Consider the following 60,948-nt stretch of genomic DNA (forward strand, 5'->3'; position numbering starts at 1 on the left):
TTTGAAAAGGAAGAAGAATGTAAATATCAAGTAACTGATGCCGCAGAACCCTTTTGATTCCATATTCTCTCGTGACTCCGGCAATGTGTAAAGCTAACATTTCGGTGGGTCAATTCCAGATGTTGGGCTTGTTGTGAGGTGAAGTCAAGAGTTCACGGTCTGTGGGAGAGGCTGGTGTGTAGAGGTTCCAGCTGATTAGTCATGAGGGAGGAGTGGGGTTGGATGTGCTCCCTGCATGTGATCTGATGGATGGAGAATTTCTGCTGCTGCTCTCACACAAAAGTCAAGAAGAGTTGAAAGTTGAAAAGTGGGAGGGAGAGAGAGAGAGAGAGAGAGAGAGAGAGAGAGAATGGATGTTGCTTATTATGTTCAAGCTACATATTGCAAATTGTCAGCGATATTATTTGCAAATGAGCATTTAGTAACTACTAAAGAGTTCACTTGTGCTCTTTAAAATCCCGCCGCCTCCCAGCTGTTCACCATTTCATAGAGGATGCTCTAGTTTCTAACTGCTGTGGATTAATGGGGGTGAAGCTTTTTGGGGAAAATGAGAACTGCAGGGCAAGGTGTTATACTGGGGATCATTCATACAGCCAATAAAATACTTACATTCCCTCTGCAATTTACACATGAGTCTGTGAAGACAATGTCCTTTATTACCAGAGGGAATCCATGAACTTAAAGGGACAGCTCAGCCCTAAATCAAAAATACATATTTTCCCTCTAACCTGAAGAGCTACTTATCATCCCAGATGGTTTTGGTCTGCGTTGCCTTGGAGCTTGACCGTATATGTCTGCCCTTTTTAAAATATAATGGGACTAAATGGCACTCGGCTTGTGGTGAAAGCGGCCAAAAAATATACATGAGACAATTCCCAACACGGTCTTATCTTCAGTAACTGGCTTCTGGAAAGGGACATTGCTGTTACGTTTTTAAATGTGTTTTTATGGTGATAAATAGCAGGTAAGAGGGAAAATATATTGTTTTATTTTGGGGTGAACTGTCCCTTTAAGGCTTTGTCTTATAAGGAACATCAGGGAGCATAATATTTGACGCAATAGTTTGACATTTTGGGAAATGATTTGCTTACTTAACGAGTTCGATAAGAAGATCCACACAATTGTGTTAGCTTTGGACAGAGCCGGGCTCTTTCCACATTTACCCTCTTTAATTTAAGCTAAGCTAATCAACTGCTGGCTGTAGCTTCATATTACAGATATGAGAGTGTTATTGATGTTCTCATCTTACCTTTAAATTATACAAACTTAAAGAAATGTTTAAAATCTGTTGAACAGAGGGGGGGGGGGGGCATTTCTTCACATCAGCAATTTCTTCACATCAGGAGATTATCAGTGTTGAGAAGCAGAACGTTGGGAGGACAGTGAGAAATGAGAAGCATGGGAGGTGGAAAGAGCTCTGGAGAAGAGACCGTTGTGGGAAAAGAGCAAAATAAGCAAGATAAAAAGACATTCTTTCAAGCACATTAACCCTGTTACGCTACCGTATATCATGCTAAATCCCCCTCAGCTCTCCTGCCTATTAGCCATTAGCACTGAGGCGCATGTGTGTTATCACACTCCAACACACTCTGGCCATGGTTATATCCCTGCGTTTTATGGCAGTGCAATTTCCAGCAATTTAAACACGCAAGATTAAACAGAGTCCACTCTTCACCTTGGAACCATATGACAGTAGTCACAAGGTAACACCCGAAGGTGGTGTGTTTATGAGACAACAGAAATAAAATAAAAACTCTTATCAATTAGCACCTGCTCTGGGGCTGCTGACTCAGCCCGTGTGTGCTTTAGCTCAGATATACAGCACGATCAACTGTTCAGTTTTTCTTTAATCTTAATCTTTGGGTTTAAACTGGAGAAATGTATGTAGGTGCAGTTTTATAATTTACAAACCTTTGAGTATGCAGGATTCTTGAGAATATTAATATATACTTATTAATAGCCAAGAGATAGATGAGTTGATCGATATACTCTCTTGGCTTAACTGTAAATAACGTATGGCCAGCAGCCGGTTAGCTTGGCACAAATTCATGGCAACAGGGAAACAGCTAGTCTGGCTAAAATGGTAAAATCCGCCTGCCATCACCACTGAAATTCACAAATTAACACATTATATTACTTATGTTTCATACATACAAAAGTGTTTAGTGTAAAAGCAACAAGTTGTGGTATTACGGGAGGTTATGTGCCGGACTATTCAATTAATCTGTGTCATTGGCCGTTGGACAGGCCTGTCAAAAGCCTGAGCATCATGCAAAAGATTGATGTATTTCTCTCTCCCTCCCCCTGATATTGTCACCAATGCTTCTCACCTCTCTCTGCTGGCCTTTTTTTTTATAGTCTTATTTTTCTGCTCATGATCTGACCTATTTTCGTCACCGCCTCGGGAATCCACTCAAAGAACATCGCCTGTGACTTTGTCAAAGGGCAAACTCATTTTTGCACCATATTGTCTGTCATTTCATTTTATCTTCAACATTTTGAGATGGAGAAAGAAGAGGAGCCTTCTCAGCATTCCCCCGAAAATAGGCTATTTTCTTGACTTCTATTTCTCTACATTGAGCGGGGAAAGATTTGCAGCCTTATATCGGGCACGCAGAGTCATGGCCACAGAGAGTGGTGCCGTCTGCGTCCCTGCAGCCTCTGCAGCTAAATCCTCCCGCTAATCTCCAATTAAAACGGTGATAATAGGTGTTTGCCCAACTCAGTGCCCACCACTGCACCCCTGCTTCGTCCTTCCTCCCTGCAACCTCCCATCAAATCTTTCACGGGGGGGGGCGGACTCGAACGCACACGCATGCACACACACTCCATCAGACTCTTTTCCAAAGTGCCCGAAGGCTTGACCTAGATTTTGAGCCCACTTCACAAACTAATTTCTGCAAACACAAAGGGGGATTAGCAGAGATTAGGATGACACGGTCTGAGGATTGAGAGGTAGCTGCCATAGGCCAATTATAATTACTGCCCTAATAAAAAAAGTGGACTGTGGCTAAACCTAGAGGCCTTGTGTTTGGATCGGCTCTGCTCCCCAACTGTTATTTAGCTAACACCGTATGGTGCAGTGCTGCGTTTGTTCTACCTTTGCAGATAGGGAATGACGTTGATTCCAAATGGACAGCAAAGGCACACACAGCAGTGATTAAAACCCTGAGCAATTTAAGGATCCTGAATGGACTGAGATTTTTCTTTGGGTTATATTTCCACAGGAAACAGTTAAAGAGCAGCTTTAACTGATGAAGTTGCACATTTGACATTGTTTTCCTTAGTGCGGGTCTGTTTGCTCTCTTCTGGCATTGTTGTGGTAGTCCTTCCAGATGCAGGTTGTTTGCAAAGAGTCGTTTACAGTGCTTAACCCGTCATTTTGTTCCAACATATACCATATGTGGATCACATCTGCTCTACCAGTGTGATCCATTAAAACTACCGGTAATGCACTTTAGGATATTCCCAGCAGTCGTGTTGAAAAGCGAGATTAGGAAATCGAATAAAAATGGAAAATTCAACCCTCTCAGGATCACTCGGATGGTTTAAATTGCTGCAATGTGTCGTGCATCTAAAAGCGACTTGAAAAGACGACTCTTTCATGTAAATCCTTTTTTTCAGAGCGCAGCTATAACCCCCCAGCTCCATCTCCTTTACTCGTCCATAAGAAGCAAAACAAGAAAGAGGAAAACATCTGTAAGGAGAACCCAAGTTTGATGTGGTCACTAAAGCCATCGGCAAATCCGCGTGATAAAGCTCCCTCTGAAATGTCAGCCACTTCCCATCATTTCTGACGCAGAGCTTTGGGTGTTTTTGAAAAGTCTTCGCAGCACATTGAGAACTGGGTGTCTGAGTGACTGCGGCTAACTGACTGTGTCTGTGGGCGTTTTTTTGGAAGTGTGTTCAAGCGCATGTGTGGTTTTTGCTGTGTTTATGTTCGTGTGTGTGCGTGTGGTCCGGGTGCAGAACAAAAGCGGACACTCATCAGCGGAGTCGGCGTGTGCACGACACATTGGGAGCAGGAAGGAGAGGCAGCCTTTCATCTTCGTTCATGCTTTGCTGAGACCCCAATGAGGCCCACATGCCTGAGTCGGGCAAGGAATCCTTTTGTGTGAATAATACTAAAAGTTTAGGGGTCCCCCGCTGTCAGGGCCTGAGATGTGGCTTCAGAGCCCCCACTGGGGGGTCAGTGGAAGCCAATGAAATCTTTGTAAGGCACAGATAGCAACCTGCCACGGGGGAAGGCAGGCAAAGGATAAAACCTTAAACCAGCTGTCAGACGTCCTGCATTATTTTGCTAATTACAAACTCAGTAGGCTTCCTGATCCCCCCCCCCCCTCCACTTACTGCTGTCCCAGCCTCAACTCTGTTACATCTTTAAGCCAGGCGTTTACTTAAGGAGGCTCTCCTAATTGATGAAAGGGAGCGAGAAATGCAACTTCAAACCGCAGTCTGACTACAAGTACTCATAAAAATGCCTGAGAAATTGGAGTTCTGCACACCTCTCGCGCTCATTCATTAGCTGCGGCTATCGGCTACCTCACATCAGCACATGTTGGTTTATCAGCCTCATTGTGAGCACGGGCTTTCCATACCTTCAGCTATGTTTTTTTACGAAATAGTTTTCTCAGTGATGTTTTGGTTTGTAGATTAAGGTCTTAGCCTGGAGTTGTTTGTACAGACATGCCTGTCATAGTGGAAGCAGGGCAGACTTTTATCTGACAGGTAGTTTCAGGGGATGACTCCGATGAGTATGATGGGTAATTAAGAGTTCGGATCGTCTCTCTCTCTCTCTCTCTCTCTCTCTCTCTCCTGAAAGTTTCTCATTATCTGCAGGGTCTCAGAGGAGATTGAAGCATTCCAGTCTTTATGGTCATGAGGTCAGTTTTTAGTGGTGGAACTATATTTGTTTAAGTGCAGTTTTGAGGTACTTGTATGCTACTCTTTTTACTTTCAGTGACAAGTTACTTTTCAGATTCATATTTTACATCAAAAGAACATATTAACCTTGTAAATAAAATATAATGCAACGAATTGTTTCTCAACCTTTTTGGCTTGTGACCTGCAGTGGGGGCCCATGTTTCAGATGACTATGAGTTATTAGCAGTTCCTCCAAACAACTCGCTAAAATGATCCAATATTAATAAAATAAAAACAAAGAATACTGACTGAGGGGGAAAATGAATAGAAATGTATGCAGCAGAGCTTTGTTTGTTTCTTCTTTCTTCCCCCCATTAATCATCTCACGACCGCCCACGTTTGTCCTGTGACCCTTTGGAGGGGCCTGGCCTTTAGGTTGGTAACCACCGATCTAAAGTACCGAACTATATACTAAGTATTTCATTTAAAATTGCCCCACAATACATCAATACATCTTGTAATGTAGTATACAATGACACATCACTCACAGGGAACCTATTCTTTAGTACTTGTTTGACATTATAAACATACTTGCTGGTAATATTGTACTACCTTAGATTGTTGTATTTGTACTGTGCTCTGAACACTTTTTTCCACCACTGTTCACTTTGAAGGATTTCTAAAAGCATAGAAAAGAAAAGGCCATCTGACGAGGAATGGTGGAAGACAGCAATGCACACTTGCGTTCGCCACTTCTCCTCTGACGTCCCTTAGATAATTAGAAGGCTGACGTTAATTGATTGTTTTGGCTTCCCATTCGCGTCAGGAGTGAATAATATTCACTGTGTAACAGACTTTACTCGAGCGATGTTTCTTTAAAGTGAAGTGAGTTCACCCCATCATTCCACTTAAACTGCCGAGCCCTCCCCCACCTCCCCCTTTCCTTACCCAACCTCAAACCACACCCGAGTGAAAATCCATATAACAGCAGAAATTGCAGGGCAAATGCCTTTGAGCCACGCTGATTAAAAGACCCAACAACCTCATTTCAAAGAGAAAGTAAACAATGTTATGAGCACACCGCCTGCAGTGACTCACTCCAAACTGTTATTACATCTACCTCATGAGGCCGCACAGCGTTTCATCTTCCTGCGGTTTTCAGCAATGAGATAAGCCCCGAGATCGCTGAGGTAAGCTAAGTGGCCTTAAAAGCATCCCTAAGCGGTTAATAAGTATGTACTAATGACCCCCAAACACGTCTTATCAACATAAAAGCCTGATAACGCTGCAGGATATCCAAAGGTTGAAGTGGTGTTTTGATTCACAGACTCACAGACAGAAAGAAATGAGAGTAGGTTTCCTGGACGGTTGCAACATGCAGGTATTGAGCCAGCTGTTTAACAAAACACATCAACCTTCTAATCTCTGGAACTTTGTCTCGTGCCAATTAGCTAGCAAATGCTAGCATGCCATGCTGAACTAAATTGGTGAACAATATACTAAGCATTAGCCTGTTAGCATAGCTGAGCACAAAGACTGACAACAAGGGGAAACAGTTAGCCTAGCCTTTTCTGTCCAACAGTCGAAAAAGGCGCCAACCAGCACACATCTAACACGTTTGTAGTACATATTTACCATACAGAGTACAGGAAGTTTATAATGAGTATAAAGCTAAACAAACTACAAACATTTTTTTTAACAGTTTATTATTATTATTTTACAGATCAAAGAAACAAGATATAATTTGTTTTTTAGTGAGCCTTAGAGGAGCTGTAGGCCGATTTTGTTACCTTCGAACAGCTGTTTCCCTCTGTCTCCAGTCTTTATGCTAAGCTAAGCTGTTGTCTGTAGCTTCATAGTGAGAGTGTATGCTGTATATAATGTTGTCATCTAACTCTATGAGCAAGAAAGCCAATAAGCATATTCCCCAAAACATCAAACTATTCCTTTAAATTTAAGTTTGTTGCCTTTGAAAGTCTGTCGAGTTCTTCTCAAAGCAGTCGAGAGGAAAATGGTCAAGGGCGGTCACGTATTGGTTGCTCCCTTGTGTTCAATTAATTACAGCGCTTTTCTAAATGTCCTCATCTGATGGAAGATCACTGCAGGTGATGTTCAAGCAGTAAATTAGCTTGTGGCTGCAAAGCACCCCAAATCAGCAGGGTATCTTTCCTGGCATAGCCTCGAAGTTTAAGGATGGGGTCAGCGGGATCATCCAGGGAGGAGGCTAAAAGTAATGACACAAGTGAGAGACAAAGGCGGGGGTAAAGAATGAAAAGAAAAAGAAGAGAGGAGCCATTGTGCGCTCGAGCAGACCTCCTTAGACTTAATTACCTCTCATCCATTTTCATTCAGCCTTCTCACGATAACGCAGGGGGAAGGGCGCATGCTGTGGAGGCTAAACAGAGGACTAATGAAGTCATGGACAAAAAAAACAACTTTTAAAAACACCAAGCGATACAACAGAATATTGAGCAATACTGGAAACAAACGACAGTAAGAATCCCAGCTTCCAAACCTCAGAAACGTCTCTGCAGCCAGACAGCTCTCTGTATGCAGGTGAGAGGTAGCTCCGATAAAGGAAGGTTTTGAAAATCTGGAGGTATCAGTGCCTCGCGTGGCTCTTTCTTTAGCAGTCCAGCAGATGCTATTTCTTCCTCGGTGTGTTATCTCCTGAGTCCAGATAAGCAGGCTGTAGGGCTTTTGAAAGGACAGCAGACTTTCTTTGAAATAAGGCATTTCAAAGCAGGTAAAACATTCAAATTAACTCTGAGAAGAAATAGAGATAGATTCAAGTGAAATCAAATGTAAAGTTAACTTTGCCATAAGAAGAAGATCTTTGCTTTAAATTCCATTTCAGGACATCTGACAGCGACACACTGGCCCCTGACTCCGTCTCCTCGCCTGAGGCGGATTGGTCCTGAGCTGCCCGCCTGAATGCTGATGTAACTCAGAGGTCAGAGCGATCACGGCCCACTGGACGGCTCTCTCATTTCGAAAACATCCCTGACATGATCACGGAGTCTGTGTGTGTGTGTGTGTACTGTATGTCTGGAACGGTTGAAAACCAGCTCCACCCTGCATGGTATCATTTCTTTGAGCTCAGGAGCTCACCAGGCTTCTTCCGCTTACCTGCACCTCCACCCAGCTGATGAAATCCTCAGGGATATGGTCTCTTCCTCCCGGATCTGTGTAATCGTATTTGTATGCAATCTAATGACAAACTATTTAAAACCTCTGCAATCTTTTTGCTCAACAAAAGTCGTCAAGTGCCAACCTAATAACTTTGATTTATTAAAGAAACAGTCTGAAGATATTCTATATTTTTCTTCAACAAAACCTCGTAAAAGATGAAAACCAAAGATGAACTGATCCTGCTCGTAAGTATCTGTATCGTGCAAGTAAACAGTATTACAGCCACAGGTTTTGAGAATAAAGTCAAATCAAATTTTTATTTAAAAAAGTCTGCATGTTGTTTTTAAAGATGTACATCCTCATAGGAACCAATGAGCTCTGTGCTGCGCGCCGCAGGCAGAGAAAGAATGTCGTTACGTTTTAAAGTGACAGACAGGACACGTTACTGGGTTTGGTATTTTCATGGGACAAAAAACTAAAACATTACACCAGACTTGTTAATTGAATATTATTATTTCTTCTAAATCTAGACATGATAGATAACCATACTCATGCTGACGGTGTAGTGTAAGGACATCTGCAACTAATTTGAAAAGTATCGTCTCTGTATTTGTTCCTGTGTGTGTGTGTGTGTGTGTGTGTGTGTGTGTGTGTGTGTGTGTGTGTGTGTGTGTGTGTGTGTGTGTGTGTGTGTGTGTGTGTGTGTGTGTGTGTGTGTGTGTGTGTGTGTGTGTGTGTGTGCGCGCTCGCATGACTGAGTTGCGGCTAATGCCTGTGTTGCCAGGCGACGGTGTAGGTACATTGTTTTTCATCACACTCAGCCACACATACAGACTGCCCACACACAATACCAGACTTTAGTCTGTTCAGCCAAGCTCTGCATAAGCTAACAGCACCCAAAGGATTCACAGTGTTGAAGGGTTGAGCCATCGGCGTATATTCCGGGGAGGGGGTGGTGGGTGGATAAGACCTACTTCCTGGCGGACAGGAAATTCAACTTCCTGTCTTGATTAATGGGGGGACTGTTGGATCACACAAGGGGCGCCGAGGGGCCTCCCACACACAGAGCCCCCACATTTCACATCGCATGTCAACCCTTTTTTTTTTTCCGCGCTAGTTCTCAGCAGGAGAATGCTTGAGAAAACTCATCTTGTTATCTTGAAATAATGCAGATAAGATCTTTACCAGCTCATAACAACATGTCAGTAAATATTGTGACAGTGAAATGAATTGTTGTTTATTTCTCAAGCTCCCCCCCCCGTTTACGGGTGTATTTTGTTTGTGAATGCACGAGGGTCTGGATCCAGTAAAACTGGTGTTTCTCAACCTCAAGTCGTCTTGTCAGGGCGAAGAATGTAAACACTGAACAGGCTCCTCAGAGTTGGAGGAATGCAGCAAGTGGCCGTGTGCTCTGCAAGTAACTCACTAATGAGATGTGAGACTTGTTACAAACCAGAGAGCGACAAACCAACCACTTTGCAATGCATTTCACTGACGAAAAGTGTGAGAGGAAGTGAGAGGGGAGGCAGGTCAGGGAGGGGGGGGAGGAGAAGAGAGAGGTGCTTTTTAAGATTTCATGTTCTCCTCCAGCCCCCACAGTTTGCAGATAAAGGTTGCCGTTGCCAGGGTGACTTGACAGAGAAAGGGAAAGTATCTGGCTGTGTGTTCGCCTGTTCTTTTGCAGGAAGCTTAGAAGCCAGAGGCACAGATGAGATGATTTCGGTCCCTCCTCCACAGAACAAAAGCTGTACGCATGATATACTGCCTTTAATACCTCAGGACACTTTGGCTGCTGTTTTCGCTCCAAAGCTGCCTAAATATGCGAAATATGCCGCAATGAGAAAGAACCCCTGTGCTGCGCTGAAGCTTGAAGTTATCGCCACACTGAAGACAAAGACGCAAATGCTTTTACAGTCAAGAGGAAAAAACTCTTATGTTTATTAGCCATGAATTTCACATTGTGAAAAAAATCACATGTACAAAATAATGCCATAAAAAATAGAAATTAAACTCTTACATGACAAAAGATAAATGAAACCGATGCACATTGACAGTTTTCTGTCTAACTTACATCATTATACTAGATAAAACAGAGGATGAGCAAAGGTTAAGAGTGGAAGTGGGAAATGCCACTCGGCAATTAGGGGCAAATTGAAGGGGCATTCATAACTCGCTGTTGCCGGGGAAACTTGCTTTCTATGGGAGATAAATGCTCCTATCTGATTGGTGGGGCCAAAGGGTCCGTGTTCAGTGGTTGGAGGAGGTCAACATTATGGAGCCCCGAGGGTCTCCACAGAGGTCCTCAAATTGCCAATAAAAGGATGGACTTTAGGGTGGCTTAAGGAGCTGAGCAGGAATTTATAGAGCTGTTTACGAATGCATCCCAACAGATTGTATTTGTTTTATGAATCCACAAGGAAGGACATTTGAAGAAAAAAAATATATATATACATATTCCACCAAAACATTACCCCTTACATTGAAATCCAATGGTTTCATTCATATTCAATTGTAAACCGTCAATGTTCAGGTCACATAGACAGACATAGAGACACAACACTGATTAGGCTCACCAAATATTTCATATGCAAGTGTTTAAGACAATCTCTCTTTTTGGTCTTGAGGAGCTTGCAATTTTTTTTTGTGCATCATTGACACTATGGTGAAAAGCACTGCGGTGTCTGCCCTTATCAATGCACAGCTTACTGGATTCAACTCTTTCTCAACCAAATGGTGAAGAGGACTCTGGGTTAACACCCTGAAGAGCCACGTTTGCACATGTGAGTCACATTCTTAACCATGTCAGGGTTAGTTACTGGGCCAGCAGCCTTATCTGTTTTATGGTTGATCATCTTCTTGTTTTGTTGGTACATTTAGGGCCCCGACGGGAGGATTCAAGACAGGTTTGGACCCAGGATAGAGATTAAAGAGTATCTTTAAGAAGAAAATATGAAGATTTCTTTCACCCCATTCAGCCTTCTTACTTGAGCAGCGACCCTGTGGCCTATACTGCTTCACGCCGTCAGTAATCCGATTAATTCTCCCTCTCTCATACATACTCAGAGAGAGGTCCGCCTCCGTCTCTTGTGAAAGAAGTTAAAGTTCCTCCTGGGAAAGACTGAACTGTGCAAAATGCAGCCCAACTAAGATCAAATAAAGCACAACACCTGGCCATGCATGACATAACCCAAACATACACTCACATAAGAATGCAGGCAGAGAAGAAATAAATAGGATTAAACATATTAACATAACAGAGTAAGCATTGTCATATAAATTAAGACTACATTGCAGCAAGTTTAAAAAGAAACTGATCTGTTCTCAGTTTAGATTAAGGTGACAAGAGTTCTGTGACTACAGAGAAGAGTTCATGCCGACTGAATGACGATGAGTGGACATGCTCTAGAAAGGGTTCAGCTATGACTCAGCGAGCGAGCAACTGCTTTTATCAGAATAACAGAAGCGCAGCCGGGCTTTCACTGCATTAAGTGTACAGCTGAATGTGACTGTGTTCTGACAGCAAACTGCCAAAGCCTGAGGAACACACTCGTGGGTTTGTTTCTTTGTCAGAGCTGCGAGAAGCACGTCTTGGAAAGAAGAAGAAAATAGTCACAAGGGGTCAAACAGAAAAAAGCTTGTTAGAGAAGAGAAGGTGGAGATTTGCTCCTTCATTGTGTCTTTTATAAATCAGCTACATTCAGTCAAACTGAGTTCTGTTCTTTAGCACACCAATCATTGCATTCTCCCTCCATCAATCTACCGGTAAATAGAACATCCATCATGCTATACATTGCAGCCTTGATGAAAAAGAGTATTTTTTTTCTGCTTTTTTTTTTATCATAGAGAAAAACATCAACACAGATCCTCACAAGCCCGTCGTGACTAATTGGGAAAAATGCAGGATGTGCGATATGTTTGCAGTCCACATATGGCAGCATGAAAGCACGAGCCTAATATGCCAGATGTACACAAGGTTGGAGTTTGTGCCTCTTATAACAAGCAGCGGTTTCTTTGTTTTTGGGTTTTTTTTTGCGGGATCTACTGCGCGGTATATGCCTCTGCTTCCTTCTCAGAAATGAGAGACGACATCATTCCAGTGAAGTGTCCAGCGCTTTTGTGTCCAGTTTCTGCATCTTTGCGACATCAAGATGAATGCGGGTGTCTGTACATCACTGCTCGGTGTCTCTGAGGAGAGGAAGATGACGTGTGCTTCTTCACAGCTGGAGTCCAGTGGATGAAGCAAAAAAAGGGAACTCTGAAGGAGAGGAGAAGAAAGAATAGCTTGTTAAATAAGATGCCAGATAACAGTTTAAAGGTGGAGTTTTAATGATTCAAAGTACAAAGGAAGCCTAAAAACAGAAAATAATACACATCTTGGGGAAACGAGGCTCAGGCATAAAGCTCCTGAATCACCTCACAACCCTTTCGAAAGTTTAGTTCCTGCTTTCTTACGTTACAATGTAAAAGTATTGCTCCATCTCCTGCTAGACTCCTCGATTGACTCTTCTCTGTTTCCTCAGTGCAGCCCTTCGTCATCTTCTTATCTCGCCATCAGCCTACTACATTTTTCACATCTGAGTGTGTTTTTCTCTCAACATTTCACTTTGACCTATCCAATTTTTAAAAGCTTCAACTTGATATGTAGGCCTACTTATCTGTACGGCACAGATGGTTCCAGACTTGGCAGTCCTCTGTGTGTCTGATGGGAATTTAATAACACCAGCTATCTCTGTTTGGACGTGGGTCTTTGCCAGAAGATGTGCATGTGATGAGTGAATATTGAAACCTTGAGGAGCACTAGTAGGAGAGAAATGTCTTGCACTAGTTTGTTTCAAGTTGGCATTTTGCGAAATACATTTATTCATGAATCAAAGTAGTTTTAACACATGTGCTTATTTTCTATCTTGCAAAGAGTTAGATGAGAAGATTAATACCACTATGTCAGTCCACGAAATATGAAGCTACGGAGTGCAGTTGCCTGTAGCGTCATAATTAGCATATAGACAAAAGAGTGTTATCTATCTTCAAAGCAAAAAAACTGAATATGTGTATTTCCCAAAAAGGGAAAATGATTCCCGTAACGCTGTGCACATGCCATACGCGTCTGTCTTTTAACTGGAACCCATTTAAACTGCCATGGGAATTGGAAACCAGATGAAGCTGATCAGGTTACTTTCGACCAAAGTGTGTGTAGGGACTGACTCATCTGTTGTGACGTTACATTAGTTATTTCAGTCATTTATTCTGCAATTTTGTTATTTAACATGAATATATTCTGTTTTCGGTTACTTTCTTGTGTTTAAGTAACTATTAAATATCTAAAATCATCCTGAGATATTGCTACAATATCAGCATAAAGAAAGGCAGTAAAAAATATCTGCGTTATTTGATTTCCTCAGTACCTACTGAACGCTTTCTAGGGGGAAGAAATCTAAATGTTAGACTTTGTATTGCTCCCCTGGGAAAAACTGAGAGAGAACTTCTTCTTTCTCTCACAGCTACAATCTCCTTCTGTGAGGTCTTACATACTTCCTTCCCCTTTCATTCCTAAACAGTCAGTCTTCTTTTCCATTCCTGCACATTTCGTCTTTTCACTGCGTTCAGTGAGTAAACTGTCAGTTGCCATGACAGGCAGGCGCGCTTAAACCAAATTCTGTATCAAATTAGTGGCAGGATTATATCCTTCACTGAACACTGTGTTGCACTGGCTTAGAGATAGTGAAAACCTTCAGTCTAGTCTCCACTTCTCAGAGATGAGTCACCGAAAAGAAAGGGAATAATAAGTCTTAACAAATATTTCATCCCGTGGAGAGGAAGAACATCCTATTGTCGCAGCAGTGAAGCTGCTCTGAGCTGCTTCCTGGCGTTATCGAATGGGAAACTGCTGTCCTGGACAGCTGGGGAGTCACTCTACTTCGCTCCTTGGCTTTCTCAGGAGCTGAGGGCCCCCAGCCCTTTCAATAAATACAGCTAAATGAAAAAGACTGCCTGCATGGGTGTGTGTGGGGGCATCAGTGTCGGGTGAAGCGATTGTATGATGTGATGTGATAGCGGGCTGCAGCACGGAGAGAGTCAGCTAAGCTGACTAGCCTTGCTACACACGCGTCTGGCCTGTTTAACATCAGAGCATGGACAGCAGGGTTAGAATGAGGTAAAGAAGATATAGGTGGAGTCACGAGAAACTGTAGAGTTCAGCAGGACATTTTAAGCGTGAGACCACCACTATCAAGGACGACGTGTGTCTGTCCTACAACGCTCCCTGCTGCCACTTCTCTCAGTCACCTCCACTTGCAGCCCTTAATAAATGGCTTCCGGCGCTGCGTGAGTCGCGGGCTGCCTTCCCTCTCGCCCAGCGTAAAGACCATAACCTCGTGAAAGGAAGGCGACTGAGAGTGGATTAGCCGCGCCAGGGCGTTGTAGCCTGCTGGTGTGTGGCTTGTCTAATTGGCAGACCCCCCTTTTTCCTGTTAGAGGGATTTCCCCCACAGGAGCAATAAAAATATCCTATTCTCTTTCAATTACCCTCTCTGTCCTTCGGCCCATCCCCACAGCTACATAACTCACTTAACTAACGCACACAAGCCCCTATCCATCCCCCCCACCCTGCCTCCTCCAGTGCGCTGTCCTCTACTTATCCTGGCAGTAGTTCAGAACATTTCAAAGCTTGAAAGACGCGACAAATGCAAATGAGAACCTGATCAATACTGGGTATCACAGATTGTCAGAATTGAGCATATATATATTAACAGATTTGCAAATGCAAATTGCAGTACATTTCTGTGTTCCATTTGTGTATATTTTAGACCTATGTATCTCTGCATCTTTGCCAGATTGGAAGCATCACTGACAAAATTATTTTGTTTATGTGAAGTGGGAATGACCAATTTATTGTATATATATACATATATATAGGTTTTTTTCTGACATTGGTTTCTGCCTCATTCATTGGGCTTTGATTCATTTTCAACAAATAAATACATGAATAAATAACTTTAAAATGCAATTAAATATCAATGTTTTACAGATTTTTAAAGGAAAATAAGACAATACAACTTTCAAACTCTACAAAGAGCCAATGATTTAGCATTGCCCTCCCATAACATTGTTGATTCAGCAGACATTTTTCATTCTAATCTCCTTCCTTGCACCTACATTTACCACAATGCAACTCAACCGCCTGATATTTTGATGTGTTGTGCTCGTGGAATGTAATGTAGCCTTGAGTCGCTAGCCTCATGCACAGATTCTGAGCGAGCTACAGAGGTCTGGGATGCTCACTTCTCAAACTTACCTAATGGAAAGAGTGAAGGTAGAGGGTTTGGGGCTCATGCAGGCAGATGTTTCCAGGTGCTGACGAAAGCAGTGGGAATGAGCGAGTACGGCACAGTAGTGATGCTGTTCCAAGCATCCAACACGGGGTCATAGCAGTCCAGAGTTTTACACCGCTGTGTGCCAAAGTACCCGCCCACCACATACAGTTTGTTCCCCGACGCCACAGCCTGGCAGCTCATCCGCTTGGCCGTCACGTCACCCACTTTAGTCCACTGGTAGCTCTCACTGCTGAACTTATAAGCCGAGCATGCTGAGAACTCTGTGTCCCCACCCATGACAAAGATCTGGTTTCCCAGCACGGCAGCGGCTGTGTAGCGCCACGGCTGCGGGCAGGACGCGGGCACAGACCATCGGTTCTCCTGCGGATCGTAGCACTGCACCTTGGGTAGCTTGTCGTGGGTGACGCTGGTTCCTCCAAAGGCAAAGAGCTTGAGCTTGACGCTGACCACTGCTGCATTGCTTACACCCTCTCTCAAAGGAGCCACCATGGTCCACTTGTTTGCCACTGGGTCAAACTGCTCCACCTGTTTGAGTGACACAGACGGAGAAGCTGGGAGGCAGCCAGTTGCTGCCGTGTGACCTCCTACCACGTAGAGGCAGTGTTTGAGCTCTGCAGAGCCATGGCCGAACCTGGCAATGAGCATGGGCGCCGCCTTCGACCATTCCTCTTGGACGGTGTCGTAGACCCACACGTCTTTGGACACACCATTCTCTGAGCCTCTCCCACCAGTGATGTACACCTTACAGCCGATGGCGCAGGCACTGAACTCCTTCCTGGGGCTGGGAATGTCAGCCTTGGGGATGATCTCTTTGGCTTTCTGGTCCACAAGGTACAACTTGTCACACATGAAAGTCTGCCCTCCCAGAAGAAATAGGGCATGGCTGGTCTTTCTTGGTCGGGCACACGGGCTGTTAACGACACCGTCATTCTGCAGGATCTTCATCTTACATCGGATAGCTTCATCCACCAGCTCCTTGCTCTTGGACTGGGAATTGATCAGCTCTTCTGTCGAAACATTCTCCATGAGAAAGATGGCAGGCAACAGGGCCAGACGGACAGTCCTCAGGAGCTCTGGCAGGTGGCAGTGTCTCTTTTCCAGGTCATAGTTGATCCAGTTAAGGGCCGCTTCATAAACCAGTTTCTCATCTTCCGTCTCCAGCTCCTCGTGTGACAAAAGCTGCACCACCATATCTTTGGGCAGTTGGAGGAAGTCTTCTGTCTTGCAAATAGCGGGGAAATTGCTGAGGCACATGCCCCAGGAGAGCTCTGACAGCTTGGTGCACTGGTGGGCATCAGACAGCAAGAGCATGCCAAGGCAATTAGACGGGTGAAGGTTTCTCTCTAGGAATTCGGCACAGGCATCCCGGATGTCCTGAAACTCTAGCATGTCCCCAGCTTCCAATAGGGACTCTGCGTTCTCCTCGTTGATGACCACACGTGACGAATATGCGTAATCAAGCAGGAGCTCCAAAACCTCCGGGTGGATGGAGCCACGGAAGTCGACCTCGCTGGCCTGGCTCTCCCTCAGCCCACCGCTGAACATGGCCTCGAAGTAGCGGCTGCAGGCAGCCAGCACGGCGCGATGGCACGGGAAGGAGCGGCTACCTGCATGAAGCAGGACGTCTGTGAAAAGCCGTTGCTGCCGCAGCGAGTTGAGGTGCATGAGGACACTGTCCGCATAGGAGGACTTGTGGAACAGGTAGATGTTCATAGAGCCAGTGCTGGCTCGGGACTTTCTGTTCTCATGGACACACACGGACATTTTCATTGAATCCTGAAAAAGAAAAGACAAGAAAAATCTCTCTTTAATGCATTTCATATTAAGGATTTAGATTCTTGGTGTATTTCAGTCCGTAAATTCTCAATCATCTTAAAATTGTTTTGCTTGAAGGTTCTATCATAATAATGCTGAGACAGCCGTCGGAAGAGGCACTCTCACTATGACTCAAAGTAAAGACAGTCGAACAAACAGCCTCATCCCCCTTCCTCAACATCATCTGAAGAATTTAAAATATTGTTTTAATTCAATAAAGATGTTACTTTTATGTGCCAAGTAGCAGAACAAAGGAAGAGTCCTTCGATAAAACCACAGACATTTTGAGAGAAGGCCCGAGAGTTTAGCATCATAATAATGTGTGTCTCGTAAAGAGAAGGCGAGCTTTCACTCATTATATGGGAGTCTGTTGCTGTCAATACACAATAAGAGGTAATAAATTAGATTATTTGAGTGTTATATCTATGTATCTACTACTATCATTCAATAAATCTAAATTCGCTGAAGTAGTTTGTAGTTATAATTTTCCTCTTGAAATTGTATTCAGTCTACTTTACAGGCACAGAGTGATATTGACGGTCAAATGTTTCAGCCCTAATATTCATAATAGGATGAATGATGTGCATTTTTGGTGAGTATTGCAAACCTTTCCAAGAGATAGGAAGACAGTTATTACAATCCGCAAAACAGCATACGCCCGGGAGTTCTGAAGGTTAAGTAGATAACAATTGCCTTCTCGCAGAGACCACAAGGATTTTCAGATTTCAAACCCAAGCAGCACGAATCCCCCTATTTTAGAGAGACCATGATTTACAAGTAAGAGTCCCTTTGCAGAACTTTTTTTTTTTTTTTAAAGAGGAAGAAAGGAGACAGCAGAGCTCTTTTTACCCTCTGAGTATAGGCCTAATGCACAGAATTTACTCTCCTCCAGAAAGTCACAGCTCCCATAATCACTGTCCTTGGCCTGTCCTCGCTTAGAGCTCACATTCATTCCACCCAATTTCCAGACATGTCAAGTGCCTCCCGCACACAGTTTCCAGAGTCCCTGTCTGACCTAGTGAATCCACAGCTGTCAGACTTCCAGACATTTCAAGTTCTCTTCTCGGCCTCTCCCAATGATTTAAGGATTGATCATGATTGCTTTATCTTGAGAGTAAACCTCAAGACCAATTATACGCAATTATACTCATTACTATACTCGTTATTACAATTGTTTTATAATTGACAGCAAACAGCTACAGCTGTGATCAGCTTGAACTCAGTTCAATTTGATTCCAGTGATGATGTCTTCAAGACGAAAAAAGTATGAAAACTTCCATGAAACTAAGTTAAAATAACCGACTTCCTGCAGAGCTTCAGAGATTTTAGAAGTGATAAGATGACAGGCTATGAAATCTTGTCACATTTGAAATCCACTGTAAATGTCCAGCTGACCACAGTGGCCATTGTTTCTCTGTCAGCGAGAACGTGTTTTACAAACCTTCATGTGGTGCGTGTTTGATTCTCAAAAGAAAGATTGTTGGTGAACTACCACTTCAAACGTTCAAAAGTTCCCAGGTGTCGTAAACGATTCCTTTGCGACCCGCCGGCGGAGATGAGAGGACAGTTTCCATTCACCTGAAGTTGCATCATGTGCTCCAAAAACCTTAGAAGTCTGTTTCGTGAATAGACGATCAGGTGTGAACCCTGCACGTGTCTGGTGAGCGGTGTCACTGACACCTTTGGCTTCAACAGAACTGTATTGTTCCATGTTATAAATTCCAGGGATATTACTAAATTCCAGTTAAACTAACTCCAAAAACAGCTGCGACCCAGACACGCAGGTTAGTGTTTAGGTGCAGCTGGCAATGGGGTAACACAACCTGTGTTGGCGATAAGGTATTTAAACTACATGCACTGCATTCCAACCGAAGCCTTCAAACCAGGAGCCAAAACTGAAACCAGGCGAGGATGGGAGATAACCTATTAATTCTATGTGAGGTGCATTGATATGAAAATACATACGTGACTGATTCATAAAGGAAACGTGTCCATTTATTTTCAGGTTCTTTGTGCCGATATCACAACACAAGTTTCATGTTTTTAGCCACTTTAACACTTTGGTCCACCAGACTGAAATATCACAACGCGTGTTGCATTGATTATCATGAAATTTGGTGCGGACATTCATGGTGCATAGTGGACGACCCTTCATAATTTTGGTGATCTCCTGACTTTTTTTCCAGCGTCATGACGAGGTTCACATTTGTAGTTTTGATTCAGTGAAGTATAGTATTCAGTGACGTGTCAGAACAACTGTTGGTTCCCCTTGGGATAAATTATAATCGCTTTGGAGGACCTCTGAATCTTCTTCATCGGGTCAGAATTTCAATTTGTTCAATATTTGATGGATATGACCAAATACCACAATTCCTGTCAGCCTCAGTTGTACTTTGGCTTTAGGGCTAATCTTGTGGCCTCTGGCTCAGGTATAATGAGAATATCCTTGCCTATCAGAGCTCCCTCACCTGCACACCTCCTACAAGTACACACACTGCTGATGCCGCAGCTCATGTTTTGTAATTGTAAGTTGTAAGTGGTTTGATTCAAATACTTGTAAATAACCATCAATAGCTGAAAGGCAGAAAAACACTAGGAATAGTGAAAATACAATAATCAAAACGAATTTACAAACAATTCTGCGTCACTAAAGGTGTCGACAAAGTTGTCCTCGGATGAACAAGCTCACTAATATATACAGTTGAGCGCATTAGAGTTGAACAAACGGAAGAAGAGCAGTAAACCACACACTTATACCATTTGCATATTTAAGGATAAAGCCTGGATTACCAACTAAACCTGCAGGTCCTGGAAACCCTGTGTTCATCTATTTGTAATTTAAATGTAAATGTGTCCTTTGTTACGAGTTTAATTGTCCTCAACATCTACCCAGTAAGGACATTTTATTATTGTACGCAAAACCTAAAGAATCTATTAAGAACGCGGAGGGTTTCAGAGTTTAAATAATATCGTCTCACATTCACTTTTTATTTTATTTATTTCGTATTCCAGTTCTCCTTGATCACAAGCATTGATTGAGACTATTTGCTTGTGATGTAAACATGTTTTCTGCAAACTACCACACATCCCTATGGACACTAACCCAACACGTGTAAACACGGCTTATTGGGGAAGCAGATTACTGCAACCCATATAACCTTAATCTGGTTACTCACAGTCAACACTGTTACAGTGTGTGCAAAACGACCATGAGGGTAACAAGTTGCCGTGGAATTCCTGAAGACTGTCGGCCGATATCAATGTCTTGTGTGTAAAAACGTGGTCTATCAGCAACTGTCATAGCTCGATTGTTTTATTGATTGTATTCAGCGTTCACTGATTCCAGCCTTTTTGCTTCTATTGGTCTGTGAATGTAAACTGAATATCTTTGGATTTTGCACTTGTTTGGAAAAAAACAGACCTTGAGCTTGAGGAGATTTACAAGATTTTATAAGAACAGATTAATCCGAAATAAAAATAATTGTAGCCCATATGCTGTTAATTATGTGGAACATATTTGAGGACCATTAAAGAAACTTTTGAAAAGTCATCATAATGTTGGCGACTAGCTGGTTGTCCCTGAGCCCCACGAGAGGTTTGTAATCCTGCCAGAGGAAAAGTATTTCAGCATAAACCAACATTAATCAAGTAGTTGATCGACAGAAAATGAGTCGACAACTTTTTCAGTCATTCAAAAGTACTACACATTCTCTACCTCAGCTTCCCAAATATGAGGATTTGCTGCTTTTCTTTATCGCATATCACAGCAACCTGCCTGCACTGAGGGTTTGGTTCATTAGTTAGACAAAACAAGAGGCTTGAAGACGTCATCGGACCACTGGGCAGTGGTGACTGGGCATTTTTTCACAATGTTTTACCATGACATTTTAGACTAAACAATTAACCGCTTAACAATCAAAAGTAATCTCTACATTAATTGTTAATTAAATTGAGCTGCCCAGAAACCAACATACCATTCATTAACTGTTATCATTATTATCCACAATTAATCCTCACGGTATTGTAACTTGTCTTTGGTCTCACGGGGCTATTTTCTGTCACAGTAACAGAGTCAGTGCATTCAACACCAACAGTGGCCTGAGAGAAAAAGAAATATGGCAGCAGCGTGAGAGTGAGCTGGATGTCTGTGAGAGTTGTCATCCTCATCCCCTCACAGAAAACAGACCCACAGGCACAAAGCAGGAAAGCGCATACATGCCACACTCACAAAGCACACAGTAAAAAGGCATGCACACGCCGCCTCTGGACACCATATCTAAGGCCTGGCTGGCTGCAGTCTGTTTAAAATCATTGCCAGGTGTTCGCAGTCAACCATGGACACGGGAAGAGGGATTGGTGGGAGAGACTTCAAAAGTGAACTCCAGGCTTATATGGGCCAGTTCCTTACATCTGACACTTGGGAGAACGGAAGAGACAAAAATGGAAACAAAATGCAAAACAAGTGGATGCACCAGCAGCTGTTGATTTGCATGTCTGCATCAATCTTCATTTCAAATGTATAGTCTGACCCCAGCCGTCCAAAGGCATGTGAGCGAGGTTAACTGTTTAAAACAAAGCCCTGACACTTATAAACAGTGTTTATCACCAAGACTAGTGTGTCACACCTGATGTCGCCTTTAAAACATCTCGAGGATGCATGAGTATGCAAGGACAAGATGCCGAGAAGAGCACAAAGGACTGGGAGAAGAAGCTCGTGAAAATAAAGAAATAGGCGCGCGCCATCAATGCGCTCGGTAAATTATGGTAATAACATTATATAGACATAATGAGGAGATGTCAACAACAATCTTTTGTCTATCTGCCTGTTTCCCGTTGCGCTTCCTCTGCCACAACACTGGAGTTCTTCATCATCAGGTGACCAGAATGGGATACTGTTACCATATAACGATCTGTTAATAGGCTTTAGTCGATCGTAACAAGGTAAGGAAGTGATTGTATTGTCAAATGTACCTCTTTGGGTGAAAGCAGGAGTTCATTGGTGTCCGCGGTATCCCTCGAACATGCCACTTCTGACAGAGCCACGATGCAAGCCTTGCGCTCGGGGAGCGGAACAACTCTCCTTGGATATTTCCGAATTGCCGGCGGATAGTCGGTGAGGATGAGGCCGTTTGTCTTCACATTAAACAATAAACTCTGTTGTCTGCAAACTGGAAATTGTACACATGTATGTAAAAGTCGCGCACAAAATAAACGGGCTTCGGTAGAAAAGGATGAGACGTTCGGAGGCGTTGCTCACGCGCTTCTGCTCTGCTCCTGTGTGACGGTTCGCCTCTTGCGCTCCCAGTTCACTCAAATGAATGGGTGTGTTTACACTGAGAGGGGGAGGACCGGCACCGCGCGCAGGAAATGAATACACAGAGAGAGGGAGAGAATATGCGAAAAGATGTGGAGGACAGTCTGATTTAGATTCGGAGGTATTTTTGTTTGTATTTCCATTTTAAACTACTGAATACTTCTACTCTACTATATTTCAGAGGGAGATGTGGTCCTTTAAAAGTACCAATAGAACAATGTACAAAATATTACATTGCAATTGAAAGTGCTGCATTAAAATTCCTAGAAGTATTGGCAACATGTAAATGTCAAAGGTAAAAGTACTTGTTCCTCAGAAAAGTGTGAGTGATACATCACGAGACAGATACTGCTGCAACAATGTGAGAAGCGTTCGCTGTGGTGGTTCGGTTTCGGGCAGGGCTCCTCTTCCATTTCGTTCCCTGTAAAGTTTTTTGGGGAGGGGAGAGCTTCTCCCTACGCAAAGCGAGGACTATAGAGGTTAAAGGACAGTGGGTGCCACATGCTACACAGATTGTAAAAGCCCTTAAAATCAGATGAATTGTTAGTTGTACAAAGCTATGTCAAAGCTATATGACACCGATTGGATGTACAGGTATTGGTAACAATCAGCAACAAATAGTGATGAGTAAATGAAAACAGTTTACAGTTCACAATCACATCATGTTTTAAGTTTGGATAACAATAATACCGATACATAGCTACTGGGTATAACAGTTTATTTTTTATTTTTTAGTCAAACTTTAGGTTTAAGCTGCATTTGATACTTTTAATTAAAATATTTTGTAGATTTTAAAGCACATGGGAGGGACTCTTTGCTGCAGGTAAATTACACTGTTACAGTGAAGTAAATTAAATGCATTGTTTGCGTTGTGATTTTTGTTTTTAAAGTACAAGGATACGTTTAAAAAACAACACCACATGGAAAAGACCATAGCGTTTGACTGAGTCACATCAAACTCACCACTGAATGCCATACACACAATATAAATCCTATAGGATTATAAAGACATTGTGGTTTTGGGTTGGGGTAGCTGGGAACAGGAAGTCCAATTATATCCCTGGACATCTTGTGTGACTCACATCTGTGGTCCTTGTTGACTTTTGGCTGTGACGAAACCTTTCAGCAGACCCTTGAGGCTATGATGTTAGTATTTTGTTTGTTTTTATGGGTTTGTGTTGCAGTGATTAGAGCTGTGACACACTCGCATCTGATTTTTTTTCCCCCATAAAATGTTTTTATGAAGACAGAAATTAACTATTACTGTTGCTTCATACTCAGTATATGACAGCACAGTGTTCCTTAGAGAAGTGTTTAGTTGTGGGAAAAAACTAATTATGGCTGCAAATGTTTCATATACCTATATGACAGGAGAGACATCTAGTGGACAAAATGTTCCTGAGACAACTAGTTCCAAAGATTGAAAGCTGGAACTGGGGGAATAATTTAATTATTAACCCTCTGGTGTGGTTGACATTGTCTTTACTTCCTGGTTGTTCTGGCTCTCACAGACCCTCTGCTGTCTGTGTAAAAACAACATCTGCTCAATCAATCTTTGCTTTAATATATATTTGTTCTTTTTTTCTGGCCTTAATAAAATCCTCCCATTGCAACAAACGGGCAACAAGTTGACAAAATACAAATCTAGGCAATGCATGAACAAATATATGTTCATTCTTTTTGCCAAAGGTTCATTCACATTTAATGAAATGTAGGTTATGCAACATAGTGGTTTGACTAATGTTTGGGGTCAATTAGACCTCTGGTCTAAATCCCTGTTGGACAAACGATTAGAATTTTAATAAGATAAATTCAAATCAGACTAATTTGGAATTTGGGATGGGAAATTATTTTTATTTTGCATTTATTTTGCAGACTGTTGATAAATGACTGATATAGTGGTGTGCAGAAAAACATCTTTATGGCAGTAAATGCTCCATAAATATGACACGAGCGACACCCAGTGGACAATAATAGTCCTGGGAGTAAAGTTGATTGTCACAGTGTGAACAGACAGATCCGGAAAGGCATCATCAGAATGTATATTTGTAAGATTTAGAGTACTTTAAAAAAAGAATAAAAAATGTGGCAAACAACACATATTTATTGTATTGAGGTTTGAAGTTAAGTTTGTCTCTGATTGTTGTTTCAGCTTTTATTTATCTCATGTCAACTCAAATAAAATATGAGTCAATAAAGAGTGAGTAAACACACAAGTAAAGGTCAAGGTTTACTAGTTGCACAAAGTAACAACTCTCTCTCTCTCTCTAGTAAAGTTAATTATGACTTACTATCTCATACTAAATAGATACTAAGTCATCATTTTGGGAAAGTTTCTCATTATAATAACTTACAGATCTTTATTTTTTCATCAGTGGCAGAAATGGGCTTCCACACCTGTGTTGCATTTTATGCGTGAATTGTTATTTCCAACATATAACATCGAGATAAACACATTTCTAAATGACAATATGATCAAATAACTACTTTTAAATGCTTTAATAATTATAGATGTATTCTTTGTTGTTGCCTTGCATCTTTTAATAATGAATGAGGAACTATTTAAAGTTTTCAAGGCAGTCGGGGTTGTGTTTCCGCTTTAAATCTTTGCACAACCTGTACTTCCGCATGAGAAGTCCCGCCCAGTTCCTTCCATATACCGCTATCTATGATGTGCTCGTCAGTCTCGTGACTCTGCTGTCTACTGCCAACATGTTCGCTACTCTGAAGCTTACGCTGTTGTTGCTGGCCCTTGGCTTCTCACAGGGGCTGCAGCGCGACTACATTGACGAATTGGACGAAGAGGCCGAGGCTGAGCGCGTTGTTGGGCCGTCAAAGTACGGGTCCCTGTGGCCTCTTCCGCAGAAAGTGAAAATCTCAGATGTTTCATTCAAGTTATCCAGCGCCAGCTTCAGAATATCCGACGCCAAAGAGTCATCCGCCGGGCCGGGCTGCAGCCTCCTGCAGACTGCGTACAGGAGGTAAGAAGCTTACGTCAAGCTCTCTGTTTATTGTGAGTGAGTGTTTCATTCAGGGACCCCAAAAAAAAGCGTCCTCCCCAAACACCGTCTCCCTCAACAGGTATTATGAGTACGTGTTTGGGAGCGCTAAACGGCAGGAGCTGAGCAAAAGCGGGCTGCCGGAGCTGCAGGTGTGGATCACATCACCTGACTCTGAATGTGACGGTTACCCCAGTGTTGCATCGGACGAGTCATGTGAGCCTCTTCTCTTCCTCATTGATATCATATCTAATCGCGGACCAATCTTCTGCATTTACAAGTACTTTCATTTTTGATACTTCACATTTAGCCAATACTGCCTACATACTTTTACTTCCCTGATGTTTTCAGTATTTTTATATTCCAGTATTGCTACTTTTTCTTGAGTATTTGACCTGAATACTTTCTCCACCATTGCTTTTTGCAGCAATGAAAGTGGCATACTGTACTTTTTCCTTTTGATACTTAAAGTCCTTTTTGCTGATGATACTTCTTTATTGAATGCAGACCTTTTACTTGTAACAGAGTATTATTTAAAGTTAAGGATCTGAATACTTTGATAACATCGGCACGTCTCAGATTCTTCGTACTCTATTTTACAACCAGAGACAGGGCGTATACTTAGGACTTACCGGTGGAGTTAGAGATTTCCTGGTCGGCAGGTTAACACGGTCAATCTAGACCAAATGTTTAAAGCCCACCTGAGTATTTAAGACCTTGACGTAAGTATCATAATAACCCCTTCCAAGCTTTGACAGCACAGACCATGCAATACACAACTGTTTGTGTCCACAGATGAGCTGACGGTGGATCAGCCGTATGCTGTCTTGAAAGCGCCGAAGGTCTGGGGAGCCTTGCATGGTAGGATTTCTTTGCCCATTATTGCACCAAACTCTGCATTAGGGCTGCAACCAACAGTTATTTCCTGTATCAATTAATCAGTTTAGCAGAATTTCTAACATTGCAATCCATCAGAGCCCAAGGTGATGTCTTTAAAATGCTTCTCTGGCCCACAACCGATGTATGTATGTATGTTACTGTGGAACTTTGCTCACATATCTAGGGAGTGTTATCAAATGACAGCAACTCCATTTTATGGTATCATAAAAACTGATGATTACGAACAATGTGTTTTATTTTTTTTCAGGTCTGGAAACGTTCAGCCAGTTGGTGTATGAAGATGAATATGGAGCTGTAAGTGAAGGACAATAAGACTGTTCTGCACCTTTTTTATTGTTGTTTTCTATCAAAGGGTCAACTGCATGTGAGCCAGGATTAGACTCTTCAGGCTGAATTCCACTTTGCATCTTTTCAGAAAAGCATCAATTCAACAACAATCAGTGACTTCCCCAGATTTGCACATAGAGGCATCTTACTGGACAGCTCTCGGCATTTCCTGCCCATCAAAGTCCTCTTGGCTAATCTGGTACGTCAATGAGATTGTTTTATTTTGGTTTCTCCTTTTTGAATTTTGTTCACTGCTTAAATACTTTATTTATTTATTTTTCAACTCGTTTTGTTTTTATACAGGAAACGATGGCAATGAACAAATTCAATGTTTTCCACTGGCACATCGTGGACGATCAATCCTTCCCATACCTGAGCCGAACGTTCCCACAGCTGAGCCAGCAGGTCAGAAAGACTGCCCATCGGTGTTCAATCTCAGCAAAGACTAAAGTCCAGTTTTATTTTTTTAATATATTTTTCACAATTCATTAAAAACGTTCACAGGGAGCTTACCACCCGTACACGCATGTGTATACACCCGCTGACGTGAAGCTGGTGATTGAGTTTGGCCGTCTGCGAGGCATTCGTGTTATCCCGGAGTTCGACACTCCAGGACACACACAGTCTTGGGGCAAAGGTGAGTTCTGTTAGTGTCGGTGGGGAGACATTTTCACCACCATTTTATTACGTCTTCTTATCAAGATGTCAGATTCAACTACCTGGATGCATTCAGCAAGGACACCTGTATATCTAAAAGCTTAAAAAAAAAATCAACTCTACCCCCCCCCCCCTTCAGGCCAGAAAGATCTGCTCACACCCTGTTACTCTGGCTCCAAACCCTCTGGCTCCTTCGGACCAGTGAACCCCATCCTGAACACCACGTATGACTTCATGAGCCAGTTCTTCAAGGAGATCAGCACCGTGTTCCCCGACGCCTACATCCACCTGGGAGGGGACGAGGTGGACTTCACATGTTGGTGAGTGAGATTGAGTATTCAACGCCAAAAAAACTTCCCGTCATCATCAAAGACTAGACAACGGTTCATATTTGGCTGCTCTTTTTCTTTTTAATCGTCGTGCAGGATGTCCAACCCGGACATTCAGAAGTTTATGGATCAGCAAGGTTTCGGACACGACTACAGCAAACTGGAATCATTCTACATTCAAAAGTGTGTTGCTCATTTTATACTGAAGTGTAAACTGGTTATCAGAGATTGTTCCATTCCTTATTCAAATGACAAAGAATTCGATTTATTCTTTATTTTGTACTTCTTCCATTTCATAGACTCTTGAATATCGTCGCCACGACCCAGAAGGGCTACATCATCTGGCAGGAGGTGTTTGACAACGGTGTTAAGGTAACTGAAGCCTTATTTACATGTTGGAGGTAATAATGATGGCCGTTCATATACTAACTGGTAGAGATGCACAGACGATCGGCCGGTGACCGATTCCGAAATAGGTTTGTATAAATATCATGTTATCTGGTTCTTAGCTGATATTTATGAACACAGTTGAATTTTCTACAAAGGAAAAAGTACAAAAATGTTTGTGTGCTGTCGACGATAGTTTTTAGAAAGAAAAAAATGGAATTGGCAACTTAAAAAGGAAATCGGTGCATTTCTACAAGCTAGACCAAGATTCTGGTTTCACTGATAAATACTTGATCAACATTTTATAGGTCATTTGTGTTTTTGACATTTTAAGAAATAAGCTTATTTGTTTCTTGCTAAGCTAACTAGCTTCATATTTAGCATACAGACATGAGAGTGGTATCCATCTAATTGTCGAACACTCAGCTGAAAAAGTGAATAAATGCATTTCCCAAAATGTCAAACTATTCCCTTTTTAACCACAACAACCTCGTGTATCATCTACCCTAAACACAGTAGCTTGTAACTGTTTTCAGTTAAAGCCAGGCACGGTAGTGCATGTGTGGATCGGCGGCGGGGCTAATGATGAGATGAGCAAGGTGACGGCAGCAGGCTACACCACCATCCTCGCCGCCCCGTGGTACCTAGATTACATTAGCTACGCACAGGACTGGCAGAAGTACTACAAGGTTGAGCCGCTCAGCTTCAACGGTCAGTTTTTTTTTTTTTTTTCTTTTTTTTTTGCAAAGATGATTTAATTTAGACACTGGTCAATTGAGGCAAAAAAAGAATTGTGGATTTTGTTCAACAGGCTTACGCTTGAAAACGGCACAGTTGTGACAAGGAGAGCGAGTCAGAGGCAGACATGAAGTGAATGACGGGGCAGGGGGCTGATGGTGTCGCATGATGTTCCCTTCATTTGTTGATGTAGTTCACTGCTGTGGAGCAACAATCCTGGTGTATTTGAAACAATGACCCAATCAACTGAGTGAACACTGCAGCATGGTGAGAAGGTCCTGGGTTCAAATCCAACAGACGGGGACCAAGACGAGAGTGGACTGAACCTTCTTTTTTTTTTTTTTCTCCACACACTTAAAGATTATATGATGTCATGTTCTGCAAATAGTCTAAGCAGAAGTAAAATCCCAAAGCACAAAAGTCTAAAATGGACTTGAAATAACACACGGCTCGGACATTGTCGTCTTCGTCCCTCCACTCCGGTTGTCTTCTTCATCTTGCTGGTACTGATACTTTTATGTGTGTGTGTGTGTGTGTGTGTGTGTAGCTGAAACCAGACACACTTATCCACGTTTGGAAAGGAAACAAGGAGCAATACCAGAGTGAGATGGCAAAAGTTACATCGTCAGGGTTCCAGACCCTGCTGTCCACTCCCTGGTACCTGAACCGTATCTCCTACGGCCAGGACTGGCAGGGCCATTACAAGGCCGACCCACAGGATTTCAAGGGTTTGTCTGCATGATTGATTTAATTGGCAAGACTTTTACCCCCCTGCCCGTTATAGCTGGTCATTTTCTGTTCATGCAACAACTTTCCAGTGTTATAATTACGGGTGTTACCTCACTCAAGTAATTGTTCTGTTGTTGGTTGACTCAGAATTTATTGTTATGTATTGTTCGACTCTTGACACATATCTGAAATGTCATGAAGTTGTTTGTCACTCCTGTGCTAATGTGTAAGCCTGTTGAATGAACAGAGGGGAAATATTTCAATATTTTGCTTTCAGAAAATCACTGATAAACGAAATAAAATACTTAATTTAATTACAATTATACTCTCTAGTCCAGTGGTGTTTTAGATTCCCTGGATGTTGCTTGGGCTGCTTGTTCTCATGAAATATTAAATTTCTAAACAGGAACTGAAGAACAAAAGAAGCTTGTGATTGGTGGAGAAGCCTGTTTGTGGGGGGAGTATGTGGACGCCACCAACCTGACACCCAGACTCTGGTATGTTGTTTTAGTAATGAAATATTTCCAGAAAATAAATTCATTGTGATCCATGACACAAACATTTCTTATCTTTTGTCTTCTGTTGTGTCCAGGCCTCGTGCCAGCGCTGTGGCGGAGCGTCTGTGGAGCGCCGTGGATGTGACGGACATCAATGATGCCTTCAACAGACTGTCTGTGCACCGCTGTCGCATGGTGGCGTAAGTATAGTCCGTTTGTGCTCGTCACGTCTACGGCGGTCGCTATGGATTCAGGTGGGTCGCAATATGAATGCAGCACTCTAACTTAACGGCGTCCCGCTGTACGGGGGACAGAAAGATAATTAGCAGGAACGTTAACGATTCAGCAAACGCTACTAACTTCAGATACCGGTAACTGTGATATGACCGGCGTGAACATGGTCTCTGCAAGGTAGACCCATCTGATTCCATAAGTACCCGTCTCTGCCTCATCATCTGACAGACACACTCCTGTTAAATGCTTCTGATTTAATATAAATGTATTGATAATCTGAACCGTCTTTTCCGATCTAAGGCGTGGGATCCCAGCTGAGCCACTGTTTTCCAGCTACTGTCCCCAAGAGTACAAAGGTATCTGAAAAGAACTGACAGGCCGGCCATGGGAACGGGAAGCAAATTCATATACAATCAACCCAATGCTTGTATTTTAAACTGAGAAATCAAATGCCTTTGTGGCAATGTCACTGTACTTCTGCTCTCAGACGTATCATTCTTTACAAATCTGCTCTAATGCCATAAAGCTGTTGAATTTATGAATGTTTGATTATAAATAAAATGTTGATATTTTAGGTGCGTCTCTTGTTGTTACAATTTATTTTGCATCCAGCTTAGAACATTGTACACCACTTGTTTTGTGCTCTTTCCTGCAGTGGGTATTCACACTATAAACAGCATTTTATTGACATTTACTGCAAGTCCTGGAAAACTCTGTGGTACTAGCCATGCCTCTGTCCCAGAAGGCCATTGGTCCCATTACTGAACAGCTTCACATGGATGAGAACCGGGGCTCACAGCAGACCAGCGATTCTTTTAAGGAGGGTGTTCTGGTCCTGCTGGTTCATGGCCTCATAGGTGTCCAGCGCCAGAGAGAAGGTGGCATTGCCAGATGTTATTGTTCGCAGGATGGTGGAATAACCCTGTTGAAAGAACCGCGTATGAATAGTAAACTATTGTCCGGGTGGCCAATTAAACCAAAAACTACAGACAAACTGTTCGAATTGTATGTCCTCTCACCATCATCTCAGCCAGGGGCACAGTTGCCAGCAGCACCTTGTCGTCCTGTCGACTCTGGATGTCTCGGACGGTCCCTCGTCTTTGGGCCAAGTCCCCCAACACAGAGCCAAGGCGTTCCTCCCCGACAGTCACCTCCAGGGACATCACTGGCTCCAGGAGCTGACCGCCTGCCAGCGTCAGGGCCTACGTCCACAGAAACACAACTGCCTCTTATCCATTGATCATCTTGTGCTTTTCAGTTCTGACGCAGGAACCCATGAAGGTTTACCTTCAGCATGCACCGGGACACACAAGCAGACACCATGGCAGGAGACGTTCCTGGTTCCATGGTGACACTTTGGATCAGTGTAGCTACACCCTGTACAGGATATCCTAGCAATGGACCTGAAGGTGGAAGCAAGCATTGAAAATAATTTGCAGTGGGTCCTATTCATTCTTAAATAATACAAAAATGGCACAGTAGTTTGCAAGAGTTCAATGATACCTTGAAGATATGAGCTGTGTACTCCATTCTCCACTGCCTCCTTCATTTGTGGTGATAGCTGCCCCCCTAATTCCTCTGCGAAAGCTAATTCACATGAAGCACCCGTAGCAGAGATGTCCAGCGGTGTGACGGCCAGCTCCGCTGTCACAACATGTCTTCTCTCCCCAACAGTACGGTCCAGCGTATCTACATCATTTTGGTGGGAAAATTCATACAGAAACCAAAATTGGGTGAAGTACAGTATGTCACTGACACAAAATATCGAATGCACCGATGAAGAAATCATTCTTCGTTGTACCTGTAGTAGAGACCTCGTGGAGAATAGACTCCCTGTAAGCCACCTGCAGCGGCCCGAGGTGAGTCTCAACGCCATACTCTCGTCTGATTCGATCGTGGACGATCTCGATGTGCAGCTCTCCCATCCCACACAAAATGGTCTGAGGACGGAGACAATTGGTTGACTTGTGGAAGCTGCTCCTACGAAACTAACTCCTGTTTAATACAATAAGGGCCTTACCTGGCCAGAGTCAGGGTCAACCCTGACTTTAAGACTGGGGTCTTCTCTCTGGAGGCAATTCAGTGCATTCTCAAGATCTTTCAGGGAAAAAAACCACAATGTGTTAGTGACTACAAGCTTGCTGGAGCATGTGAAGCAAAACTATAATCACTGTCACTGACCAGTCTGTTTGGCCATGGTGGGCGGTTCTATGGTGCAGAAGAAGACGGGATCAGGAACCTCCACCCCTGAAAGGACCACGCTGGCATGTTCCCCTTGCCTCTTCCCTGCCCCGCCGTCATTCTGGGCTCGGCGGGCTGCAGCTGCTGCCGAAGCCTTCGATAAGACGATCGTGTCCCCTGTGACTGTCTAATGTGGAAACCATAAATAACCTTTTTGATGGGAAAATCTTCAAAATAGCACATAGAGAATATCATGGCTGTATGATGCTCTACCTGCTTCAGTCCTACAGTCAGAGCGATGTTTCCCGCTGTCATGGAAGGGATTTCTACATGCTGATCAGCAAACGGCACCAGCAGCCTGCTCATCCTCTCACTACACACAACACGATGCAAGAAAAGTTTCGAAATATCATAAAGGTATTGGTCAAAATTGTAATGTTTTGTAATCAAAGCTACGTACATGCTGTTCCTGTTGATGTTGTGGACCGCAGTTTGTGCTTTTAGAGTACCGGAGTAAATCCTGAGGAACACCAGAGGACCTCGCTGCTTGTCATGGAGAACCTTGAAGGCCAGAGCACACAAGTCATCCTTGTACCACCGCCTATAGGATGATGAACAGCGCTTATTGTCTGACAAATATTCATAAAAGCATGGACAATCCATTAAGGGACGATCCCAGCATGATTTTAGTGTTTGCTCAATTGTATCCATCTTCCATCCATTGAACATAAACTGTGACTACTTAGAGAAGATATTTGTAAATCTGTTTTGCACATTTTCAGACCCATACAGTTTCCGTTGTTGCCTGAGCTACTTGCAGCTAGCTGCTGTATTTGGTTGTTTTCTATATTTGTAACACAGTGAGCTCTCAGGGCCACCGTACATAAGCTTTTACAGTCGTCATTTAAATAATGAATGCAAAGGAGATCATCAAGGGTCTTAATCTCCATCCACTGCTTCTTTTGATTCCTGTATTTTACCCTCTAAAATAAAAAATCATATCCTGTAGTTAAGTTCCTCATAGCTGTGGATGTTTCAATATTTAAAAAAAAAAGGAAAATGCATAAAAGCAATCAATAATATGATTAAAAAAAACATTGAAAAACCGTATTGGAATGCAGAACCTGGACATCAATCATGCTGGAATCGTCTGCTATGGTCTGAGTCAGTTATTCACTCACACCAGGTCATGGTGCCGTTCATTGGGGGCGGGCAGGTAGGCGGTGATGGCATCTAGAAGGGGCTGAACACCTTTGTTTCTCAAAGAGCTCCCACAGAGTACTGGGACGCCTTTACGGGCCAGAGTCACCCGGCGCACGGCCTCCTGCAGCTGGGGACACATTAGCACCGTTTACTGCTGAATGCACAAGTAACAGTGTCCCTTCATAGGCTTGTATTGTGGTACAGTGCAACACTTACTTTGACTGAGGAAACAGCATCAAAATTTTCACTAAAATCAGTCAGCAACAGTTCAGCAAATTCATCATCCAGATCAGCAACCTGTGATCAAAAACAGAAATATGAACCGGAGAAAGAAATCGGGAACATTTTAACATTTAGAGCAGTAAACTTTGTTGTAATTACTGAGACATGTACCTGCTCAATTAAAGCTGTCCTGGCCGCGTTCACCTCCTGCAGGAGTTCTGGCTCGTCCGACTGGTCGAGCGGTTTGCTTTCAAACACTCGTCCATCATCTCTCGTAGATCTTAGCTTCCATGTCAGCTTCTGGTTGGTTAACAAGTCGACCACACCTGAGAAGTTTTTGCCACAGCCGACAGGAATCTATGGAACAGAATGGCTCTCCGTGAGACATCTACACATGGTGACATAATCCAAACAGGTTTTTAGGTATTCTGTCTTTGTTTAGCTTGTTTTTTGATTCAATCATTACATATATACAGTAATAAAATATACATTTTGACTTATTTGGCTTTGTGTTAATAAACCTGCTTGTAGCATGTGGTAAACCACTTATCAGTGAACTAACAATGAGAGGTGCAATGTATTTAACTATATTTACTAAAGTACTGTACAGTACTTAAATACAATTTTGATATGCTACTTCTACTCCACTACATTTTGGAGGCAAATATTCTCCTTTTTACACTTCATTTTTGATAACTTTAGTTACTTGTTACTTTGTAGATTTAGAGAGTTAATACAAAATATAAATGAACTAATACATTCTGATATTGTACGCAGCAGTATAACACATAATCAAAGTTAGCTTCACCTTTAACAGCGGGATCAAGTGATGAACCCATTCATGTTCAATAAATATCACCCAATAATATAATGTACATGATTCATAAATGGGACATTCTGCATTATGAATACTTTTACTTTGGGTACTTTCTTATGCTAATACTGTTGTACTTTTACTGAAGAAACATTTTGAATGCATGACTTTTTACACTGTGGTATGAGCACATTTACATAAGTTAAAAGATCTGAGCACTTCTGCCACCACTGCTTATGATCACAGTTTTGCATAATAATCTAATAATTTCATTAAATAATTTACAGTCACTATAAATCACTGTCTTTGATGCCATGTTGCCTACCTGAAGGAGGACTGGGTTGGCTTTTAACTTGTGTCTTATGCTCTCAATGGAAAAACTTAGGCTGAAAGTAGAAAATGAAAGACAGTTTCTAGTTAAATAAAGTAACATTTTGAGAAATAAGAAAAAAGGTTTTGAATGGCCGAACTGTTTGGTCACTCACTTTGCTGCAGGCTTATCCATCTTATTCAGGAAACAAACACAGGGAACATGGTGCTTCTCTGCTTGTCTCCACACAGTCACAGTCTGAGCCTGTTGGCGTTTTTAAAGCAACAGAATCGACTGTGTTCAAAGAGCGCCCAATTACAGGACACGAAAAAAAAAGAAGCAGCTTGAAAGCAGCGAGCTCACCTCAACCCCGGCAGAAGCATCAAACACTGCAACAGCCCCATCGAGAACACGAAGCGCCCGCTCTACCTCCAGAGTGAAGTCAACATGTCCTGTAAACACACACACAGTCACATGAGCGGCTGCTCCTTCTCATTCCCATTAGAATGTGATATTCTCACGAGGATGTTATTTCCTACCTGGGGTGTCTATGAGGTTTATTCTATGAGTTTTCCAATCAAATGTGACCGCTGCCGACTGTATGGTGATGCCACGCTCCCTCTCCTGAGCCATAAAATCTGTGACTGTATCCCCATCGTCCACATCTGAAAGCAACAAAGTAGCAGAAATAAATTAAAGAGACAAAAGGTAATAAATTCCACGGGTAATAACGAATTCACTGTGTCCTCATCATTGTTTTTACCATCCTACTCACCTCCCAGTGCTCTCGTGTAGCCAGAGTAATAAAGCATCCTTTCTGTGGTGGTTGTCTTTCCTGCATCAATGTGGGCCATAATACCAATGTTTCGGATTCTGCAGAAACAGTGCACGGTGCACGAGTTAACACGGAGCCCAGAGCTGAATCTAAACAGCATTTCAAAGAACTGACTGTATACTTCATTTACTTACTTGGATATATCAGGATTGGCCACAGCCTTCAGTGATTTGACATCATCTATGACAGTAAACATGAAGAACAATAACATTGTACATCTATAGCAGTAAACACTTTTACTGATGATATTTACATACTTTTTGAATGCATGCCTTTTACTTGTAGCGGAGTATTATCACAACATGCTATTTGTACTTATGTAAAGGATCTGAATACATTTTCTATTCATGAAAACAACGTACCTGGAAGAAAGCTGTAATGTCTATTTATATGACAGCTCACTCTACATCTGCAGCACTGGAGGCCAGCGGTTAATAAATACCTTCCCTGTGAATGAAAACGACCCTGTTATGAAGTCAACATGATATTAAGATAATAGTTCACGGTCAGCACTTGTCTTGGCAGAGTATATCTTACCCAAACCATCCTGCTTAGTGCCCGACAGGCTCTGACACGCATCGTTAATGACTGCTTATCTTCCAAGCGTATTCTTCGGAATCAGTCTGAGTTTTGGACGAACCATGGTGGAGCAACATTGCGGTCAAAGAGGACAATGTCACACAATAACAATAAAAAAGAGGAAGACGTATGACTATAACCAGTAGATAAATTCAAACTGTATCACAGTAAAGCATTAACGTGACCCACAAAACAACATAATCTATGCTATTAGTTGCTTAAATGTCATGCTTTCATAATGTACGACCCCAAAATACATCCCTAGAAACAAGCGTGTGGCGCTACCATTCCGGAAACGAAAGAAAGTCGGTTCCGTCCACATTAAAAGTTGTAAAAATGTTTAATATACGTATATAATGTCATGCATCAATGATGTATTACATATCTATTTTTAAAAATACCTACTTTGTCTTTAACACGGTTTAGTGTCAGTGTTTGTTAAGCGGATGCCGGTCATATTAAACTAGCGGACAACCCGTTGCTTCAGGATGACGTACTTCCTCTAAATATCGGCTACGGGGATAACAACACCGAAACGACCCAAGCCCTAAGCAAAAACACCAAATACTCTGCGTCTGTACCAACTGTTACCACCTGCGACGCATTCGCTGCGATACGTAACTACTTAAACACAAAATGGTAAGAAGATTTAAGTTTGAATTGCATTATATAACTTAAATCAGGCATTTTAACAGGTTAGCATGTTGTGCTAGCATTAGCTTAGTTCACATGTGGCAGGGTGACGTGCTGCCCTGTGTTTGTGGTGTTTATATTAAAACCTTTTGTCCTTCACTGACAAAAATGCTGTAGAAATAGTAGTTGTATGAGCACGAAAATTTGCCTACTTGTTTACCAACCGTATGGTTAGCTTTATAAATTGTATATGTCTGAACGGAGTTTCTTATAACATCAAAGCCTTGAAGTAACTTTATGTCAACTTTCGTGTGGATGTTCTTTACGTTTTATCCACTGTAGATGTCATTAATGTTGAATGATAGGTCGTAAGATTTGCATTTAATTATGAAATCTAAAGTGATTTGGTTTTGTCTAAAGTGATAATCTAGCTTAATTGTGTTTGTTCACGTTGTTGGCGTGTGTTTCCACACCAATATAGATGAGGAATGGATAGCTTCAGAGCTGCAATCAACAATTATATTCATTATTGATCAATGTGGCAATATATCAAGTCAATATCACAAATGTCATTTGTCTCAAAGACCAAAGTGAAATCAACTTCTTGTGTGTCCAAGCCAAATGTCTTCCATTTACAATATTATAAAATCGTCACACTTCATAAGCTGTAACCAGAAATTGTTTTGGGAATTGAAGCATGCAAGATCAATCTAATAACAGACGTTAAAATTTGCAATTTTGGTTGAGTATCTTTTTACTTAACTAGAGACTGTAGATTTCTGCGCCACCCTTTTCATTTATTACAGTTCATAGGGAAGTTAAATTGACTTGGATGTTTGTTTTTTCCTTTCGTAGCCCCAGAACGAGCACATTGAGTTGCACCGCAAGCGGCATGGCTACCGCCTAGACCACCATGAAAAGAAAAGGAAGAAGGAGAGCCGTGAGGCCCACGCGCGCTCCCACAAAGCCAGGAAGCTGATTGGGTTCAAGGCCAAACTGTACCACAAACAGAGACATTCAGAGAAGATCCAGATGAAGAAGACGTGAGTATATACAGGAAATCTGGACTTGTCTTTACTAACAAACCATTAAAACTACTCCAAATGAACAGCTTAACAATTTTCACTTGTATCTTTGCAGCCTCAAAATGCACGAAGAGAGAAAGACCAAGCAGAAGAACGATGAGAAGACCCCAGAGGGAGCCGTGCCAGCCTACCTGTTAGACAGAGAGGGACAGTCCCGCGCTAAGGTGCTATCCAACATGATCAAACAGAAGAGGAAAGAGAAGGCTGTAAGTACCAGATCAAATATACTCGTCACTTTTACGATGGTTCTATTCTATTGTAACGATATAGATGTGTGGAAATAACATAACTGGTTTCTAATCACAACTTTGTTCTGTTTTCCGAAGGGCAAATGGGAGGTTCCCCTGCCAAAAGTGCGTGCACAGGGAGAGATGGAAGTGCTTAAAGTCATCAAAACTGGAAAGAGACAAAAGAAAGCCTGGAAGAGAATGGTCACCAAAGTTTGCTTTGTCGGCGACGGCTTCACCCGTAAACCTCCCAAATATGAGCGTTTCATCAGACCCATGGTAAGATTGCAGTACAATTAGAATTGAAATGTATTGTTTGTCACGTTAAAACACGCTACCCGACTCAATGCTTCAGGCTTAATGTTGAATTAAGTACCTAACTCCCAAATGACCTCCCTCTCTTTATTCTACTTCAGGGTTTGCGTTTTAAGAAAGCTCACGTCACGCATCCAGAGCTGAAGGCCACGTTCTGCCTTCCCATCCTCGGAGTGAAGAAGAACCCCTCCTCCCCCCTCTACACCGCTCTAGGAGTCATCACAAAGGGAACAGTCGTAGAAGTCAACGTCAGCGAGCTGGGCCTGGTTACACAAGGAGGAAAGGTTATCTGGGGTGAGTGCTCATCTGTGTGAATTCATAAATGCGTTGGTCAGTGGATTTACATGCACTACAGTAATGTGATGGTGTTGTAACTGAAATGTTTCTTTTACTTCCCAGGTAAATACGCCCAGGTGACAAATAACCCAGAGAACGATGGCTGCATTAATGCAGTCCTGCTGGTATAAGACTCTTGACCTTTACGCAGACGGTGCTTGGTTAACTCTGAATTTACACAAATGTTGATTACGACAAGAAATGGGCTTCAAATCACAAGACTGACAGGAAGATTTTTGTAACGCAAGAAGAAAACGGGGTGATTACTGTGTTTTAAATATGATATAAATAAACTTTCATATGACACCAGATCATTTTTGTCCACTTTATTTTCTTGTGATGTACTCCATATTACAAGACAACAGTCAAGCTACGGTAGTTATTTGCTGCTAAAAACCGTCACACAGACCCTCGCTGATTACCTGACGGTTCAGAGATGTGTTTAAAAAAGAAAGGCGGGGCTTATTGTGAAGAGTGTAGGTTCAGCGATCCTCACAAAGTTCAGGTAGCAGTGAATATTTAAAAACAGTGTGGACTGATCTGAAGTAATACCTGGGCAGTTGTAAAATGCATACAATGTGAGCTGTTGGGTAACATCACCAAGACAAAGGACAGCTCTAGTTGAGATGTTGTTGGATTAAGTATTGACTTGATTAAACATTGTTTGCCTCATGCACTTCCTGTTGTATTCCCTCATATTTTCTGTCAATAAAATAACTGTTACTACAAATTTGCTGACATTGGAAAAATGCCCAGCATATGATCGTGTCTGTTTCAAGTCGATGTTTGACAGATTGGAAAGTGGAAACGCTGTATTCTATATACTGTAATAATCTTCCAGAACATTTACTGTCATCTTGTTTTCATAGAAAGTCACAGCTCACAAAGGGAGTAAAAACATCACTTGTCTTTTCTAACAAGCTTCTTCCGCTTCCTTCGCGTGTCAGTGTGTGCACCGCACTGTTATTTGAGGGAGAAATGGGCAGGAAGCCGCTGACAATAAGTTTGTAGCTTCTAACACAGGACGTCTGAAGCAGCAGGATAAATCTCATCGATGGATCAAAACCAAACAGACTAAAAGATTTTGTGACATTTGAAATTATGAATTAAAATGAATAAAATCCAATGTGTAAGAGCGTTATATGTACAGTAAAGCTGAAAATAAACTGCATCGTCCATCTGTCCTTCTGCAAGCTGTATTATAGTGAAAGTACAGCTTGTATGAAAAGAACCACAATTCAAAAATACAGATCAAATATTGCGATGCTTCAAACTTGAGTTGTTTTGTACTTTGCACAGAAGTGTTTCGCAAGCTATTTGGTTTATTACATAACTATTTGATTACTACAGAACTATTTACATCCAAGTTTTCAAGCATCCACTGATGTTTATCTGCATCATATTTAGTGAATAGAGCCACGTCAGAATGACTCGAGCTCAAAGGGAAGAGAAGCGTGTGGAATTAGAATAATTTGGTGCTTTGCGTGAAGTACATACCGGTTTGGCTTATTTTACAATCACAGTAAGATGTCTGATGTATTTCCTGCTATTTTTAAGATTCTATTAACTTCAAGTCTATACCTATAGATAGATTACACTTAACATTCATGGATAAGCAAAAATGATCTCAAAGTCTGCAAACTGGTGTGCAACGTTTCTACACTGAACGCGCCACAGACGTTTCCACGATTGTCAAATGCAAGAAACTTGTGGAAAACATGGACAGAACTCCTCAACCAAAACACATGATACCACACCAACTGGCAAGACTCTGCTAGAAGTACATTAAATATCACTTCATTTGGGATCACGCTCCTGCACGTACATTTAGCTGTTTGACTGAGAGAAGCTGCATGAAACTGTCAAAGACCTCCAGTTTCATACCTCCACTTCTACTTCCTTATGCCGTGTTCACACCAAACGCGGCGTGAACGCACCATTACAACATGCAACTGCTCAGAATTGTTCATTTTCTGTGCGATACACTTTTCCCCCCTGGATTGATATGGTTCAAATTTAACAGTTTGACAGGTCAGACCAGAATGCTTTCAGATGGTCACCTGAGGAAGATGAATTTCCGATAAGGAACTCCATCCAGCTTGTAGTAGTAGTCCAGGTACGGCTTGATGCTGTGTAGCTGTTTCTTTAAATTGTCACCCTGTGGCTCTTCAGCCTGATGTGAAACATGCATCAGAAACAGTGACAGCAAGAAAAGTTCATGTTTTATTTGTGATTTTTTTTTGTCTGGTGTGTTTACAGCTGAGACGCTCGCTCGCGTTTGCTTTTCATTCACACTAACAATGTATTTCACAGTCCACCCAAAGCTCCTTCATCTGCAGGTAACTACAAGCAATTGTACAGAAAACATGGAACATTTTTTTTGTTGTGGATTCAAAACCTGTCAGCAAACTGTCAGACTTTTGAGAACCAACAGAACATTTCCTTTCAAACTACGTATGACCTCTTTAAAAACTAAATATAGCCGGGAACTGTGCTTTCAAAGAAACATTTGAGCTGAGTTTTAAATCTAAAATAATTGAATACTCAACCACTGATAAAGACAATATCATTAACATTTTGTTTTCTTAAATGTCCGCATTTTTTAAGAAGAAAAAAAGAAAAATCAAGTCGGGCCCCCGAGTTCCTGCACAGCGTCCGAATGCAGCTAACAAGTCCCGTCACTGTGTAAATAAAATCATGTCTGTAAATATTTCACTGTGGACACATAAATATCAATTACAGTGCACATTACTCATACATAACAGAATCCATTTGAAATGAATCATATCAATCAAATTAGACATTAAAAGTGTGTGGCTGCACTGTATAGAAAACATAGCTTGCTGATGTTCATTTCAATGTGATACATAAACAGTCTTCTGTGTTCCGATAGTGACATCAAGGCCAGTGCTGACTGTCGATGAACTCAAGTGGACATACCGGTAAGTGTAAAATAACTCAGTAGATCTTAAAAAAGAAATGGCGAAATTAAAAACCAATGAAGGCAGGTGTTTCCAGTAATCCATATATATGGAGTACACATTAAATAAAGAAAATGCACAACAGTGACATGCCATACTGACATCCTGTTGGTCATTAAGAAGCTCAGGAAACCAAAACCTCTTTTGAGACTCAAACTGTTGCACAACATGAAGTAGCCACTAAACCCCTTTAACCACCTACAAAGGACAGCATTCCAGTCTTATTCATTCCATCCGCCTCCTGCATTCAGTGTAAACGATATGCAACATTGGAGAAGGCCCGGTGAAGTCCTCCACTTGGCCACAGGGTCAAACAGAGAAACCACCACAGAGACCTCCTCAGAGTTCAGTCGGCATGACTTCCTCTCTTTAGTCATTTGGCTGAGAGTGTTTTTCTTTAAAAAAAAGTGCACATAGTGATCGAACGCAGCGTCCATCGGATGCCGACATTATGTGTAGTAGTCCAACTTGCTTGCTATCGTCTTGCAGCCTTTGACAGAGAACACTCTCTCACTTTTGGGGAAGTAGACTACATCCCTGGCCACCTGGTCCGCCACCTTCTGTTCAGGCCGAAGTCCTCTGGCTTTCATCTCGGCCATGACACACTGGACGACGTGCCGGTCCTCCAGAGGCAGGAAGGGGACGAAGAAGTCCACCAGGTTCTTGTCGATCAAACTTGTGTGCCACAAGCCACCTATGGGAAGAGATTAACAGATCCTTTAGTCGGACAAGAATCAATGTTTTTCATCAAATCTAGTTTCTGAACCATGACACCAAAGTATCCAGCAAAACAAGGAGGCATTCCTTTATTTTATACTCACTTCTCTTGTTGTTGAACACAGATAGAGAGAGCACTGTTTCCAGATCTTTCAGCTCGAGCTCTTCTCGATCTCGTCCTGCTTTCCAGAACTCTAGCGCCGTCTCGATGATGCCCTCCCCTCCGGCATTGCTAGGAGGAAGATTAGAAACAGGGAACATATTACAATTTGCCTCTGATTGCAGCAGCAAAGGACTGTAGTTATTTGTCCTCACCAAGTGAATCTCAGAAACATTGAAACGTTGAACATTAAACATCGTTTAAACACAAAAGTATTTCTTCATGTCACTGCTCTGTTGAGTTTTTAGATCATAGAAATACTAGCTTTCAGCCCCAACGCACCAAACTGGAACCAAATACATCTCAAAGGCTGCATTCGGGTGCAAAACGTTTATGCATTCAACGCATCGCAGATGTTTCCGTTGTTCGCAAACAACCTGAAAGACGTCGTCAAAACGTCTCCTCAATAAGGGAATATAATACCACACCCATTGTCAAGATTCTGCGAAAATTACATTTAATATCACAAATTTTAGGATGTTTACGCACATACATTTTGCTGTTTAACTGAGAGAAACTTAAGAAAACTCAGTTTCATACCTACACTTCTCATGTTGTTTTTCTTTCAGTACTTGCTATTAATATGGATCTATAAACAGACATGTGATACACTTCTGTTCCCTGGATTGATATCTTTCTATGGCTCAAATTAAATAGTTTGACAGGTCAGATTGTCACCTGAGGAAGATGAAGATGGCTTTCCGATAAGAAACTCCATCCAGCCTGTCGTAGTAGTCCAGGTACGGCTTGATGCTGTCAATCAAGCCAGGAAGCATATTGTCCATCTCATCAAAGATGAACATGGATTGTGCACAGTTGGAGACGTTGCCTTTGATCCACTGCTGTAGCTGAGTCTGAGGAGAAACAGCAGCATATTCATATAGAAGGCCGAACATAAGAATGTCACTGTGGTTCAATTTAGAGTAACTGGATTCATCATCACACCTTGTAGGTATCAAAATGCTTCAAATGTGGGAAGTGGAGTTCAGATGTGAAGATGTGAACGAAGCTGCTGTCCATTCCCTCTTTGTAAACGTTGTCAGCGATCATCTGACTGACAAAGTTCTTCCCGGTGCCGGTCCATCCGTGCAGAGAGAGCACCAGGGGCTTCTTCGGGTTCTCGTTGCTCATGAATCCGGTCACAGCTTTCAGGATGATGCGTGACGCAATGTGCTGTCCGAACAGTTTGCTCTCCAGGTCAACCTCGAGACCTAGAGAGGGCACAGCACAAAGGCAACAAGGATTAGTGGCTGCGGACGCCTAAGAGTTCCCTAAGAAAACCTCTCATTGTTCTGACCCCATTGTCCACCCCTCGCAGTCCTGGTTCCGGTTCCCCTGAGCCTCCCTTCCCCTCCAGCACCGTGGTGTCATGGTTGACGAGCATTGAGAATAACTAAGAAGTAAAGGCCAATCTTCTCGTTGATGGTCTTGTTTGCTTGAGTAGGTCATATAGAGGCATCTTCATTGAATTCAGACCAGTTAAAAGTTCCTCACAGTAACTTTAAATAAAGTACCTCGAAATTGTACTTGAGTAAATACAGTACTTGAGTTTATGTACTCCGCCAATGGATGGAGGTGGCTGTTGTCTCAAAGGCCATTTCACACTTTGTTGTTGAAAGGAGATGTCAAAATATTTTACTCAACCGTTTAGGTTTCCGTTTTAACGGTTAAAAACGCTTGGAGCCATGACACTTTCACTGTCGTAAATGTAAATAATTAACGTCGCAGGTGTGGTTCCCTTTACCTAGTCGCGTTAAAACAAACCATATGTAATCGAACGTGCTGCACATTCTCACCTGTTGCATTGAAGGCGATCCATTTCGAATCGCAACTTTCGTGTAAATAATTGTAGATCGTCCGCCCCAGAGCCGCAGCGACACCGAAAACCAATGTTGTTGTTACCGGCTCAAACGTGTGTACGAGCACACCGGTAGACAAAAAAATATGGAGCAACAAATATAACCGTGCCCCGTTCATCGTCGAAATCAGCTAATTCCTGGAGTAGTTGTAGTTTTTTAAAACGACCACAACACCACCACGGGAGAATCTGCGCTAGACCAGCTAGTTAGCTTATTTTACAACCAGGAACTTCCGTACACGTCACAAACACGCGACAAACTCTGCTCAACACAACATACAAACTGTTTGACAAGTTTGAATGGATAATAAAAGGAGAAAAAAGTATGACAATTGACTTTATACAAGTGTATACAATGTATATAACCTACTTGTTTAGCTAGGCTCGCTAACTTGCGATGTAAGAGATTTGGCCACCGTTAAACCCACTAACTGACATTAACGGTTAACGCTAACGCTTAGCTAACTTAACATAAACTAAGAGGGCATCACAAAGGGTGGCAAATGTGTAATATGGATAACCACGCGTTTACCTGTCCTGTTAAAGGAAATCCACTCGGGTCGACAGCACTCGTGGAAATAGTAGAAAATGTTCTGGTAGCTGGCTAAAAACCCGGTCAGAGCCGCAGCCATTCCAACCGCTATGCTGGTGCTAATGGGCTCGATCGCCTCCGTTGTGCCGCCGGAGCAGACAAGCATCCACAGCAGGAGGACGTGTCTCGTCCTCGGATTCATTTCAATGGAATCACCGCTTCATCAAACTTTAAGTCAGGCAAAAAGAAGGCAGTGTGCCTGTTAGCGTGACAAAATGTTTGCCAACGCGGACTCTGAGTCAACACAGTACAGACAGTTGGCAGTTGGAGGCGCTGTGGTTGCCAAACACACAAGGAGCCGACGTGACGTCAGACTCCAAAGGTGACGTTCACCTGAGAATAAATTAAGGGCCCCTCGTTTTTTATTTTACTGTTTTTTATTATCATACATTATCCAAGATTTCCCTCAAGCTCTTTTTCTGCCACATACAAATGTTAAAAAAATGTTTAAGGTGCTGTGTATGAACGAATGTCTTATTGGAATTGTAATAGTGCAGAAAAATATTGGCTTATCTGGGGAAGGAATATGTTCCTAAATCATAAAGGCTGCATTCGGGTGCAAAACGTTTATGCATTGAACGCACCGCAGATGCATGTTAATTCAAATGTAGTGCACAAATCACATGGAAAAGATGTAACCTATTACTACTTAATGGTATCATACTTTTCCCCTTCGGTGAAGAAAGGCTTTTAAAAAAGTGATCACACCTGCCAGTAGAGGGCAGTTGCACACTACAAAGAGGGGTTTGCATGTGGGCCAAATAAATGATCAAACTATACTTAAAGTACCAAAAGTATTCATAAAGCAGAATAGCCCATTACAGAATGATATGATATTATTGGATTATAGCACATCAGTTTCCTTTTGCAGCTACATGTAGTGGAGTATAATAAGGTACAATATTTGCTAGTGGAGGTATGAAGTAAAGTACAAATACGTAAAATGTGTACTTAGTGCGGTACTATGCTAAGGCTGATGTTAATTAGAAGTTTTGAAGATTTTAGGTGACATAGATATTTACCTGGATTTGTAACTTATTGTAACTTACTTTTATCCGAGATTTCTGTATTTGCACTCTTTGTATTTGCGCTCTTCCCACATTGCATTGCTGCACAGCAATTTCCCTCAGGATGAATTAAGTTTTATGTTATCTAAACTTTTATTTGATACATTTTATTTAGCATATTCATCCTGAGGGGGACTTGAGTGACCACCCAGGTTTCTGACTTTTGCTTGTGGCTGTTTTAGATTTTGTAGATCGATAGGATACATGTCAGAATAAGGGCCTTTCTGAACCATACTTAAAATGTCCCTTACCGAAATAAACTGAATGAATAATAAGATTTAAAGATTTGTGGTGTGGTTTGGTGGCAACCGGCTTGCGCAGCTACTTTTGTTATGATGCTGTGATTTAAAGCACATCAAGGTGCATCATAACAATATCTAAATTGGAACCAGGATACAGTTAACAACCATTTAGAAGGGTGAAAGAAAGCTTGAATAACAACAGGAAGCTGTTCCCAGAGGAAAAGGAGCTGCAATAATAAAAGCACCTTCCCTCTCTTAACCCTATCTTTGTCCCTCTCTGCTCCGGACTTATCAAGACTGTACCACCCACACTTACATTGTCCTCCTCAAGCTTCTATCAATATCACAACATTTTGAAAGCAATGCATACACCTTTGGATCAGTTTTGGAGGAAGAATGCATCCAAGGAGACAAATATGAAGCCACTGAGTGAGTTGAGTAAGGCTGAGTTAGCCCAATTCTCATTGCAGCATAATAGAGTATGGGGCAGGTTTCATTTGAATATAAAAGAGCTCTGGAGAAAGTAAACATGTCACACTCTGTCACTAAACCAGAGGTTTTAAATCCACTCAGAGCAAAGGGAAATAATGTGTTGCAGCTTTGACATTTCTAATTCAGTACTGGCCAACAGTCACTCTTGACCCAGTTTATATTTGGGGAGTTCGTCCTCTATAGCCTGGGCTAGGTGAGGAACTGCTGCTGCGGCCTTTAGAGCCTATTGAGGGCTTATTATATGCGATATCGGGTCATAAACACCACAATCTTGACATGACATGATATATTTGAAATGGCTGACATTGTTTTGACAACATGAGGTAATGCACTCTTTTTGTTCTGAGTCATATGGTCATCATCTCTGGGAACCTTTTTATTCCATAATTAAGGCTCGTCTATCAGAGAGCATGTAGTTTATAGGTACCAAACGTTTCCTCCAGTAACTCGCCCTCTTTGCAGCCTCTGCAGCCTCTGGCTCTGCTGGGTTTTGGCACACTTTGAGGATAGCATGTGGGTGGTGACAGTGTAAACCAAGAACAGGTTTGAAGCTAATCTTGCAATAAAAAACTACATCGGCAAAATAAAATGTCTATAAAGAGATAGACTAGCAATGAGAGGGCAGCCTTGTGGGAAACATTTCAAAGGGAAAAGTTTAAGTCAAAACCAAAAATATATGTTTGTTGTCTGACCTGTAGTACTAATTATCAATCGAGATAGTTTTGGTGATATCGACCATAAAAAAGCTCCTACATGAAGTTTTTCAATGTATTTCAGCATCATAAGCTCAGTGCACATAGTCCCCTTATATCGGGAGAAGGCAGACATCTCATAGCCGGAATCTCCAAAACTATACAGGCAACTCACACCAAAACAATCTAGATTGATAAATAGCACTCGAGGGAAGAGGGAAACTATGTAGCTGTACAGTAGGTAGGTGAAGTAAAGAGCAGTGATACATTTGAAGCAGGCTTTATATACGTTTATTCTACATCTCCCACCATAGCACTCTGACTCCCAGCCTTCGCGCCACTAACTCCTGATCAGGATGGTGGTCATTAATCTGCCAACACAGACTGTCTCAGGAGGCACAAGGCAAACAAAGGACCTTGGTTTTCTGCTGCTGCTGCTGGTGTTTTTCCTTCCTCTCATCCAGCCTGTCATTGTGGCGGCGTGTCCTTCCTGGTGTGGACGGGGTCAGATGGTGTTCCTTGTGTTCCAGGATCAGGGCTCTTCCTGGAGTTGCTCAGGATGGCTCTTCGGGGAGGGGGGGGGGGGGGAAAGGCCCAGCGAGGGGGCCGTGACTCCTGACGAAGCCCAGACTCCCTCGTGGGCCGAGATAACTGTGAGGGAAGGGAGGGATTTCAGCTTGATAATGCTGTGAGAGCTGTGAAAAAAAAGTGTAAAAAAAAGCTTGAAAGCAGCCCTACGCCTGATCTCAGTTTCCTGTGCTATCTGTTAGCATCTGCACAAGCACTTTTGGAAAACAAAGCTCCCAAATTTCTTGTTGTTTTCCAAGAAAGTCACTGAGCGACAAACTTGAATGAGATTCTCTGCATTATTCCTTTCATGACTTTAGGCTGCAACTGTATCTTCATTTATTAATCACTGACATGTTAAGTGAGCATCAAGGCTCATTCTTGACTTATATTTGAGACAAAAATGTTAAACTCAAAGTTCACTTCTTTAGCTATTCACTTACGTAAAGCAGCTCTTTGAGCTAAACGCGAAGGTCTGCGTGCTAACATTCTGATGTTTAGCAGGAATGATGTTTGTTTCTCGACACCATGAATGTTGGGACCAGAAACCATGGCAATCCACCCAGTAGCGTAGTTGTTAAGATACTTCAGTCAGAACCAAACCACTGCCACGATCCCCATCTCTAGAGCCGACAACAAATGGTGAGAATATATGAATATATGAAAGTTAATTGTGAAAATGTATTGTGACATAGCACAAGCTGTACGTGTAGTCTTTTAGGTTTGTTGTTTTCTAAAAAAGACGAGTGTATATATAGTGTAATGCAACAGGCATTCCCCCCCACTAAGGTCCTGACATGTCTGGGCATCTACTCAATGACCATCAAGTGGGAAAGAATAACTGAGTCTAAATGTCTGTTCGCTGTGGGTGTTGGAAAAAGATTTGATGACTCAGAGAGAGCAAAATATTTCGTTTGTGTTAAGTTGTTTAACTCTTCTGTTACCAGCTGGGAAACTCGTATCTTTGAGCCTGAGTGGAGGTCTTTCATTCCCACTCATTTCTCCAGAGTTGGTTCATTCACTGGTTAAAGAATGGGAGAAGGAACTTGTGGAGGAGTTGGAGCTTTAAAGGGGGGAAACAGAGGGGCCAGGTCAACCTCTAATCTCATTATGAACATAGGGCACTGGCACCACACACTGACCCCCACTCCCCTTCTGTTCACCTCGCCTAACCCTAGCCTTAACCCCCACCCTGTTGCACCTCACACTGGCAACGTCAAGAATCAAACCAGGGCCAAAGAGCATTCCTGTGAAGTCTACAATGAGAGAGATCAGGCGATCGGAGACTTGACTGGTAAGAGAGATTAGATAGTAATGAGTGTTGTGTGTTTAAAAATAGAAAACACAGAAGTGTGCAGTGCAGTTACTCGTTTGTATTTGAATTGTTATTCCACGTACATCCACCAGGACGGGCTGTGCTTTTTACAGTGCACAGGGAATTGCAAAGAAATGTCTTTTGGAAAGTGCAGAACACACAAATAACTGAATTACAGTAAATACAACCACTGAGCTTATGGAAATTACAATGAAAAAAACCTAGATACAATACTTGGGCTACCAAAAACACTGAATCATGTACAGTGGTTACTTATAGCTTTTTAAATACTAAAGAAATGAGACTGTGGTCTGAAAACACATTTTTCTGTCAGCGCCTCACTGTTACTTTTCCATCCAAACTGCATCAGATCATGTTGCACTTTGAGTGTTATGTGATGCCTGCGGCTCTCATTGACACGCATGTTGGCACCAACAAATCATGTAGCAGAGTCACTGTTCATCTTTCTTCCGCTTTGACATTGTTTTCACTTTTCAGATTAAGGTTTATAAATGCAATAAAGAGTTCCAGTCCTGCTCCACATCCAGGTAAGCGTCTCCTCCACTGTCCTCTGGCCTTCGTCACAGAGAGACAGAGACCAGGGGAGCAGGAGGTTAGCAGGCCTGAGCCTTTCATGGGTTTGTGTGTTGTCTACTGTGGTGGTAGGTACGGTACGGGTTTACTCAAGGTCCTCCGGCTCACCCACATCCAGTGCACACAAACATCTAACAACTGATCCAATGAAATGAACAAAAAATCACCTTATCTCTCTTATCTTTTGCTGCATCTGTAAATATTCAACTCAGACTGAAGTTCTGCTGATTCAGTGACTTTCACGTTTGTATAGAGTCCAACACGTCATAAGAAAACACTGCGTTCTATTGCAACAGTGTTTTTCTTTCATGTGAAAACTACTTGCATCAGCATTAATGTGGCTTTATTGTTCGAAAGTCACTCTAACAATAACATAAATGATAAATCATGATCAAATTCAGAGTTTCATACACCAGTTTCGACGTATTACATCTACATTCACATATTTCTCAGTGTCAGTGTGCACCATTTCACAGAGTCTCCTGTTCGCAGTGAGCACCAAAAATGTGTTGAATTGAACTAATCCCAAATAAACCCGCTCGGCCACTTGGTTATGCTAAAATAAATCCACTAGATGTCGCTGTGTCTTTAAAACATGCATTTTCTGTCCGCCTCGCTACAGGAAGTTAACAACAAAGAAGTCACGTGAGAACTCTTGTTTGGTGTAATGTTTAGAGGTATGACATCTCACAGATTCAAAGGCTGAACAGAATTGTACAACATCCAATGAGGGGCAAATCATTTTCTAAAAAACATGCTCTACAAGATATTTTAATTGGAATTGCACGGCAATTAAGCTAATAATGTAATTAAAATTGAATATTTGCAACAAAAACACTACTTGGTTTTAGAATTATATATTTATTATATATTTATTGTTGTTCCATGAAATATATGCTGAAATGATTTAATAAGTGTTGTAAGATGTGTTTTCTGCTGGCTGCCAAACAAACGTCAAGGCAACGCTCGTCCGCCAAGCCGAATGCTCCACAGCGAACACAGATATCCCAGCATGCAACAGGAGAATACAGAGCAACAAAGGGCAAAGTGGTGCTCATACCCAAAGACATATATATAGAGAGAGAGAGAATAAATGTTGTACGACAGTACAATGCAGGCCGTCATCCGACAAACACGCTGTCCCTATTGTGTGAGGAGCCTCTGCATATAAACATCCCCTCAGTACCCCATCACGGCTATATTCAGACCCCGAGCGGGAAGTGATTTCATATCCAACATCCGCCACAGCCTTCCTCTCTCAGGTGGTGAACGATCCCCGCAGCCGACCTCCCAGACCAAGGGAGGAAAGTAGAATTTTCCACTTCACCTTCAATTTAAAGCAGCTATACTCAATATGTTTTTATAACAGTACATCATATTAACGTGAAAACAATGTGGTAAAGGGCTGCTCGTAATGATTCACCCAAAGAGAATTATCACCCGAATCTGCAGTTTTTTGGCTGACAGTTGTAGAAACCTTACGGTGGGAGCTGTAAGGTTCAAGCTGGGCCAGAGCCAGAAGACATTAATCGTGCTTTATTAAAACACACTCACCCACACAGACGACGTGTAACACTCGGTCACACCGAGGTCTGCTCACGCACTTTTGTGCACGATTTCTAACCTTTATTTTGAAAAAACCAAACATCCACTTTTTCTCAGTACAACAACACCTTTTGGGACAAAAATTGTTTTTGTGGAAGAAAATGAATTGCTCTTCCGCTTCCAGGTTGAGAGGCAAGCTCCAAGACATCAGCTCATCAATCAGCAAAGGCGCTGAAGCTGAACAGTGGTTATTTATTGTTTTAAAAGGCCTGAAGACATGATACATTTGACTTAAAAAGCATATTTAACTTGATTAATAGCTAGTTGTATGACTACATGGCAAGGAAATATATAAGAGGTTGTTAATGTGTTTAATTTCCTTCAATTTCTCTCGTCTGTGAGGCGCCGTACGGTCACTTGAGCAAATTCTACAAACCAAAGAAGGGGGGGGGGGTTTATGAACAAAGGGAGCAGTGAAAGGACAGGGACAGCCAAACACACCTGTGGGAACCTTGAAGGTAACTGGCCCTTTCAGTCTTGTTTGTTTGTTTTCAGTCTTGTTTGCTTGTGTGTGTGTGTGTGTGTGTGTGTGTGTGTGTGTGTGTGTGTGTGTGTATGTGTGTGTGTGTGTGTGTGTGAGTGAGTGACCTTCTGGTCTGAAAGCTAAATAAACACACACTGAATTGGGGTCATGGATCCTTCGAACAGGTGCACTGAATGAGCAGAGACGAGACTGCTGTTAAAACGTAGCCACGAAAATGTCACGGAAACAAGTTACAACTCAATGAAACCAGGTAATCAGCAGGCGTGATGAAGACGAGTAACTTCTGTGATTGGGAATGAAGCCCAACTGCGACTGGATCAGACGCGGGAGTGAACTATCTGCCATGTGTGAATCCCTGCTGTGAGAGGGGGCTTGGGAACAACCTGTCACAGACAGAGATGTGAAGGATGATATCAGGGGAAGGCAGAATAAATGAAAGGAGGAAGCAACAGCAGGTGGGGGGGCGAGAAAACAAACAAACACGGGGCTTGTTTTACACCCACCTGCTCCACCGGCTGTCCTTCATCATCCACCGACAGAACAGGCCAGAGGGACTCTTGGGAGGGGGGGGGGGGGGCAATGTCGAGACAAGTTTGGGCCGGACTGAAATATCTCGACACATATTGGATGAATTGGACAGACGTCAATGATCCACAGAGGAGGAATCCTACCGACTGGTGATCCCGGATGTCTTCCTCCACAGCGCCACCGTGAGGTTGACAATTTGTGGTTTTGAGTGAAATATCTCAGCAACGGTTGGACGGATTGCCATGAAATTTGATTCACACATTCACGTTCCAGACAGGATGAACTCTTCATCACTGTAGGTGGTTCCTTAACGAAACCCCTTCGTTATGAGTGTAAAACAAAACCTAGTGCTTTAATAATAATATAATATGTACATGCATTTGTCTTAATGCCTTGTTTTGAATTCCTTTGCAGCTGGAATGTGCTGTAGCTTTCAAACTAATTAACTTGGGTGAAAAATACAACATTCACCTGTGAATGGTGGTAAAATAAGAGGTACAAAGGTGCATAAGTACGAGTAAATGTTACAACAAGTACCAGAACCAAAGAGCATTTTCATGCCGTCCGCTCAGGTGGACAAACTGTCTCAGGCAGATCAGTAGTAACTCTCAGCACACACACACACACACACACACATCACCCTCCCACTAAAAGCTGTGAAGTGACACTGAGGGACTCGATAGACGGCTCAGCTGTGAGATAACACTTAATTAACTTCATTTTTCCTGACAAAGATGGAGAGCGAGAGGTCGCTTAAGCCATCTGCATCCTTTATACCTCGCAACTCTGGGAATCCTTTTCATTTCTCACTCGCTTTCACTCTCCCTCCTTTGCTCTTTGACCCCCTATTCTCTCTCACACACACACACACACACACACACACACACACACACACACACACACACACACACACACACACACACACACACACACACACACACACGGAGATAATAAACGCTGTTACAGAGAGAAGGAGTCACAAACTCAGAGTGCTGATTGAACTGTGAAAGCGACTGATAAGAGGTGCTCGTGAGGCTGGTGATCGGTGGTCAAACACCATCTGTACCAGCGTGAGTCTGGACGCTTGTGCTGCTGTTTAAACTCACCATCCCCCCCCCCCCCCCCCCCACTGCTATGATTAACACCGTGTCCACACCAATACCAACACAAATGAGAAAGTCTGCATTAAACCTTTGACTGATGCAAATCCGTATTATTAGCATCAGTATTAACATCAGTATTAACAAATCCTACATTCGTTATTTGACTCACTTCATACAAACTAAGTTAGACTGAGAGTTATCTGTGGCTTGGATGAAAAGCAACAGAAACACTTTTTATACTCAGATCCCAGTCAGTCAGAAATCATGTGATTCAAACAAGCCATACAGATGTGGCTCCCCTTTCTATGTCACATGCAGGTTTCATTAAAATATCTACCGCCCACGACCCGAGTATTCCCACCCACGGCTTGAGAACCATCTTTGCAAAAGTGCACTGTACTTTTCTGCCAATCAGAGCAGGCTGGGCTTTTCTTCAGGAGAGGGGCTTAAAGAGACAGACGTTGAAGACAGATATACTTATTATGCAGAATTTGGCCAATTTCCGAATCATATTTATGATATTGTTGTATTATAAACAGTAATACACGAATGTGTTCATCACTTTAATGTGGCAGCTGGTTAAGGCGGTGCCTTTTTAAATTACCGGGACTGACCGAGTGAGAGACTCCTCGGCTCTGATTGGTTGTTTTTCTTCCGGAGGCGGAGGAACCAGATTTTTTTCACAGATTATCTGTCTGATAGTTTGAGCAAATATGACCAAAAGTTGTTTCTATTAAAGTTACCGACTGTACCTTGAAGTACAGCACTTGAGTAAATGCACTTAGTCACTTCCCACCACTGGTAGAGTGGACAAAGTAAAGGTTTAGTTCAGTGCGGTTAGCAATCAGCCCGAGCAGCAGCTCTGTGACGGCGACATCCAAAATCATGTTCGGCCCCCTTTGTGCCCGGTAGCCTCTGTTGGCGCCTTTTCATGTGAGCCGGTTCATTTATCAACTGATAAATCCCTGAGCACAGACTGACAGGCTCTCTAGAAAGACGGATGGGCCTGCAGAGACTTGTTAAAAAGGGGGAACCTCACCCGCCTGCTCCTTTGGCCAGGAGCAGGCGGGGGTAGTCGCTCTGGAGGTCCTTTAAATGTTACCACCAGTCAAAAAGCGCAAAACAAGCATTCATATAGTTTCTGGGAGGAGAAACCTGAACTCATATTAATGCGTGTGCATACCTGATTGAACGGAGGGTTTTCTTTCCCCTGTTTGGGATGTCAGCACTTCATTGCGCTTTTCATTGAGGGTTTTTTCTGCTTGGGAGATGTGTTGTTCGGTGTATACGTTACACGCTGGGAAACGGTGCAGATGGTGCCAATGACAGAGACCCAAGAGAGGACGATGAAGAGGCGAGAGGCGAGACAAGAAACACGAATATCTGCATCCGTGGAGCAGGAAAACCCAGTCGTCAGACTTGTTCTGTGTCCTTGAATGCAACCAAACCCAGACCCGCAGTGTGTCGGAGGAAGAACTGAATTTGTTTTTCTTGAGTTCTTTTTTAAAAATAAACTGGCGGCCGGGTTGACCAGCATGTCCATGTACCTCATGCGGTGAAATGTAGACATAGTGCAGTCCACGTCGCCTCTCTTTCACTACACATACACAGTCCTACCTGGAAAAGTTTCCCCACTGCAGGAATCACAACAGATGGTCTCTATTTTACACTATTATTTTTATCTATCTATTTTTTCACTGTTAGAACAGCTACAGATCAGCAGGCCATGTTACTGCCCAAACAGACCACCCTCTCTGCCGAACTGCTCTCCTACATACCAGATTTCTAATTCCACTGCCGCTGCACAGGGTTGGTTTTGTGGCGCTTTTATTCTCGTCTCAGTCCACCCTTCCCTCCTGTCCATCTCCTCATCTATCAGGCTCATATATTATTGTAGCGTTAACGAAGGGAAGCACCCGTCAACCGGAAGTTCTGCTTCTGGAGATTGAGCGAGTAACTAAACGGCGCTTCCTGTCTCCCACCCCTTATTCCCCGTCTAATGTTGCCTAAAGAACCATTACATCAACATTAAAAGTCACGTGCTACAGCCTTGCTAAATGATTTCAATCAATTGAAACTGCAGATTGAAGCGGAATGCTTATACAACCTACAATGAAAAACTATCGTGTCATTCACGTACGATAGAGTCAACCAACTGTACCTGTACAGTGGCTGGGATGGAAGAAATACTCATATGTTCCATTGTGGGAACAGCTTAGGTTTGCATATTTTATGAACAGCCGAGGGGAAACTACAGACTTTGCAAACAGCGAACCCAACGTGAGACAAAATGTCTTCAGCTCTGCCGAAGACGTTTTGCTCGCTGCCGTTGCCCACCACAGTCCCTGCGGCAGAATGCCTTATGAATCAGAGGTCGTAGGTCACAGCAGGTTTGCATTGAATCAAGCGCAAAATACACCCCGACACATGTTACAGATGTATCCTCCACTTCTCACCACCAATACATCTACATTTACGTCAAAGGGATGGAGGAGACATTTGAGTTTGGGCCAAACAGGGCAGATAATCACAACCAGGCCGGGTTTTAGCTGAGTGAAGGCTCGCACAATGAGGATCACAGAAGGGCAACAATTGGAAGATGTTGCTCGCTTGATGTTAAACAGCGGGGTTCACCTCACCGGCGTGCGCGGATAAAAGGTCAGAGCGGCAAACCTGCCCGCTTTTCTCACCGTCGGTCGGGGTGGGGCCGAGCGGGAGGCGAGGGGTGAGCGAGTCTGCAGGATTGAGATAAATTCAGAAGGGAGTCGGCAGGAAGTGGTCTCACATCACTTCCTCTCTTTGTTTTAGCCGCTATTTTCAAGGCTTGGAATGTAGTTCCTGTCAAGAGGTGAAGGAATTCAAAACAAGTTCATTAACCTCTGCGTATAGGGGAGCTGGGAGGTGGGAAAGGACTCCGGGTGTTTGTCCATGAATGATTTTGTGGAGAGGGCATCACAAGAATGCATGCGTTTTCACAATCTCTGTGGCATTTCAGATACATTTTCTGCAGTCAGACAGGGGTAAACCATGTGCAAATGGTTTCTTAACAACTATGTATATGTCCCAAAATGTCTCAGGGTCTGTGGGAGAATGAGAAAACTCGAGCACCACACCCTCCTCACATCCTGTGGCAGGCCCGTCCTCGTGCGTCTCAGCCCTGCAGTCCCATCACACCGACATAAACACTGACCCTTAAAAGGAAATCTGTGTGTACGTGTGTTTGTGTGTGTGTGCATGTGTACTTGCAGGGTTGCATCTGTCCGTGCAGTGCAATGAACTACTATCAAAGTCATACGTAACATGTACAAATCATAGTTGTTAGCTTTGTTCCGCTTAAACGAGACCTAAATTGGCTCTACGAGTGTACATCCACAGGCCCAAACTGCCGGCGCTTCCACTGTGTTGTGCTGCTGAAGACAGGATGTCAGTCATGCACCAACAATATATGTCCACAGACTCTTACTGGTAAGTGGGTACATCTCTCCCGGGACATCTCAACGATGCCCAGTTCTCCACACACAGACATCCGGAAATCCACCATTTTTCTCCAGAATAGACCTCAATCCCACTAATGACTCTCTAGGAAACTGCAGTCAGCAGCAGAGGGATTTGAAGTGGAATGACGCTAACTTTTTCCAAATCCAGTCTGACGACCTCTCAGGATTCATGAAGTCCTACCCTCTTAGGACTTGTTACCCCGTTGATACAAAGCGATGTATACTTGCAGCCCCTCATCACTGGTTGTATAAATTCAATCGAGAATTGATTTTGCCATCTCAGATTTTATCTGAACAATTTAGAATAATTTGTACAGCCCTGAAGATGTAAAACTACCGACAGTGTATGAGGGCCTTTATCAGTAAAAACCAAAATAAAAGGGGGAGGGGGTAATATTCTGGAGAAAAAAAACCTGAATCTCAGAGATTAAAGTATTTAATTTAAGGGGAAAGAATTTAGATATTCTTTGAGATTAAAGTGGCAAATTTATGAGAGAAAAACTCACAAATTTGCAACATTATAAAGTCGTAAATTCTAAGAAAAAAACTTGTGAAAAACATAGTGAAGCACAAGCCAAAAAGCGCTGGTCTAACAATAGTGCTGCATACTTAAAGCGTTGCTGGAATTGTACTCCTTTAGACTGCTTCACTTCTCATTGCTCCTTAGAATGTAGGTCCAAAGTGATAGTAAAGAATAAACGCATGTTGTGAGCCACGACATGTGGTTGCTTCTAGTCTGGCAGCATTAAATACATTAAGGGTTTGAACTAAAATCTTTTTTATGACTTTTTTTAGGAACCCACTTGGGAAAAAACCCCACTTTGACTCTAACAATCGTTCAGCCCCTCTTCCCTTGTTTTATCACCCTCCCTTGCTGTTCTTACTCTTCCTCCATGCTTGTCTCCTCAGTGCTGTTGATCTGTCGGCAGTGTGTTGATGGGGTAATGCCCACATTAGGGCCCCACTGCTAATGTCTGTGACATAGTTATGAGAGCGCCTTGCCTCATAAAGCCCGTGTGCAGCAGCGTGTAGTAAACCTCATCAGAGAGAGGTCCATTATCAGGCTTGTTTTTTGAAACATTTAGCTCGAGACGTCATCATCTCTATTTCCATGCGCTCTGATCAGAGCGATGAACGCCGTTGGGGGAGAAGCAGGAAGCGTGGGTGTGTCTTGCAGTCTGTGGAGATACAGTCTCCGATGCCCCTCGCGTTACCCCTCACTTCAACGGGCACACAGCTGAACAAACTGTCACTTTTGATTTGCTCTCCAGAGCTTCAGCGAATAATCACACATAATACTAAATGGATGAAGTACAGTGAAGCTTTGGATCTCCGGTAAAAAAAAAAACGGAGACAGACAGGAGATCAAATAGCTGTAATGCTGAGACTGTTGCACAAGGTTCCCGGGGTTCAGCTGTGGTTTGGCATGAAACTCCTCCAGAGTCTCTGTCTGATACTGTAACTGCTTCTTGGCCATCTGTGCTTAGTTAGCGAGCTAGATACCATTTTAATGAACCCGTCATTAGGACTAGGAGAAAGTAACAGCACTGGGCAGGTATTCCCTATGTGGTCCACTGATGATTCCTCTAAATACAACAATTAAAACGGCACTTCATTATGGAGCTGCACTGCAAGACTGCTCTCCACACAAACTCTACCAGTCCACACTAAGGCAGGAGAAAATCTATTTACCACATCAATAAGAATCAAGTCATAACCTGACAGAAAGAGCAGTGTGGGGTCTCCCACGCACACATGTAACCTCTCTTCATCACGAGGAGTCCCGCTGCTCCTCTGACAGCAGTTCACTCTTAACTTACACTCCTCAATGTTCCATTCAACGTTCTCCCTTTTCTCTCAAAGTACACGAACGTCTGAGGGGAAGCAGCAAAAAGATCTGCTGCCTGCTGCAGGGAAAGTGTTACAGCTGAGGAGGGGAAAATGCCCTCTTTTCAAAATGACTTCCATATAAACGCAATCACGTTGCAACGTGTAATACTAGAAGTCACTGCAATGAATTATGTAGTTTTTGCCATTTTTTATGACTTGATCATGTCCATCCATGCTACTAGTGATCCTGTTTCACAAAGATGAAGATTTGCCTTTTTTTCCTCCGTTATACTTTTGGTCGAACAAAACAAGCAATTTGAAGACTTCCCATTGTGTTCCGGCAAAATTATGATCGACATTTTATCGGTGAAAATAATAGTTATTTGTATCCCTTATTCAAATATAGACACTTTTAAAAAAACAAAAAAGGTATATTTACCTTTTTTGTTTTTTGACTGAAGAATGTTTACGTGAATAGAAGTTTTATTGACAAGTAAGTAAGAAGTCGAGTCTTACTTCTCGGGAGGACGCTGTGGATGTGTTGGGTGGTCTTGGTCTTAATGGACCGGTACTCTCCCAGAGGACAGCTCTGGAACAGATGGCTGACCCGGCTGAAAAGAAACCTTCCTGCTCTCTGCTCCACCCTGATGTCACTCAGTCCCTTTTGATGCACTGCCCTTGTGTTCAGCACAGCGGACAACATGTCATCAGAGCCGCACCAGATCGGGCTGCATCAACAATCTATACAATTGACTGGTTGGTCTTCTTCAGTTGCTGCAGGAAGAGAAGAACGTATGTTGAGCCTTGTATTTAAAACAGACTGTCAGTAACAAGCACAGATAAATGAGGGATGAATGACGAAGGGGTAGAGTATGAGGGGATGAATCACTGGTTAACAGGGTCATGTGGGGATCCATGAGCAGCGAAGAGTTTGGTCGCTGATGGGGTTTAATCGTCTTCCACTGGTTCTAGTTTGAGTTGGGCTCCGGTTTGTTTTTGTGCTTGTCCCGGTGATCGGCACATCTGCCGTTGAATGTGCGTTAGCATGTTGACCACAGACGCAGACACAGCGTCCTCATCTTATACACACCTATGCTAACCTCAGAACATGTTGCCAACAGCGTGCGGCTAAAGGTTTCCGAGTGGAACTCATGTTTGTGAAATCTTTGTCTATGACGAAACAAATAATTGACTTTTGACAGAAATCCGTCTGTAGCAAATAGCGAAATACCTCCACGTCTACTACATGAATTGGCCATTTACAAAAAGTGGATTCAACTTTCATGGTTCCAAGATGATGTATGCTAATGACTATGGTGATCCCCCGGCTTTTCCTTTCGCATGACCAGCAATTTGCACTCTTTTAAATATTAAAAACATATTCGATTCGATGTTAACAGATTTAATATATAACATACATTTGTTTCATGTCTTTTTAACCATCCTTGAAATGAATAATGTTCTCATGCCAGTATCACTTCCCTGTTTAGTCTGTTTCTGTCGGATAATAATCCACAGAGGAGATCGAAGGATACAACACATGCGAGTAGAATGCCAAATACTGCTGCTGCTGACAAGACATCAGAAGTCGGAAATACCATGATGAGTTTCAGAGCCAAACAATGTTATGTT

At 42.6% G+C, this 60,948-nt stretch overlaps 5 protein-coding genes across 8 annotated transcripts; 2 read left to right on the forward strand and 3 right to left on the reverse strand.

The window, feature by feature from the left end:
• Window positions 1-9,907: 9,907 nt before the first annotated feature.
• enc1 (ectodermal-neural cortex 1) lies at window positions 9,908-22,239 on the reverse strand. Its single transcript, XM_079290161.1, has 3 exons — window positions 22,113-22,239; window positions 15,287-17,102; window positions 9,908-12,250 (listed from the first exon to the last, which is right to left on the reverse strand). The coding sequence occupies exon 2, from the start codon at window positions 17,094-17,096 to the stop codon at window positions 15,321-15,323; it is 1,776 nt and encodes a 591-aa protein (XP_079146287.1). The 5' UTR covers window positions 17,097-17,102; window positions 22,113-22,239; the 3' UTR covers window positions 9,908-12,250; window positions 15,287-15,320.
• A 2,892-nt stretch (window positions 22,240-25,131) lies between these two features.
• hexb (hexosaminidase B (beta polypeptide)) lies at window positions 25,132-30,826 on the forward strand. Of its 3 annotated transcripts, none has more exons than XM_079289563.1 (14): window positions 25,132-25,436; window positions 25,537-25,670; window positions 26,250-26,315; window positions 26,602-26,648; window positions 26,770-26,880; window positions 26,985-27,086; window positions 27,186-27,318; window positions 27,478-27,658; window positions 27,764-27,850; window positions 27,967-28,039; window positions 28,591-28,765; window positions 29,928-30,018; window positions 30,114-30,218; window positions 30,553-30,826. In XM_079289563.1, the coding sequence occupies exons 1-14, from the start codon at window positions 25,168-25,170 to the stop codon at window positions 30,614-30,616; spliced, it is 1,638 nt and encodes a 545-aa protein (XP_079145689.1). In that variant the 5' UTR covers window positions 25,132-25,167; the 3' UTR covers window positions 30,617-30,826. The 3 variants fall into 3 exon arrangements, with proteins under 3 accessions (XP_079145689.1, XP_079145688.1, XP_079145690.1); XM_079289562.1 differs by lacking the exon at window positions 28,591-28,765 and adding an exon at window positions 29,340-29,520; XM_079289564.1 differs by lacking the exons at window positions 29,928-30,018; window positions 30,114-30,218; window positions 30,553-30,826 and adding an exon at window positions 28,866-29,373.
• Window positions 30,827-30,950: 124 nt separating this feature from the next.
• gfm2 (GTP dependent ribosome recycling factor mitochondrial 2) lies at window positions 30,951-36,594 on the reverse strand. Its single transcript, XM_079289561.1, has 20 exons — window positions 36,355-36,594; window positions 36,180-36,264; window positions 35,952-35,997; window positions 35,758-35,855; window positions 35,522-35,647; window positions 35,346-35,434; window positions 35,158-35,246; window positions 34,998-35,058; window positions 34,030-34,215; window positions 33,853-33,933; window positions 33,615-33,763; window positions 32,894-33,034; window positions 32,707-32,806; window positions 32,434-32,620; window positions 32,273-32,349; window positions 32,054-32,192; window positions 31,756-31,941; window positions 31,540-31,655; window positions 31,272-31,454; window positions 30,951-31,174 (listed from the first exon to the last, which is right to left on the reverse strand). Exons 1-20 carry the CDS (start codon window positions 36,394-36,396, stop codon window positions 31,046-31,048), a joined length of 2,310 nt encoding a protein of 769 aa, XP_079145687.1. The 5' UTR covers window positions 36,397-36,594; the 3' UTR covers window positions 30,951-31,045.
• A 299-nt stretch (window positions 36,595-36,893) lies between these two features.
• Window positions 36,894-39,668, forward strand: nsa2 (NSA2 ribosome biogenesis homolog). Its single transcript, XM_079289133.1, has 6 exons — window positions 36,894-37,035; window positions 37,885-38,072; window positions 38,170-38,320; window positions 38,441-38,620; window positions 38,758-38,950; window positions 39,056-39,668. Exons 1-6 carry the CDS (start codon window positions 37,033-37,035, stop codon window positions 39,121-39,123), a joined length of 783 nt encoding a protein of 260 aa, XP_079145259.1. The 5' UTR covers window positions 36,894-37,032; the 3' UTR covers window positions 39,124-39,668.
• Window positions 39,669-41,218: 1,550 nt separating this feature from the next.
• Window positions 41,219-45,531, reverse strand: tor1 (torsin family 1; the record flags this gene model as incomplete). 2 transcript variants are annotated; one of them, XM_079289257.1, is made up of 5 exons in its annotated part: window positions 41,219-42,667; window positions 42,795-42,922; window positions 43,529-43,704; window positions 43,796-44,061; window positions 45,241-45,531. In XM_079289257.1, the coding sequence occupies 5 exons, from the start codon at window positions 45,440-45,442 to the stop codon at window positions 42,423-42,425; spliced, it is 1,017 nt and encodes a 338-aa protein (XP_079145383.1). In that variant the 3' UTR covers window positions 41,219-42,422. The 2 variants fall into 2 exon arrangements, with proteins under 2 accessions (XP_079145383.1, XP_079145384.1); XM_079289258.1 differs by lacking the exon at window positions 45,241-45,531 and adding an exon at window positions 44,647-44,827.
• Window positions 45,532-60,948: the final 15,417 nt, after the last annotated feature.

This window comes from Melanostigma gelatinosum, assembly GCF_949748355.1.
Source record: "Melanostigma gelatinosum genome assembly, chromosome: 18".
Lineage (NCBI taxonomy): Eukaryota > Metazoa > Chordata > Actinopteri > Perciformes > Zoarcidae > Melanostigma > Melanostigma gelatinosum.

Coding starts and splice junctions, on each gene's coding strand:
- enc1 (XM_079290161.1), bottom strand. CDS start 17,096: ATGAAAATGTCCGTGTGTGTCCATGAGAACAGAAAGTCCCGAGCCAGC.
- gfm2 (XM_079289561.1), bottom strand. CDS start 36,396: ATGCGTGTCAGAGCCTGTCGGGCACTAAGCAGGATGGTTTGG. Junction 33,764..33,852: donor ATGCTGTTTCCTCAGTCAAA/GTAAGTGTTGCA, acceptor ATGTGTCCCCAG/CTGCAGGAGGCCGTGCGCCG. Junction 32,193..32,272: donor TTGACCCTGACTCTGGCCAG/GTAAGGCCCTTA, acceptor CTCCGTCCTCAG/ACCATTTTGTGTGGGATGGG.
- hexb (XM_079289562.1), top strand. CDS start 25,168: ATGTTCGCTACTCTGAAGCTTACGCTGTTGTTGCTGGCCCTTGGCTTC. Junction 27,851..27,966: donor GAATCATTCTACATTCAAAA/GTGTGTTGCTCA, acceptor TCCATTTCATAG/ACTCTTGAATATCGTCGCCA. Junction 30,019..30,113: donor AACCTGACACCCAGACTCTG/GTATGTTGTTTT, acceptor TGTTGTGTCCAG/GCCTCGTGCCAGCGCTGTGG.
- nsa2 (XM_079289133.1), top strand. Junction 38,321..38,440: donor AGAAGAGGAAAGAGAAGGCT/GTAAGTACCAGA, acceptor TGTTTTCCGAAG/GGCAAATGGGAGGTTCCCCT. Junction 38,621..38,757: donor AGCGTTTCATCAGACCCATG/GTAAGATTGCAG, acceptor ATTCTACTTCAG/GGTTTGCGTTTTAAGAAAGC.